This window comes from Apium graveolens, chromosome 6 (genome assembly GCF_009905375.1).
Source record: "Apium graveolens cultivar Ventura chromosome 6, ASM990537v1, whole genome shotgun sequence".
NCBI classification, from domain to species: domain Eukaryota; kingdom Viridiplantae; phylum Streptophyta; class Magnoliopsida; order Apiales; family Apiaceae; genus Apium; species Apium graveolens.
The window spans coordinates 238,934,569-239,006,657 of NC_133652.1; the positions used below are offsets into that span (position 1 = coordinate 238,934,569).

The 72,089-nt window shown below is 35.7% G+C and overlaps 2 protein-coding genes across 3 annotated transcripts; one reads left to right on the top strand and one right to left on the bottom strand.

Moving 5' to 3' along the window:
• Positions 1–2,410: 2,410 nt before the first annotated feature.
• On the top strand, positions 2,411–5,620 carry LOC141667877 (two-component response regulator-like APRR1). The gene is made up of 3 exons (XM_074474515.1): positions 2,411–3,140; positions 4,044–4,217; positions 4,992–5,620. Exons 1-3 carry the CDS (start codon positions 2,721–2,723, stop codon positions 5,187–5,189), a joined length of 792 nt encoding a protein of 263 aa, XP_074330616.1. The 5' UTR covers positions 2,411–2,720; the 3' UTR covers positions 5,190–5,620.
• Positions 5,621–8,523: 2,903 nt separating this feature from the next.
• LOC141668090 (protein GAMETOPHYTE DEFECTIVE 1) lies at positions 8,524–14,748 on the bottom strand. 2 transcript variants are annotated; one of them, XM_074474781.1, is made up of 7 exons: positions 14,081–14,748; positions 13,924–14,001; positions 13,240–13,320; positions 12,908–12,967; positions 11,097–11,251; positions 9,797–11,010; positions 8,524–8,905 (listed from the first exon to the last, which is right to left on the bottom strand). In XM_074474781.1, exons 1-7 carry the CDS (start codon positions 14,510–14,512, stop codon positions 8,787–8,789), a joined length of 2,139 nt encoding a protein of 712 aa, XP_074330882.1. In that variant the 5' UTR covers positions 14,513–14,748; the 3' UTR covers positions 8,524–8,786. The 2 variants fall into 2 exon arrangements, with proteins under 2 accessions (XP_074330882.1, XP_074330883.1); XM_074474782.1 differs by lacking the exon at positions 12,908–12,967 and having other exon boundaries at positions 14,081–14,745.
• Between the last annotated feature and the right edge of the window lie 57,341 nt (positions 14,749–72,089).

Below are 72,089 nucleotides of genomic sequence, written 5' to 3' on the forward strand. Positions count from 1 at the left end.
ATCTATAGTTCATACAAATGTGGCTTAAAATAAACAAAATAAATCTCACACAAATGTGGCTTAAAACAAAGGGCACACACAAACGTGGCTTAAATTAAGAGCGTTCATAGTTATAACAGAGCTGGATTGCTTGAATTCTTACAGATTATAGAAAGGACTCTTTTCAGAGTTTGTTGATGAAGATAAGCCCAGGGGCACCGAGACCCAAGGACGGAGCCTCCCCTCCGTCTAGCGCCAAATGATAACTCTGATCCACGGTCCGGTCCTTCAGACGCCGTACATGGACCTTTCTTGCGGTGTAGCTGCTGTTGGGGGTCTACAAAATAACACCGAATGGGGGTTTGAGCCTCGTGACGCCTCATGTGTGAGAGTAAGAACTCTCTTTTGGATGATGAAAATAGGAATATAAGGTGGTTGTGTGTGTATAAGAAAGCGTAACCCTTAAATTCTTTCATTTTGGGATATTTCTAGCTCAACGGTAGGTTTTAGAGGTTGGTACCTTTGATCAGGGCCGTTCATTGCTGGGGGCGGAGGACGTTTGGCTTGAATGGATTTCATACAAATGTCTTGGCAAGGACCGCCCTAGAATGTACCAAGGGCGTACTACTGCCGCGTGTTCTGCTTGTCCAATTATTAGATGTTGATAGTTGTCATTGTCACGTGTCCAGACTTGTGTCCCACGTGCTCTTCCATAGTGGCCTGTAGGATTGTCTTGTTCCTTGGTTGAGATGGACATGGCTCCTCCCACGAGCCTGGCTCACCCTAGAGCAGAGTTGGACTCTATCTGGGAGGCTAACTTGCTCCTGGATTTGCCCTAAACCCGGCTCTCCTTTTGAACCCGGCTCACCCCATTAGTTTGTTCTTGAATTGGGTTGGGTTCTTGGTCCTGATTTCACCATAAAGCCTGACTCACCCTAGAATTAGGTTGGGCTCTTACGATTGACTTACTCGTGAATTGGGCATGAACCCGACTTTCCTTATGAGCCCGACTCACCCTATTATCTTGTTCGTGGATTGGACGGGATCCCGTCTCTCGTATTAAATATGGCTCCCCACAAGCAGATTGAAGCCTGATGTTTATATCCTATCACAAGACATATTCTAACATTAACTTTTCTATCTAATTTCGGAAAATCGGCACCGTATGATGATTAACCTAAATAAAGTAATTAAAGAGCTAACTTTGTAAATTTGTGCTCTTCTGATAAAAAAAGAATAACATTAAGTTTCTCTCTAGGAAACTAAATAAAAATGGTGGGAAGATACGATATAACTAGTGCATATATTGTGTAGTGCAAGTTGGGCATGAATGTGGGTAAATACAGATTTGAACTGCAAACATTGATACATAGGACCACAAGAAAAAAGTGCCTTCCGTATCCCTCTATTCCTGTGAGATTCCCCCACCCACTACCTTTACCTTCATTCTAAGCCTGCTTTTTCTTTTGTTATCATATGCAAAATTGAAAAAATGTGCACTAAGTCCTATCTATCAAAAATAATAGTAAATACACATAATAATAAAAATTAATCAAAAAATATATTTTAAACATAATTTTTATTAATTTATAATCAAAAAAATAGTACAAGTACATAAGAGTAAAATGAAATAATTATAAATAATAAGATAATTACATAAAACCTAATCCATATATAAACTTATTTAAATCTATATATAAACATTAATTAATTAATTAACATTTTAAATTAATTTTTTTCTTCAATATGTAATTATTACTATAATTTAAAACAAATTAATTACCTAAAGCATGTATTATTTAAAAATGATATAATGTACACGTTGTTTAAAAAAATTACAATTTCCCTCGTATTTTATTATCATGACTAATAGTATATAGTGCTTATCAAAAAAATTGATATTCTTACTTTCCTAGTAAGTTTTTCCTAATTTTTTTGTAACTTATTTAATATTTAGAATAATTTTTTTATTTATAATTTTGCTCAAGAGAATAATTTATAATTATTTAATATTTACTAATTTTTAACCTTTCTTCTATTTGTATATTTTTTAATTAGGAAAGAAAGTTATATATTGTTTTTATTTTTTCAAACAAAGAAAATTTATGTATAAACACTTTTAGAAAATGTGTCCCCTCAAATTTTAGGGTTTTGTTCTGTAAAACACTTGGAACACAAGTAAGGCTCTGGATATGGTATTTACACTGAATTTGATAATATCTTAAGAAAAATTTATTACTTGTCTAAAGAAATAGATCTTTTAAAATTTAATAAAATGTTAGCGATTAAAAATAATTTTATTGTAACAACTAATATTTTTTTAATTATTAAACATAGATGTAAGTTTTAAAAAAAAAAATTGGAGCTCTGTTTATCTTTTTTTTTTCTCATGGAGCTCTGCTTATCTTTTTTAGTCAAAAGAAAAAGCACCATGAGCCCTAGTGACTGGTACTCTTGTTGTACTATACTGTATGATCCCAAAGGGAATAGCAAAATGATCCCCGTAAAAACGGAGAGGATCTTTTTATTTTTGTAGGCGAGTTAGTTATGGCCCATCAAAAAAGCGAAGTCAACTCCTCAGTTTCAACACATGACGTCATCATACATCCACCTCAATATGCAACTCTTCCCAACTCATTTAAGTACCGAGTAGAAGACTCTTGCTCACTCATAACATCTGCACTTCTCTCCCTTTCACACACACACAGAGTTGAAACATCAAACTCAAAGCACCACACGCCATGTATGGATATAATAACTCCAGTACTTGTAATAGCTACAACTACAGCAGTAGTAGTAATGACCTCTCTTACCCTTATGATGGGGACTTTCTCGGACATTCTCAGGCACCCCCTCTAAACCTTGAGAGCTTCATGATTCCAAACAATGAGTATGACTCTCTCTCAGCTGCATTGATGATGAAACAAGAGCTTTGTAACTACACTACTAGTAGTGGTGGGTGCAGTAGCTATGGTTCTCCTACTTCACTCACTAGTTATGAAGCTCAACCTTTTAATGATTTGATGATGCAGAGGAGTGTGAGTAGTCACTCGTTTTACAATAATATGAGTGGGATTCAGTATCATCACCAGCTCGCTAAGTTTCCCGGATTGGAGGATTCTAGTCCGGTGAGAAAGGCTTTCAGCACCGGAGATTTGGAGGTAACAATAATTTGTACATAGACTCTACCGTTCTTATTTCTGATGTTTATTAATAAGTTACAATTTCCCAACATAACAAGTAGACAATTGATTATCGCGTTGAATTTAGAACTATAAGGTAAAATAATCATCTTTTTCTAAAGTGCTACATGAAGTCTAATGCTAGTTACAAAATTTCTAACGAAGTCCATAACTTGAAAAGTGTTTCGAGTCCAAGTTGATGAAATCCTTTGGCGTTCTTTCAGTATGTGGTGTTAGTATATTCATATCATGTAGTGGGTGCATGTAACTGCATCTATGGTCCTATTGCTGATATTGCTGCTGTTGTTGATAATGACAACCAGATTTGACAACATTTCATCAATCCTAGATCAGATTTGCATGGCCTATGATTAATTAATTACAAACTCATCAAGCTTAATTATATGATTATAGTAGAAAAGCACAACCTTAATTAAGCCTTGATGTTTTCTAGTTTCTATGCAGTGTTAGCTAATAGTAGTATATATTTAAGTTTTACGTAGGTACTTTCTAGCTACTACTCCCTGCGTCCCGTTAAACGTTTCCTCTTTTGACTTTTGGTATTGTTCACGATAAGCGATTGACTACTAATTTATGTCTAATTTATAATATCAAACATAGTCATGAGTGATCTCATTGGATTCGTATTTATCAGTATTTTAATACACTGAAATTTTTATATTTAATACTAATACAAAATTAAAGATATTAAAAATTAAAAATGTGCATCGGCAAACATATCTAACACAAATATTAAACGTTTTTAGGGACGGAGGGACTACTTTGGAACAAATTATGATAACTTTGTTTTAGTGTTATTTACTAAAGTTACCACCCTTTTTATTAATGAAACACACTCTTGTTTTCAACTTGATATGACAGAGAATTAATATGGTACAACAGCACCATAGATCAGACAGTTCATTATCAAATGAGAGCAGCATTATTGAGTGTATGAACGCTAAAGCATGCAAGTACAGTCCTGAAGAAAAAAGGGAGAAAATTGAGAAATATAGAAGCAAGCGTAACCAGAGAAATTTCAACAAGAAAATAAAGGTAACTGCATTACTTAAGCATATAATTTAGCACTTCATACATATTTTTAAACGTACCTTCTTTATATCACTTAATCGTAACTTGGTTAATTAGTTATTAAGGATTCAAGAGTCGACTATCTAATCAATTGCTAAGAAATTTGTAGTCCCTCTACTTGCGGAAATTTTAAAAACTTTATACACTGGTTATGAAATTGTGGTAAAAAACAAGAAGGATGTTTCTTGGAAGACAATGACTTATCATCTGAAACTTGATGTAAGATTTCAAGTACCTCATCACCTTCTGCCCTATGCGTGTCAGTATTCTACATGTCTCTCCAACAGTGATATTGCTTCTCAGTTTGGTCCAGACTCTTCATATTGCATAACATCAACCAATAATACTAAAAATTATTATGTTTTCAAATGTACAGTTCGTTTACAATGTACTCCCTCTATTCCACTGTATTTTTCAGTTGGAGAACGGAGGATTGACCTACATTTTAAGACTCTCGTAAAATATGGTTTCCTAAATAATTTTAAATATTTTTTTTTAAATAAAAATATAATGTTTAAACTTTAATAAGGAAAAAAGAAAATTTTAAAAATAAATTATAGAATTATATTTTATAATAGCCTTAAAATACGTGTCAAACATGAGGAAAAAGTATGTAAAGAATCCAGTGGAACGGAGAGAGTAACTCTATTATCAAAATAATTCAGTTACAAAATGACTAAGGATTAACAAGTTACATGCCTTTGACAATTTAAGTATTGGCGATATTTTGTGAAACAGTATGTATGCCGAAAGACATTAGCTGATAGTCGACCAAGAATCAGAGGAAGATTTGCAAAGAACAGTGATGAAAGTGAAAAGGGAGGGCAGATGATAAGTGAATGGCACCATAGTGCTGCTTATAATCATGGAGATCCTGAAGACGATGAGAACTGGATCAATTTCCTCGACGCTGTCTCAGCTAATTTGATTCCTTGATTCAGGCCTATACATATACATCTCCGATTTAGCTAATAATAAGCTAGTGGTAGCAATATTCTGATGTCTCCCATTGTTGTTGTCGCGTGTCTGATGAGATTCAAATTTCTTACTTTTATGTGAACTGTAGGCAACCTTAAGTTTTAAAATTAGATTTGTAAATATTAAGATGATTACTGATATCTGTCTCACCAAATTTTCTGGTAGATGCATGGTTAATTATGTAAGAAAATGCTGACAAGTCATGGATCTTGAAGCATAACTGTACATCTACAAGAAACTTTGGTGCTGTGTTTAGTCTGAATAGATTAAACAAACTACGACCGTTGAACCTCGACGAATTAATAATCAATAAAGTAATAGTTTCGCTAAAATAATATTTTTCTCCGGTCCCGACACAATGTATATTTACTCCCGATAAAAGTAATAAACTCGCTGAAGTAATATTTATTCTTGATTCCAACCATATTATTTTAAAGAGGTTTAACTGTAGTTGAAAATAAATATTTTTCGTGAGTATACGATAAGAGTGCACACATATATATATATACACACAAAAAAACTGAGGGTGGTGATCCCCGGAAAATGATTTTTATAACATAGAATAACACGGTACGATGATAAATGGTTCTCAAAACACATATCGCGATATGGTATGCCTAGCCACCCCCTATTAAGTACTGTGTTTTGAAGGAGAGTGTATACCTATAGTCTAGTTTCTACTGAGAACACTGATTCTAATTTTGTTCCACTCCAAGGAAAGTAGAGGTTATAAAAGATATTATGCAACTTTAGGAAGTAATTATGGGATGGGACTAATCTCACATTAAGAGCACCTCCACTCCAAGTCCCAATTTCCTCTTTTCTTTTATCAATTCTATCTGTCAAGTAAGCTGAAAATGGTCTTTAACAAAAGTGGTCCATTTTATTACAATGCAAGGTCCCGAGCCACTTACACGTTAGTGTAAAAAATCATTTTCAAATGTATTTTATTTTATATAGCATATATTAACTGATATATTATATTTATAATAGTTAAAATTTTAATGTTATGTATGTTGTAGTGGGGTCATAGTGTAGAAATGGTCCGTCCCTTTGTGGAGGGACGTCCCATTTTGCTGTCTTGGCTCCAATGCACACTGTGCCGTCCCATTTCCACTTCACAGAAATCGAGAAGGCAAGTGGTCCTCGAGTGGAGGTGCTCTAAGGGCCTGTTTGGCCAGAACTTATAAGTAACTTATTGACTTAAAGCCTGTAAGTACTTATCGAGCCCTGTTTGTGTACCTAACTTATAAGTCGGATTTTCAACTTATAAGCTGATAAGTTGAATGTTAGTAATGACGTACTTTTTCTCAACTTATTTTGATTTTTTGCGTTTTTATTAACTTTAATTTTTAAAAATATATTTTTAAATGTTAATCTAATTTAAAATTCATGAAATAATATGATTATATTTAAAAATTATTTATTTTGATTTATTAAATTAAAAAAATTCGGACTTATAAGTGAAATTATCCAAACACTTATATGTTTGTCAATATACTTATAAGCCACTTATGGCTTATAAGCCCGTAACAGCTTATCGACGAGTGTTTGTCGACCCAATTTATAAGCTGAATTTACAACTTATAAGCTGATAAGTTGAAAGTTGGCAGTGACGTACTTTTTTCCCACTTATTTTCATTTTTTCACTTTTTTCTAAAGTTTTGATTTTAAAATATAAATTTTTAAATATTTTCTAATTTAAGATTCATGAACTAAGATAATTGTATTTAATAATTATTTGTTTTAATTCATTTAAGTAAAAAAACTTCTGACTTATAAGTAAATTTATCCAAACACTTATAGAACTTATAAGTATTTATCAACTTATCACTTATTTCGCACTTAATCATTTTAAGTCATAAGTTACTTATTTTAAGATTTCCCAAACGGGCACATAACTTATAAGTATTTATTTACTTATCACTTATAAGTTACTTATTCATTTTAAGTCATAAGTTACTTATTTTAAGATTTCCCAAACGGGTACTAAGTTCCACAATTTTAAGCTTGCACGTTATCTGAAAGCAACTCAAGAAAAGAACCCACCAGGAGTAGCCTATGACTTGTGGATCTAGTGCACAATCTTCTCAAATTTGTCATCATATTAGACACTCTTTTTCCATATTATATGACACGCACATCACACACACACATATATATAGTAGATGGGGTATATTGGAGACAGAATTACCAGTCACGTACAGTTTACTTTCTGGTTATTGTCTTTACATTAATTAAATATGTTGTGGAACAAACCATGCCTAATTATTTTATAATAGAGTTATAATCTACATCATCTAAAACTCATTCCTCTAATCATTTGGTCGCTCAGGTAAACTAACCATGTTGAGAGCCTTTTAATAATAGAAGTAGAATCCAACTCCAGATTAGGGCAAATATTGTTTATATGTATATGTAATAAATATGATTTCATTCTACATGCAGTCGACAGATATAAAACACAGCACAAAATAGCACAAAATATAAGTTTTAATCAAATCATAAGGACCTCCAACCAGGCCCTGAGGCATCATTAGTATGCATTATGTATAACTCCTTTTTCTTTAACAAATATAATAATAAAATTCTACATATAAAGAAATCAAATATACTCGGACAGTCAGACTGATCAAACACTATTTGCAGGTATGCTGGCCACAACTCTTCCTTTTCTCAAGCACATAAAAGTAATATTTTATCGTATTGAATCTGGTACTACACACTAGAACTCCGTATGCATATGTTCAACTCTGCATTGCTTAAATATATTAATTTACATTGTCCTGTAAGTACTGTTAATATTATCTGTTGTTAATTAATGGAATATATTTAGTAGAAAATAACAAATGAAAATGTAATAATTTGTATTTTGGCAAATAAAACTAATCATCAGGTTCCTCTAAGTTACGATTTATTAATGCAACACTTAAAAAACCTAAAAAAGTACCAGAACACTTGCGCATCAAATTCAACTCACCTTTCTAAAATCGAAACAAGCTATAAATTTCAAAAAGCACTACTTGGCTATTTCGCATAACCAATAGCTTATATCCTGCCTATGTGTATTGTAACCTAGTAATTAGGAAAGAAAGCTATATCAATGATTTTTAAGCCAAGTACAATAATATATTGTAGCACCATGTCTAATAATACAATGATCATGGACTAGTTATGTCTTCGCTTTCCAATTTAAAAAAAAAAAGGATGGCAGAAAGATGTTGCAGCACATGCAAAGCATTAGAGTTAATTTGTAGCAAGTTGCTTATTCAAAAACCAATAAAAGCCAGCCTTAAAGAAAAAAGTTTGGTGATTGTCGCAAGTTGTATACAGACAAATATTTATCTTCGGCACATAGTACACCCTAAGGAGATAGATAAAGATTCAAGCCTAAAACATCTGAATGAGCATCGGAATTAATATTTAGATTTTTCACTTATGGAAATTTCCGGACATACCATATTGACCGAATTTTCTTTATCTACAACCTATTGAGAACCAAAGATAACTAAACAAAAAATAATTAAACAACAAGAATAATTTACTTGGTAAAATTTACCTAGTTACAATTTTCCTTTTTGAAGTTCGGGATTTCTTCTTAAATTGTATAGGATTCCATAAACGCCTGAAAGGAAACATAGAACGAGATGTCTTTCCTTTTTTTCTGCGGGTACCTGCATTTGTTATGACCAATTAGTGCAAAGAAAAAGTTGAGGAGCACTTAATACCTCTACTTTTTACAAAGAGAACGCTAAAATAGAAAGGAAAAAGAAAATTAGTATTGTAAGAAGTGCCAAAACAAAAATACTTCCACTTTGACATTTGTAAAAGTAAAAAACTTGAACAATATATTTGTTCCACAATATCAAAAATAATGATTGAGGTCATTGTGAATATAATATTTCTTATGACTTCATCCCTAATACTAACAATAGTAACAGATTAAGACTGACAGTTATATATACAACTTTATGTATTAAAACTAAACTATATCTTTCATATATATACAACAACATTTCATTATTGATGCAGAATGAAGAATAATAATATTATTTTTGGTTGTAATTATTTTTAAGTTTTATATTATATAAATTTGTAGAAATATTCTATATTATGGTAGGAAAAAATGATTAGTTTCCTTTATTAAGAAAATTCCTACTTGACGGCTAAATTTTAGGATTTATTATATAAACAATTGTAAGATTTTTAAGTGTTTTTGTTGATTCTCTGCAGAGATAAGCCTTTGTCCCTTGTTTTACCCATTCCCTAGACCTGTCCTACATCAGCTACACTAAAATTATGTGCTTGTAGATATTAAATTTATTGCTCCTTGCTCTTTTTAAGAAATTTAAATTCTTCAGACAAAATTAATATTCTTCTTCTTTTTTTTTTGGGGGGGGGGGCGCTCTGTGACAGAATAATTTACAGTAGATTCTTGTTAAACTAAGGGAATAAGTAGTATTCCAGGTAAATAACTGTATAGTGTATGCAACACCATAAAATGACAGGTAAATCCATAAATTGAATACAGAACTTCACGAAAGAAAATGAAGCAAGGTAAGTACCTAAATGGGAACTATCTGAAACATGATGTTCTGTTCCATTCTGATCCTTTATCTGTTTTTGATCTTCCATAGGTGTGTCTGCTATTGGATTACCGGCGAGTGAAGAATCATAAGAGTCTAAGACAGACGGCTCATCCAAAATACTAACTGCACCACCATCACCAGTTAGCTTAACTTGTTCTTTTATCATTGTACATTCATGCAAAGACAAATCAGGAGCAATATACAGATCTGATTTATACTTCATATCTGCATCAAGTGAGACTTCATCTGGTGTCGCAAAAACTGCACCGGTATTATTCAAGCGTAAGCATACTTCACTCACACAAGCAGAACTATTATCTTTTGATACAGTAAAAGCTTCAACAGTGCCACCAGCATTAACTTCAATATCTTTCTCAATTGGAATATCATCCATCACGACATGTTGCGTACATGAAACTACGTCTAAACTACTTGATTGCTTGCATAGTTCACTTTGAAGAGAAGAGAGATTGTTATCAATCAACATTGTAGATGTTTGTGTATGAGCAAGAGCATTACAGTCTTTGGCAATTTCTTCCTCTTTGCTCCAAGTGTAAACTGTTGCAGTTTCACCAGGATATTTAGTTCGACAAGTAGTCATATCCCTTTCTGGTTGCATAACATGACCTTCTAAAGTATCAATCTCTAACAAAACACAAGTTTCAGAAATACTGGTGCAAGTTAGTAACTGCACACTATTCAATTCGTGTCCATTATTGCTAATGGCTGCATCAAAGCTACTTGAAACCTCAGTAAAACCTTTCAAACTCTCCTCCGACAATTTTTTTAAGTTGGTAGAGTCAGAAATCTGATCTCTTGCTGAAGTCTGATCTGCCTTAGGTACACTAGGAGCATCAACCGGTTCCGAGGTTTTCTTTACAGAAGACAAGTTGTTACCGCTATTAAGTTCCGATGACGGCTTTGTAATAGGCACCATATCCTTGATTTGCAAGCCATTTGCTGGTAAGCTATCTATAACTGAAGCAAAATCAATAGCTTTCACTTTAGTTGATTCTTTACTGAAGGTATCGAACGACTTCGCCATTTCATCTAATAACAAATCCCCCTCACCACTCGAGATGGGGTCCCATTTAAGCCACTCATCAAACTCAGGATCTTTGGTTACTAATACTACTTTAATGGCCTCTTTGTAAAATTTCTTTTTCCTTATAGAATCAGCTACAAGTGATCTGCATATCATCAGAACTGAATGAATGGCATATATCGAACAGCAAAAAATCTATAAACACATCCTGATACTTTGCATTTTACATACCTACAGTTTTTGGAGATAGCTGCTTTCGCACGTTCCATCGTGATCCCAAGTAAAGTCATTAAATTTGCAACATCATACGGTCCTCTAAGCTCAGTTACAGAAGGAGCAGCACTTGAAAAAATTAGATTTTTTCCTTTAGTCCAATCCACAAGCAGCTGAAAATATAGGATTTTAACTCACTAGACACAATAGCTGAAAGGAACAATAAGGACTACTAGCAATCAGAAAGATGAACTATCAAGAATGGATGAACAATTTTCTGTCATCAACTTCGAGAGACACAGAACTCCATATTAATATACGACATCATAGTTTTCCGCTATTAGTACTTGGCTTATATATGCAAGCAAGTTATATGTAGAAGTAGAAAAAGAATGAGTAACAGTTAACCCTCGGCTACATTGGCAACTGACTGGAGAATATATATACACTTGATTTGTCATAATGGTCTCCCTCCGAATCGCACACTCCTAGTCCCATTTTATAACCAATCTTCCTAGTTGAACTGTACCACAATGCTGTCTAGGAAGAACAATCAGCCCCTTGATAGAGTGGAATACACTTATTTAACCATTTTCTTCATAATATAAACATAAAACTAGATAGGAGCCCTATCATCCGTGGAATATGACAATATGATATTTGTACTTTACTGCTGTATGCAGTGGTGGAGTTGGCAAATGCTGTCAAGGCATTCTAATATATTTAAACATATTATAAAATACATTAAAAGGGGATCATTCCTTAAATAAATAGTCGGCCTTAAAAATCCAGTCTATCTACAGGTTAAGACAGTTTAATCATCAATTTGGATCTGGATATCATCTGCCTTATACTTTTGCTAATTATCATTTGCCTTCTTGATTGTGCATACTTATATATATAAATTGTATACATAGATCGTTTGAGTGGCAGCTGAATGCTTAAATTGCTTAGTGTCATTTTTGTTTTTCATATTGATGATATGTCCTGTATTAGCATGTCAGGGTGTCTCATGCCTAAGCTCCGGTAAGAATTTGTCATCGTTGTACTTCATACCATGGTTTCAAGATAAGCCAACCCAGAAACAACTAGGTCTAATTTATTTAAAGCTCCATAACCTAGTCAAGTCACAGTTGGCCATTACTAACCAACTTATAATACTGAGAGTCTGAGACTCACGGTACGATCAATTTATATTCATCATAATACTAGAGACAGGTAACGGAACTTATGCTAGTAAGCTTTACACGAGGCTACAAACCGGGGCAACAGCTAACTCAACCTCTTTTTTTTGCTAAATTAATTACACACGCACACAACAGGAGTCAAACTCTTGACCTCCCGCAAGGGGGACAACAGCTAACTCACCTTTTAGCCTCATGCAGAATATTACGATTATCATTTCCTGTAGAAACTAAAGTAGACTACAATTGAATGCTTGTGATTTGTGAAACTACTAGATTATTCTTTCAAGTTAAAATTTAAGAATAGAAAGAGTGATTTTCATGCACATATTAGAGTTTCAAATTAGTTGAGAATAACTTGATGTTCATGGTTCTATATTAAATAATTGTGTGCTATCAAACAGTGGAAAAATAAATCATTCAATTCACCTATAGTGGCTACAATTAAAAGCCGGTAGGTTTTAACATTAACCTTATTGCTTTTTATGAATCAGAAATTCATGGCCTGCAAAGTTAACAGGTGCCTGACGATTAACCTCAGCTTGCTTCTGTTCATTAAACTCAAAATGACTAACCATAGTTAAATAGTCAAAATGAATATAGGCTCGAAAACATATTTAATTATTGCTGAACTAGGTATCTTACTTCGTTGTTCATGAGCAAGCCCAAGACCAAGCAGCAGCAGTTATCATCTATATGGTGAGACTACAATACACATAAAAGGATAATAATTGAAACAATTTGACCATCTAGTTCGGCTCGTTCTGTTAGCATATTTTCCCTCAATGTTGTATACTCGTAAAAGAAGTTGACAAAAAGGACTTGTATTGTTTACAAATAAATAAATTAATAATAAAACATACGCAGAAAACTTAATGTGAAGCAAATGGGGTCCAATGTAAGTATACTTATCATCATTAGATCAGACTTCAGAACAAACATATAAATCCAAAACATTTAAAAGTTTGAATCATCACCTTGGCACTAGATATCATTTGCCTTCTTGCTTGAGCATCCATTATAACGCTGGAATAAGTAATCTCAAAATAGACTCCACGCTGCATTTGAAAAAAGGCAATTTATTAACCGATTAAGAGTATCACCAACAATTTCCTAATAGACTCCACAGTCAAAATTTAGGGAAGATGTACTAAAAATCAACTCCAACAATCTCTTAGGTCTTCCCTAAAATCTTAAAATCCCTTCTATCCCCCTCATATTTAAGACCCTCTCTCCTCAGTCCTCTCCTTCATTTTAATTTTTTCACTTGTTCTCCCTTTGTACCAATATAACATTTCTTTATCCAAACAGTGTGAGTAAACAATAGAATTGATTTGGGAGACAAAGATAAGGAGGCTTTTGGAGAATAAAAAAATGAGAGTTTGTTAAATAGCTAAGATTCAATAATATATATTACTTTTAGAGAGAATGTAAAGAGAGTGTTGGAGATGCTCTTAAACCCGCAGAGATGTACATAACCTTGAAAACATAGCCGCAACATAAACATAAAGATACAGAGATATAGACAATGCAACTTTATGTTACTTAACATCAAGATAATTCTGTCAATACTCCATTCCCAAACATAATGCATCGCCAAACTTTAAATATATGGAAAACAATACGACTGAAATTATCTCGACTCAAACACAAAAACAAACCTCAATTGCAGCTTTAACCAAAGGCTGCTTCAACCGAAATGGCAACTTGTCCGAAAAATCAATAGCAATCAATTCCACCTACACATTCAATCCCACAATCAAACAAAATAAAATTCTCAATACAAATGCAATTACACATAAAAAACCGAAAATCGACCTCAGAAGTTCGACAGGCCTGTTCAAACGCCATCTGATTAACCGGCCTAACCGCAACAATATCATACGTTTTCAACACAGGATTCCCCGAATTAAGAGCCGCCGCTTGCTGAGAATTATCCACCACGACCGTCAATCGCGTGTACTGCCTAAACGGCGTCGCTTTGGACACACCTAAAACACTCCGATGAAACTCAACATTCGATAACAAACAAGGAGACACTCTAAGTAGAGAAGATAAAGGAAATAAAGAGATAGAGCAACGGTCAGATTCAGACATGACGCCTCTGATCGTGCGGTTGTAAGCGACGGCAGTGTAACCTAGCTCCATTGCTTTGACAATGAGTTTCAGTCGAGTGGCTTTTTCGATTGTATTGATGGAACTAGGTTTAATTGATTCTAAGTAAGGGATGTTCAAATCGAAGAAACTCATTTTTGTGTGTTTGTGGAGATTGGTTGGAGTACGAGGTGTTTAAACCCCTTTCGGCTTAAACCCTTCACAGATTTTAGCTGGTTTAATTAGGGTTCTAGCTTTTTGACACGGTGGCCGGTGGGGGAGAAATTTCTCTCGTAATATTTTTTTAACCGTGAGGAGGATAATTTTTCAACTTAAAACGCAAGGGAAGTAAATGTAAAATCCATAATAAATATACTAAATTACATCCATCCAAATCGAATCTACGTTATTTACGTTTTTAGATAAAGGATTCCGATCATCTTTTCTATTCTCCATTTTTGCTTAGGGTGGTGTCAAATGCAGCTCATTTTCACCAAATGCAGTTTGGTTATATTACGTTAAATGTACTCCTCCTGATTACTACGTAATATTGTTGATTGCTAAGTAGATTAATAATTAGACTTAATATTCATATAAAATAATATGTGATATTATATTTTATAAATATTTAACTTTTTATAAAATAATTCATCATGTCAATTTTTATTGAGAATATAACACATCAAATTTAAAATATTCATTGAATATCATTAATTTTTTATATTTAATATCAATTATTTTCATTTTTCTTATATAATATCAATTATAAAATATGATTTTTTATAGAAATCGTTCTCAAAGTATACTTATTTTAAATTGAGATATACAATCTGTTTGAGCATATACAATCTTATCTCAACTGGGATGACTAGCAAATATCTTTTGAAAATGTTGTACTTTTTCTTCATAATCTCCTTCTGTTTGAGCATATACAATCCTATTCCAGTTACCAACAAATGCATGTGAAAATACCATACTGCCGGTCACCTTTTTTGCCTTGGCTTCCACATTTTTTGCAATATGTCTTGTGCACAATATACGATAACTATCCGGGAATATCACACTGATTGCATTTATTAAAACAAATTCTCTATCCGTAACAATGACTTCTCGAATCTGATTTGGGTTGAAGAGATCTTTCGTGCATTGAAGAGCCCATTCAAAACTACTTTTTTTCTTATCTTGTAAGAATGTCAATCCAACGACAAAATTTTTCCTAGTTGGAACAACGCCGATAATTTCAAGTAACGACATTTTATATTTGTTGGTCTTATATGTGCAATCCATTTATTAGCACGTGATAGAATTGATGCAACAACTTTACGACCATTTTATTAGCAAAAAACAAATCAGTGACCATGTTAACGATTGGTGAAACTTGGTATTGAAAAAAATAGGACTCCTTGCACAGATCCATCAAAAGTTGTTGAATGACTGAACAGCCTTTCATTTCTTCTTTTCTCAACTTTTGTTTGTAGTAGTACACCTGCTTCATCGTCGTTAAATTATCCTTATTTTTATTCTTGATAGAAATCAAAATTTGAGATGGAGGCACATGAGCTTGTGTCAATTCCTTTGCTTTAATTTTCTCATCCTCAAACAACGTACTTATTATTGAACGACCCACATTGTATGTCGGAAAGTTGTGATTGTGATTCTCGTTAATCACAAATAATTTCCATGTTGCTGCAGAAATTCTTTTCCTTTGAGACGAAATGGACAGTAACATCTTTTGGTTCCACTGTAATGCTTATTATTAACTTGAGACACACTCTCCTAATCTTTATTTCTATGGTAACCTAATGATCTTTCACATCCGAGATATACAACAGCAGTTCCCAAGCCCTTTCCTTCCCCTCCTTTAGAAGAAAGCACAGTTATGCAGATATTATTTTTCTTCCCAACGTCTCTGACAAATGCTTCTAAGTCACGTCGACTAAAAAATATATGATCAGTCTCGAATAAGTGACCAACATTCACTAATTCATTGAAAGCAACATCAAAATATACATCCTGCAATACTCAACATGAAAATAAATATAAATTAACATAAATACTATTAGATGAATATAAATAATTTAGCAAAAGAGATATAAGAAAATTTGGAAAAAAAAATATTTATAAAAAACTCACCTCAGAGTCTTCTTTTCCATCGATATATAAATAAAAATTTCCATGTGAAAAAAGACCAACAATCCGAAGAGTTAATACAATAACTAGAAAATATTGTTTCATGTGAAATTATTATTTATGTGAGACAAAAAAATAATATCAATATAATATATAGATTAATTGCAAGCTAATACATTAATGGTAGTCTAACTTACATATAATTTTATCTAAGATGTCTAATGCACACTGAGATGAATATGTTAATGACAAGTTAGGCAATGTATTTATATATATATATATATAATTATTAATTTAATGTTGTATCTTAATTCTACTCGGGCAAAAAAAATGGTACCAAAATATATATGCATTTTGAAAAATTATTTTTATATTTAATGGAGATTGCATAAATTACAAAAAATGCAGAAAACTAAAATTTAATTTTTTTAAAAAAAAAAAAGATAAAACAAATGGTGTGAAAACACTACACTTATTATAAATTAGTTGAAAAAAGATAAAACAAATAGTGTGAAAACACTACTTTATCTTACATTACATGCATGTATTAGTAGCTATTTAGTATTCATATATATATATATATATATATATATATATATATATATATATTTTAAATTAGTTAAAAATTAACTACAACACATATTTATAACTAGTGACTAAAAAATGACATAAAAATAAAGTTATATATTAATTTAGCGCATATTATACAAATTTTCCAAGAAAAAAAGAGTATCATCAAAAGGGCATAAATTAGCTAAAAATTTAACTACAATATATATTTATAATCAGTAACTAGCAAATGATATAAATATAAAGTTATCTATTAATTTTAGCAATACTATACAAATTTTCCAAGAAAAAGATATTATCATCAAAAAAGCATAAGTTAGTTAAAAATTAACTAGAACACATATTTACAATTAATGATTAAAAATGGACATAAATATAAAGTTATTTATTAATTTAACACATATTATTTAGATTTCTCAATAAAAAACAACAATATCATCAAAAGAGCATAAAAATATGAAGTTTTTGTGTATTAAAAAAATGGACAAGACTTGGAAAAAATGGACAAAATCTTTAAGTCACCTTAGTTAAGGATGGTGAAACTCTCTTCTTGCTCGCTGTTAAATGATGAATTGAAGATGATGATGAAACTCTCTTCTTACTCCCGGGTCAGATTATGGATTGAAAATGAACAAATTATACTAAGATATTTTAAAGAGAGATATAAATAAAAAAGTAAGAGTTAGTCACATATTTATAGGTGAGATAGAATATGAAAATTATATGAGATTAATTGTATAATGTGTAAGATATAAATTTATTGTATTATTAAGTGCATTGTAAAAATAAGTTAATATGAAAATTATATCAGATTAAATGTATTATGTGTAAAATATAAGTTTAATAGGTGTATTGTAAATATAAGTCAAAATGAAAATTATATATTATGTGTAAAATATAAGTTCAATGTATTATTAGTTGTACTGTAAATACAAGTTAAATGAATTAACGGTTAAAATATTATAATATATACATGTATACATTTCAAGTCATCCGTATGCACAAAAAACTAGAAGATGATTAACAAAAACCTAGAAGATGATTAAGTGTCCAAGTGTTTGCACAGAAAATTAGGAGGGTCATTTGGGTAATATACTTGAACTGCATTTTGTAATCTTGACCTGCATTCAGAAACTATGTTTTGCTTAATCTTTTTTACTCTTTCATCTTCTATTTTATTTTACTGTTTTTCATAAATTTTGAATAAACATCTTTTTTGGGTAGAATCTAATCCTTTTGTGTGACATCTTATTTGTACCTTGTTATCAAGGTTGTTCAAATCTTTTTGGTTGCGAGTATATTTTGTTTAAAGTATTTGTGTGTTTTGATGTTGGTTTCGTTGGAAAGGATTTTTTGGAGATCTTGATTTCTTGCATCGAAACTAAGACCGTGGTGAATATCACAAGAGCTCATTTTTCACAACCTCTATAGAACCACGATGACGTCGACTTTTACAAACCATGTGTTAGAATAATATAAGATCCTAGAAAAAAATATTCTCTAACACCTTGAGGTTTTAGAGTAACTGGTTCTTTGACATGGTATCAGAGCTCAGGCTGGCAGAGGACTCAGGTTCGATCCTTGCCGTCCCCAACATTTCTCACAATTTATGAGGGACACGAAAGGCAAATTTATGCCCCAAAAATGGGTGTCCGTGATTCACTCTTCGACCCATAAATGGGCTTTCGAGTGAGGAGGAGTGTTAGAATAATATAAGATCCTGGAAAGGGTAATTCTCTAATACCTTGAGGTTTTATATTAATTGGTTCCTTGACACCATGATATCAGGATAAGATTATATAATCCTGGCCCTCTCTAATGTTCTCTCGAAAATAGGATCCCTTTCTGTTTTCATTTCTCCCATTTCTTGCGCCTGTCACGGGTGTCCCTTTTCTACTCAATCCAAAAACAAGATTGGACGTTATTCTGGTTCGTCTCCATTTTTGTGGATCAGTCTAATGGGACCTAGAGGAGATAGAAGTTGTAGTTAGTGAGTTGCATGCCCAGGCTTAGAAGAAGGCGTGTAACGGCTAGACCTAGTAGTTTACGAGTGAACAACTCAAGGTAGCAGAATGAAGCTTGGCCAATAAGTCAACTACCTTTCTCTTTTGGCAAGCTTTCAAAGACCGATCATACCAAGAATACAAGACGTAATTGAAGTATCCATTGGAGCGACTACCGCTTTTCTTCACTTTCACTATTCATTATAGGGTTTCACTACGCTCCTCTTATGGTGAATTGGATCGTTCGGTCCATGGGACTCAGGGGTGACAAGATAATACGAGACCCAGCTAATAAGTGGCACCAAAATGCAGTGCTAACTCATGTGGTATATACTTATTGCTTTTGGATTTGGTATGTCATGCTGGCCGGGATAGTAGAAAAATGATGACATCAACCTTTGTAATAAAATATTATTCATAGTTTGAGGACATTTTGTTAGTGTTTGTGCCCTAGAGACAATACTATGATGTTTTTAGTTTAAGACATTTGGATTATTAATATTTATGTTCTATCGGTTATTCCTTTTATAATTTATTAATTCTTAATATACTGTGATATAAATGTTAGTTCAATAAAGATCCTTGAAATATGATATGTGAATTCTATATCTCTAAGTATGTGACTTATAAATGAGATTATGAGAATAGTATCAATATTCCTACGAGTATTATTATTAAGGGACCATAATAATGTATTAAAACTGGTGTGTTTATTGACTGATGATCACATCTCATTGATCATAGGTATAACGATATTAAAGTCAAAAACACGGGCAGATGTAAATATACATGATGCTGGACAAACCCAATGTGAGATTCTACATGTCTGTTGTGTCATAAGTAATTCTCACTGTGATAATGATGTAATGGTCCTTATACTTGAAATTATTATATTTTTATACGAGAATTAATGTACTTTGATTACATTAAAAGTTACCTTTGATCGGGTAATGATAAAGTGTATTTCGGGTATATATGAATCGTATGAAAAATATGAATGATCTAGAAAGGATTTAACCTTCCTAATTTAAGGAGTGATATTATTGGCCCCTTGTGTGAGCTAGACTATGAAATGCGTGGTCACGCTCAAATATTGATTTGATACGATAGTTAGGGGTGATCGCTGTGCGGGCGGTGCGCTTTTTTTCTCAAACCGCACATGTGGTTTGATCAAATTTCCAAACCGCACCTGCACCCTGTAACCTCAAAAACTGCATAAACCGCACCACGAAAATACGGTGCAGTGTGGTGCGATTTGTGCGGTTTATTTATTCAAAATATTAATATTTACATACAAATATAATAAAAATTTAGCTAAAAAAGAAGTTAAAATAATATATTTTTGATTAAAAATAAAAAAATATCAGTAATTTATAATATGTAAGCTAGCATTTATAAGGCAAACCTATAGTAAACAAGAAATGAATCTATAATATATAAATATATCTATATATATATTATATTATATATATAATTAATTTTATATAAATATATAATTGCGGTGCGGTTTGAACCGTAATGTTAAAATGTCAAACTGCACTGCACCATGCAATTTGTCAAAAACTGAAACCGCAACCGCACCACATAAACATAAAAATCGCATTTTGCGATGCGGTGTGGGTTTGATGATCATCCCTAACGATAGTCTACTCATTGATCAAGTGAAACCCGGATTATACCATGATGAGTGTAATAACCCCAATTTTTGGAAATTTTTAAAATCCTGATGAATAGTTACTTTTGCTGACTATGCTGATTAAGAAAAAATTTCAAACCACGCTATATAGTAGTACTGTTATAGAAATTTTAAGATCGTATTAGTATTCCATAAAGTAAATGAGTGTATGTAAAGGTCATCAGAATCCAAATTCGAACACTTTGATTTTTCTCGAAAATCCACCAGATACCGAAAGAATTGAGTATAAGGTAACATGATTAAAATGATTTAAATTCAAGGATTATTAGAGAGGATCATAAAAGAAATATAAAATATTGAGAAAGGTTGAGGGGATCCAAGTAATAACATCTCGGATATGATCCCTCAAATGACGAACGAGAACGAAAGTTAAGCGAACCGTATAACAGATAAGCGGTCATTAACCAAGTAATTAAGGTTTAATCAAAGAGGTTAGTGGATGGTGATGTCATCACACCACAAGGAGAAGACATGTGTTAAAAGATGACACAAACAAGATGACATAAGCATGACTTGTAGATATTTTGAGTTGGTTGATTATTAGTCAAGCATTTTTTTTACCATGGTAAATTCTAATTAATCAATCAAATAAAACAACTCACAAGTCAACCAAGCAAGCATCAAAGAAGCTTTTTCTTCTTCTTCTCCTTCATTTGCTTCGGCCTTTCTTCTTAAAACAAGGAGGAGTTTTTCAAAACTCAAGCTACACACCTTCAAAAATTATAAGGTTTGTTTCCTTAGCTTCCATAATTCATAAATTAGTTATGCTATAAGTTTGGATCCAAGATTCCAAGGTTTACCTAGTTAAACAATTCCTAAAAGTTTAGGGTGAATAGTAACTTCAAGATCTAACTTTGTGTTTCTTGATTTTGATTAAAAGATCAAGGTTGTTTAAAGGTGGATCTAGTCTCCTATAAACTTTCCAAGGATCTTTCATTGATTAAAAGCTTCAAGGAAGGTATAACTCTTCATGATCTTAGTATTAAGTTATTTAGTATAAATGGTTATGATGATGGAATGATAGATTAAGTGTAGTAGTTGTTTTGTCATGTTGAGATCTTAATTGTTAAGTGTTTTTGTTGATTTTGGGAGTAAATAGTAGCACTAGTTGTTCTTGATGATTCTTGGTACGATTTGGGCTTAGTTTAATGGTTTAATGTTGGTTGATGAGTTATATTGTCATATGGTTGTATTGGGATTGATTGATGGTGGTTTGATGTTGAATTGATTTGGTAAAATTTTGGGAAATCACGTAAACATAGCCGTCGTAATGCCCGATTTACCTTAGACTGTTTTTGTTCTTAACTTTAGGACTCGTGAACTCACTGTAAGATTCTGACCTTTGCCATGTTCAGATAGTTCATGTTACGAGCTTCGTTTTGATATGTCGTTCGCCTAAATCCAAGTTACGAGCGATGAGAAACGACCATTTTAAGTATCGGTGTTTCGCGAGCGAACCCCGAAACTTCTAGTAACTTTGAGACCATAATTGAGACCCTTAAATGATTAAACGAAACACGAGAGAATTATGTCAAGTGAATAAGGCAGTTAGTAAAGTTCTCGTGAAAGAGTCGCCTTAAAATTCGTACCGGTTAATTTATTAAAATTAGTGGAGCTGAGGGTACGCGAGCGATTAACGCAAATCGTTAAGCGTATAAGCGACCGTAAGTGACCGTTAGGGTATTATAGCGCCCCAAAACCCGGGGTCAGGAGTTTTGGAAGCCACGCCATCTAAACTCTTACAACCACACAACTCACACTACAATATATATGTTAGGTCCCAATGTGTTTGTAGAAGGGGGGGTTGAATACAAACAGTACCGAATAATCTAATAAAATGCGGAATAAAAAAAATGTGAAACAAAATTCAAGTTAAATAAAAATATTATTAAACTTGAAAGGTGTTACAACAACTGTATCGATTACAAGGAATTAATCTCAAATTAATTATCACAAATTTAGAATAAATTCGACTTGAACTTTTTCTATTTTTGCAATAATTAGAATCAAATGCTAAACGCGATTTGAGATTAAGTTTTAGGGATTTTGATCCGCTAGATTATTACACAAGAACAAGATAATGATTTCTAGTGGTTTGGATTTAACTTTACTAGCTAGAAATTGTGATCTTGATTTTAGCAGAGAAGAGATGATATATTTTTCAGCTTCTGCTTTTCTTTGTTCTTGAACTGTTTTCGGATGGATGATTGACTTCTGTTGCTTCTGTTGTTTTAAATAATAAAACAACCACCTGATTTGTTGGCAAGACAATCATTTTAGCTCAGCAAGACAATCCATTGAGCTAGCAAGAAAATCCATTGAGCTAGCAAGACTTTCGGTGAGACTATTGATTGAACTAGCAAGACAATCAGAATGAATTGGCAAGACAATCCTCCTCCCAGTGTAACTTTCGGTATGACAATTGAAATGACTTGGCATGACAATCGGTATGACAATCCAGATTGTCATGCTAGTTCATTTTCAATTGTCTTGCTGATTTAAACTGATTTTAATTCAAAAAACAATTCTGAAAAATCTTAATATTAATTCAGAATTAATTAATCAATTAATTCAATTAATAAATAAATTAATCTTTGCAGATATAATTTATTTTCTTAATTAAATTATATGACTTAATTAATTAATAGAGAATTAATACTAATCTTGAGCAGCAACCATTCTTCTGAAAATCTTCTGATAATCACAGTCAATTATGAATCAATTCCACCACTTCAATGTTGACACTCGATGTACTGTCTGGTCCATGAGTGACTAACTTCCGTGACGTTTCTTTATGTCTTGACTTTGATACTTTGATTTTCTTCAGATTAAATCCTTGTAATTAATGATACTCTGACGAGATCTCTGTCACTTGATTAAATCCACACTCTTGATTTATATCACTGAGGCATGATCAATTTCTTGAACTTCTTCCAGTGAATTAATTCCTCAAGTCTGTAGATGAACCTTGTTTCTGAATCCTTTGACAGATATTACTTTGCGAGATCTCTCTGACGGTCGATCCACTATTTACTTATTACATTCTTATTTGAGTTGAGTTGAATCCTCGAATATACAAATAGGCTATGACATATGACTTACAATCTCCCCCTATTTGTTTGTTAAATAATAACACACAAATACCTAGAGGATAACTCAACTAACAAATAAGAAAAAGATATAAAAAGAAATATAAAGTAAATAGTAGAAAAGTTCTGGACTAGATTTAACATTTTCCAGATTCCAAGCAGATGTTCCTCTAGACTGAACATATCTTCAAGTAGTTCCATCTTCATTTGTACAACCACATTTCCTGTTGAGAAGCCCATATCTCTCTTGCTTCTCCCCTATGAGAATCAACTGATTAAAGAAGATCACCTTCGTTTACCACCTCTCCCGTACAATAGGATCCGCAGATAAAAACCAATGGTACTCCCCTTTTGAAAACAGCTTCTTCCCTTACTAGAAAATCACCTTGTGTTTACCACCTCTCCCGTACAATAGGATCCGTAGTTACAAACAACAATGGTGTGGTGTAGTGTACATGTAGGATCTTTTTCTTACTCCCTTCTATTTCTCCCCCTTAGTTGAGGAATCCTCCAATCTATTACTTAAGCTTTTATCTCCCCCTTAGTGAAGGAATGTATGTCGTCGTCTGAAGAAGTTCTCATATTTCACTTGGTTGGAAAAAAAATAACAAGTAGTTTCTCTTTCTTCCTCACTGTGAGTGTGTGATTCTGTTTAGTGTACCTCACATGTGTTTCACTCTTCTCTCCACTCGTGTTTACACTCATTCTCACAAGTGTATCACTCTTCTCTCATAGATCCATAATCCAGCTGTACCTGCAAGGAAAATCACCTTAGCCATCCTTAAGGAGGTCATAGGTGGTGCAATGGGAGTTCGCAAATCCCCATCCTTGTTAAACTCGTCAGATGAATCTGAGTCATAATCTACAAGTTGCTAGTTTCCCTTTTAGGGTTCCAGATTTGAATTCTGGGAAGGTAAACAATGATCCAAAGAATTTAGCATAAAGATCAAAGTTCCCTTCTAATGCATGTGAAGACATTTCCTTGTGACTCATCAGGTAATATCTGAATCATTGTCAACAAGTTGCCGATCTGCACCTATGTCAGATCCACTATCCGCAGATGCATCCAGGGGATTTAAGCCTGGGGAGGTAGACACTGACCACTGACATATGGCTTATGGATTAGTATCCCCTCCTAACACCTATAAAGGCAATTGGTCCATTAACGAACCTTGAACAATCGAATCTGACCTTAAAATGGTCGAAACTCTTGTTTCCGTCAACTCATCCTTTGTGTGTGTAACCTCTCCTTGTGCATCAAGAATTGTTTATGTTTGAAGTGGTGACACTACATTGGATACCCTGGCCGACAGGCAAATTTCAATAGACGCACCCTGTTGAGAGAATGAATCTAGTAACTGTTTATGTGCCTTTTCAGCCATTACATCTTTTTGAGATGATGTATGGGGGCTAGCAGTTGTCTCGGTTTAAATACTACTCATCTATTTAGGAGACAGAGCTACTGGGTTGACTACATGTTAGGAATATATGTGCATTAGTTTGATGATATGTTTAACAAAATACTTAAGTAGAAATTTAGTGTCAGTAGCCTCAACGGATAAGACCACTTTGGCTATCCGTTGATGGTGTAGCTTTACTTAGAAATAAGTCTAGTATTGTAGCATATTTCAGTCTCTGTATTTAAAATGTAATTCTTAGAAGTTGAGAGAAACTATAAGTCATGTTGACTACTAGATGATATGCAGATAGGAAGGCCAATTGTAAATATTTCATGCCTTGTAATTTTGTATAAATGAAGTGGTATCAACGGATGACTTAAAGACCTTCAACGGATGAGAAGCTAAGCTTCAACGGATGTCTCTAAAGCTTCAACGGATAACATCCTTCAACGGATGAGAGCATCAACGGATAAATGCATCAACGGATGAAAGCTTCAACGGATGAAGTCATTAACGGATGAAAGCTTCAACGGATGTTCTGCTAATTAGCCGTTGATAAGTGGTAGTTGTACCTACAGACAGAGGCACATGGGTTGACAGAGAAAACTGAGATGTGGTAGCCGAATTTCAGGATCAACAGAAAAAGCAGCCGTTCTTCTTTAGTACAAAGATGCAATAGTCAACAAAGTACTGGAGTGAACAGGAAAAGAAGCAAGTGAAGAACTTATTTTACTATTGTAATTTTATATTGTTTTTCACTTGTACACTTGGTAATATATAAACCAAGAAGAAGCTAGTAATTAGAGAGAGATTTTCCAGAGCTGTTAAGAAATATCTTGAGAGAAAATTCATCTAGTTTGTACTAGGATGCAGCTGTGATCAACATTGTTGAACACAGATTTTCTAATATACCATCTCTGGTGGAACAACAAATCCACCAGAAAAGTTTTTAAAGTTTGTTGTGTTCTTTACATTTTGTGTTTGAATATATATCTGTCTGCATTAGCTCAAAGCAATTCATACACTTGTTCATCTAGAACACACTGCTTTAATAAACTTCTCAAAACCTGAAAAAGTTTTGAGATTTACATTCAACCCCCCTTCTGTAAATCTCATTGTTAGTCCTCTAGGAATAACAATTGGTATCAGAGCCAGCTCTTGACACACAAAGAGTTTAAAGATCTTGGAATCTAACAAAGATGAGTAAGAAGGATATTGGAGTAAAGATCCCAGTTCTTGACAAAGACAGTTATCACCACTGGAAGGTGAAAATGCACCTTCATCTACTCTCCCAAGATGAAGGTTATGTAAACTGCATTGAGGATGGTCCTCACATTCCCCACAAAGTAGCCACAGTTGCTACGGCCACAATTGCTGTTGGTCAATCCATTCCAAAACCTAGAGCAGAATGGACAATGGAAGACACAGAAGAAGTCCACAAGGATAAGAAGGCTATGAACATTTTGTTTAATGGTCTTGACAAGGATATGTTTGATAATGTGATAAATTGTTCAACTGCCAAAGAGGTTTGGGACACAGTTCAGTTGCTGTGTGAAGGTACAGAACAAGTAAAAGAGAACAAAATGCAGCTTCTCATTCAACAGTATGAGTACTTTCATTTTGAAGAGAATGAATCTTTAAATGACATATTTAATAGATTCCAAAAGCTGTTGAATGGACTGAAGCTGTATGGTAGAGTGTACCAGGTGAAGGATTCAAATCTTAAATTTTTGAGATCCTTACCAAAGGAATGGAAACCCATGACTGTTTCCTTAAGAAACTCTCAGGATTATAAGGACTTTACTCTTGAAAGATTATATGGAATCTTGAAGACTTATGAACTAGAGTTGGAACAGGATGAGGTATTGGAGAGGGGGAGAAAGAAAGGAGGTTCAGTTGCATTGGTAGCTGAAAATGAGAAAGAATGCAGAAAAGAAACTGTGAGATCTACATCAAGCTCCAAAGATGGTGTAAGAAATCCAGAATCAGACAAGGGTAAAGAGCAAGTTGCTGAAAATGAAGACAACTCCAGTCAAGATGACTCTGATGGTATTGATGAGCATCTTGCATTTCTGTCCAGGAGATTTGCAAAGATGAAGTTCAGGAAAAACACTAGAGCCACTAAACCCTATAAGAACATGGTGGACAAATCCAAGTTCAAGTGTTTTAATTGTGGTATAAGTGGACACTTTGCAAGTGAGTGCAGAAAGCCAACCACTGAAAAGAAGAAATTTGAACAAGTAGATTACAAAAAGAAATATTTTGATCTACTCAAACAGAAGGAAAGGGCTTTCATCACTCAAGAAAAGGACTGGGCAGCTGATGGAGATGAAGAGGATGAAGATGTGGATTATGTCAACCTTGCTCTCATGGCTGATTCTGAAGAAAACGAAGTTAGTTCATCAAGCAATCAGGTAATCACTACTGATTTAACACAGCTTACTAAAGAAGAGTGCAATGATGCTTTCAATGACATGTCTACTGAATTGTATCATTTGCGTGTGTCTCTTAAATCTCTTGCTAAAGAAAATAGTAGGATCAAAGAGAACAATCTGTTTTTAAGTAATAGAAATACTGTGTTAGAAAATAAGTTGATTGACCTAGAGAAAACCAAATTGCATTGTATATCTGTTGAAAATGAACTAGCTGAATCTGTTAAGAAAGTAGAAATACTTTCCAATCAATTAGAGAAAGAGCAAGAGGTGATTAAAGCCTGGAAAACATCTAGGGATGTAAGTGCTCAAATTGCCAAAGTCCAAGGAATTGAATCATTCTGTGAAACTGCCTGGGATAAAAATAAAAAGAAACTGGAATTAATTGATGGACTGTCAACGGATGTGGAATCAACGGATGATGAAAGTTATCCGTTGAAGGAAGAAAAGGAACATCCGTTGAAGGTTCCTCAATTAAAACAGGCAGATGTTTCTAAAAGAGAAAATCTAAAGAAACTCAACAAAAAGTTTGGTTCAACTTCAAAGAACTTTGTCAAAGAAGGAGCAAGCACATCCAAAGATGTCAGAAAGGTGAATGTAGGGCACATGACCTTAGAACAGTTAAACAATAGGCTCAAGATGGTTGAGGATAAAAAGGAATCCAAAAGGAAATCCAACAGAAATGGGAAGGTAGGAGTTAACAAACATAACAATTACACACCTGACAAGTATGCTCCTAGAAAAAGCTGTGTGCATTGTAGTAGTGTTAATCATCTATCTGCTAACTGTAAATCTATTAAGAAATCTCCCATAACTGTACCCTCTTCCATGCCTAACATGTCTGTATCACCTCTACATGCTATGCCTGTTATGTCTCAACAAAATCCTTATGCACATTTTGCAAACATGCCATATTTTAACAATCCTTATCTTGCTGCATTCAGTATGCCTCAAATGCCATACAATATGCCAATGTGGAATAACATGTATGCACAATCCATGCCTAATAATTCTATAAATGTGATGGATAATGTTGTGACTAACCCTACACCTCAACCAACCACATCTAAGACCAAGGTTGACTCAAACTCACCTAAGTCTAAAGATGCAGGAGGAATGAAGTCTAGGAGAAAGGCTAACAAGAATGGACCCAAGGAAACTTGGGTACCAAAATCAAATTGATTGATTTTGTGGTGTGCAGGAAAATAGAAGAAATCTATGGTACTTGGACAGTGGCTGTTCAAGACACATGACTGGAGATTTCTCCCTGCTCACAGAGTTTAAAGAGAGAGTTGGCCCCAGCATAACCTTTGGAGATGACAGCAAAGGGTTTACTATGGGATATGGCTTGATTTCAACAAGGAATGTCATCATTGAAGAAGTTGCATTAGTTGATGGTCTCAAGCACAACTTACTGAGTATCAGTCAACTATGTGATAGAGGGAATACAGTTTCCTTCAATTCTGAAGCCTGTGTTGTCACTAGTAAGGAAGACAACAAAGTGGTTCTAACTGGAGTTAGAAAAGGAAATGTGTACTTAGCTGACTTCAACTCTACAGATGCAGAATCTATTACTTGTCTCTTCAGCAAAGCAAGTTCAGTTGAGAGTTGGCTATGGCACAAGAAGCTATCCCATTTGAATTTCAAAACAATGAATGATCTAGTCAAAAAGGACTTAGTAAGAGGAATTCCTCTTGTTGAATTCTCAAGGGATGGTCTGTGTGATGCTTGTCAGAAAGGCAAACAAAGGAAAGCATCATTTCAGAAGAAGCTTGAAACAACAATTGATGAACCATTACAGCTGCTACATATGGATTTGTTTGGACCAGTCAATGTATTGTCAATAGCAAGAAAAAGATATTGCTTAGTGATTGTAGATGATTTCTCTAAGTTCTCATGGGTCTGTTTTCTTGGATCAAAGGATGAAGCAAGTGAAATCATTATCAATCACATCAGGCAAGTCAACAATCATCCTGACTTGAAGGTTAGAAATATCAGGAGTGACAATGGAACTGAGTTCAAGAATTTGACATTAAGGCTGTTCTGTGAAGAAAATGGAATCATGCATGAGTTCTCAGCTCCAAGAACACCTCAGCAAAATGGGGTTGTTGAAAGAAAGAACAGATCTTTAATTGAAGCTGCCAGAACAATGCTTGAAGAATCAAAGTTACCAACATATTTCTGGGCTGAAGCTGTTAATTGTGCCTGCTTCACTCAGAATATTTCTTTGATCAATCAAGCTAAAGGCATGACTCCTTATCAGTTGTTCAAGAGAAGAAAACCAACTCTAAACTTTCTTCATGTCTTTGGATGTAAATGCTTTATACTGAGGAATCAATCTGACCATAAAGGGAAGTTTGATGCAAAGGCTGATGAAGGAATATTTGTTGGTTATTCAGCTGGAAAATCTTATAGGGTCTACAATCTAAGAACCAACATTGTTATGGAATCTGTGCATGTTGTGTTTGATGATAAAAAGATTGATGGACTAACAGATGAGGGACATAATGAGAGACTCAAATTTGACAATATTGAGATATATTGTGATGATAGTGAAGAGGAGACTGATGGAGATGACACTTCAAAAGGGATTCAAAACATGCCCCTGGATAATGCACAAAATACTGCATCCATTGATAGAAGCAATGCAGTATCCGTTGAAAGACATAGTGCACCATCCGTTGAAGTACAAAATGAAGCATCCGTTGATCATAGTTCATCAACGGATAATCGATTTACATCATCAGTTGATAGAACTCCAAGTTCCCTGCAAAGGACCAACAACTCAGGGGGAGTTTCAACTAGTCAACACTCTGTCTCACATCATGACAATACTGAGGCCACCTCATCTAGAGCACATCTTCCACCACAAAGGAAATGGACCAAGAATCATCCCTTTGAACTGATCATTGGTGATGCATCATCTAAAGTGCAAACAAGAAGAGCTACTCAAGATGAATGTCTGTACAGTAGTTTTCTATCTCAGGAGGAACCTAAGAAAGTGGAAGAAGCTCTATTGGATCCAGATTGGATATTAGCTATGCAGGAAGAGCTAAACCAATTTGAGAGAAACCAAGTTTGGAAGCTGGTACCCAAACCAAAGAACAAGAGTCCTATTGACACAAAGTGGGTATTCAGAAACAAGATGGATGACAATGGCATTATCATAAAGAATAAAGCCAGACTGGTTGCTAAAGGCTATTCTCAGCAAGAGGGAATAGATTTTGATGAAACATATGCTCCTGTTGCAAGACTTGAAGCCATCAGAATATTTCTAGCCCATGCAGCCCATGCCAATTTCAAAGTCTATCAAATGGATGTCAAGAGTGCATTTCTAAATGGGAAATTAGAGGAAGAAGTCTATGTAAGTCAACCTCCAGGATTTGAAGATCCAAATTTTCCAGACTATGTGTATTATCTGTTGAAAGCACTCTATGGACTGAAGCAAGCACCTAGAGCCTGGTATGAAACCTTATCAAAATTTCTTTTGGAGAATCACTTCACTAGAGGTACTGTTGATAAAACTCTCTTCTTTAGGGATGTTAATGGCTCTAGTATACTTGTTCAAATTTATGTAGATGACATAATATTTGGCTCTATAGATGATAAACTTTGCAAAAAGTTTGCTAAGCTAATGCAAAGTAAATATGAAATGAGCCTAATGGGAGAACTAACCTATTTTCTTGGTTTACAAGTTAAACAAGTTAGTGATGGAATTTTCATTAGTCAAACTAAATATATTTATGATCTTTTAAAGAAGTTTGACTTAATGGAATGCTCATCTGCAAAAACTCCCATGGCCACTGCCACCAAACTTGAATTAAATAAGACTGAAAGGTCTGTGGACATTACAAGTTATAGAGGCATGGTTGGTTCACTTTTATATTTAACTGCTAGCAGACCAGATATAATGTTTGCTACATGTCTGTGTGCTAGATTTCAAGCTGATCCTAGGGAGTCTCACTTAATTGCTATCAAGAGAATTTTCAGATATCTCAAGGGTACACCAAATTTAGGAATTTGGTATCCTAGAGAATCTGGCTTTGATCTAATTGGTTATTCAGATGCAGACTATGCAGGTTGCAAAATAGACAGGAAAAGTACAACAGGCTCCTGCCAATTCCTGGGAAACAAGCTTGTATCATGGTTTAGCAAAAAGCAAAATTCAGTCTCTACTTCTACAGCTGAGGCTGAATACATTGCTGCTGGAAGTTGCTGTTCTCAAATGTTATGGATGAGGAATCAACTCCTTGATTATGGACTTCATGTTGATAGAATACCTATCTTTTGTGACAACACAAGTGCCATAGCCATAACAGAGAATCCTGTACAGCACTCAAGGACCAAGCACATTGATATCAAGTACCACTTCATTAGGGAGCATGTCATGAATGGTACAGTGGAACTACATTTTGTTCCAAGTGAACAACAAATTGCTGACATATTTACCAAGCCACTTGATGAATCAACATTCACAAGATTGGTAAGTGAGCTAGGTATGCTTAATTACTCTTAAAATTCATGTCTTCTTTGCAATTTGATGAGAAGCCTGAAATATATAAGTTGCTAGAACAAATTTGACTTTTAACAAAGTTTATTCCATCAACGGATGTTCCCTATCCGTTGAAAGTCAAAATTGCTCTATCAACGGATATTCATTATCCGTTGAAAGACAAGTATATCTCTGGAACTTTTATCCGTCAACGGATAAAGCTGAAGTACCTTTCAACGGATGACAATTTACATTATCCGTTGAAATGTCACATCAGACGTTTGAGGTGTTTCACAGCCGTTGATTCTATTTTCTTAACCGTTGATACCATACATACATCTGTATGTATTGGTTTTAAAGGTAGTTATTAGAATACTTACAGTTTATTCTTAAACGGCTGAAATTCACTAACACCTACTTATTGATTAATCCTTTATTTATTTCTTTTTCTTTGAAAGCATATAAGCCCTTCTGATTGTTCATTATTACTTTACGCTTTCTTAGAATTTCAAGCATTTACCATTTTCTCTCTGCAAAACCTTCAAGTTATTCTCTGCAATTTCTACTCACAACAATGGCACCAGTCGTGAAGATTATGTCTCAATCTGGGTTCATCTACGAGAAGAACAATTTCATAGCTCTGGTAGAAAAGAATGAAGCCCACTCAGATTATCACAAAATGATGGACTTCATCAAAAACTGTAAACTTAGCTATGCAATGCTGGAAGCCCCAACGATTTTCTGTGAAGTAGTTGAGGAGATTTGGACAACTGCTGAGTTCAACTCCATGGATATGACTATCTCCTTCACTCTCAAAGGTAAAAATCACTGTATTAACTGTGATGACTTACAAGCATGTTTTAAATTACCTGAGAACAATGCCATGACACCACACACTGATAGTGATGTATCCAGCATGTTAGATTCCATAGGTTACTCTCTTAACTCTGCTAATTTAGGGGGTATTAGACGAAAAGGCCTTAGGAAAGAATGGAGTTTTCTTGGGGATGCCTTCATAAAGGTTTTCTCTGGGAAAATTAGTAATTTTGATGCCATAACTTCATCTCTTGTTAATATGTTCTATATGCTTGTTTCTGATAGGTACTTTAACTTTAGCAACTATGTGATGCTAGAATTAGGTACTAGATTAGGTAACAAAGCTAATAGACCTAATAACATCTATTATGCTAGATTCTTTATGTTATTGGCTAACCATGTTGATGAAGGTTTAGTCATAATCAATGAGAATAATAAACTCAAGTGCTGGGCACAAGAGAAAAGAGTTCTTGCAGACTTGAAGAGAATGGATCTAAACAGCAGTGTGCAATTGGTATATTTACCAATCATGAATGCACCCCAGGTAGGTGAGGTAATTGCTTCTACAACTCCTACTTCTTCCAACCCCTCTATTTCTTTATCTTCTAGTGTGGCCATGAAATCTGTGTCAATGCCCCAACAGATTTCTACCAAGGTCACCAAATCTAAACTTTCAAAATCCAAGACAAAGAAAACCACCTCTGTTGTTTCTCAAAAGACAACAGTTGTAACAACAACCATTAACCCTGAGGGAAGTGAACAGGGTGTGAGTGGTGAGGGGAGGGGTGAACATCAAAGAAACCCCCAGGATAAGGAAGGAGAGTTGAGTGCTTCCCAAGCTAGCCAAGCCCCAGTTTCTCAAAAAGCTGTGGTGGTTGAAAAGGTTTCTAGCACATCCCTAGTAGCATCCTCCCAAAAGGATGTTACTATTGAAAAGAGTTCCCAACCAGGAACACAGAACAAAAGAGGGAGGGACACTAAAGCCAAACACTCACCTACAAAAGCTTTTATTAGAAGGAAGAAGGCTAGAACCCAATCTTCTACACAGGGTGCACACACTGCACAGATACATCCATCTGTCTCTGTGCCTTCTCAAACTCAGTTTGATGTGACTCCAATAAATGTGGAGTCACAGCCCCATTCTCTCACAATAACTACACATCAATCACCAAATACTTCTTCACCATCTCTGGATGTGGATATGTTATTCCCATCAATTCCTGATTCTCCCTCTTTACAACTCAGGGAGGAGCCCCACTCAAATACAGGTGATCATCATCTTTTAGATGATTTGTTGGATCACCCGCAAATTCTTTCAGATATAATTGAAGGATCTGTATCAACACATATCAAATCAATCTATACAGATTCAACAATTATATCACTTTCAATTTCATCTTCTTTTCCTTCTTCAACGGATATCACTCATCCGTTGACAAGTGGTTGCTCTTCAACGGATAAGCTTAACAGCAGTTATCCGTTGATAACAACAGTTTCAACTTCAACGGATATTCCACATCCGTTGATAGTCTCTACACAAATAACTGAAATGATTCCAAGTGTAGAAGACATGAATACTGTGCAATCACTTTTAGGATTGAGGGCAGGGAGTGAAAATTTGAGTGAGAGGCTGGGTTGCTCCCAGGCAAAAGGAGAGATTGAGAGCACAAAAATGCATGCTATTTCTTCCAGCATGGCAAAAGTCAGTGAGTGGAGTACCACCTTAGAAGGTGAAGGTGAGGGAGTGAGATGTGTGAGCCAGGGGGAGCCCCTGATGCAAGAACATAGAGAAAAAGAGAGAAAAGCAGGTACAGTTGATACAAGGGTGGAACCAGCCATTGCTCATGAGTCAATGATTGTGGATGATGCTGAAAAGGAAAGACAATTTCAGCAACATTACAAAGCTGTAATTGATAACATTTCCTTGGATGCTGACACTTTTACTCATCCTGTGACAGCCTATCAACTGTTGGCTGCTCAGGGCAATGAGGAGGCAGAGAGGACACTACATCTAGTGCACTCAACAGAATCTCTTCAAAGGGATAAAGCTGCTATTAACAGGATGCCTTCTACAGCTGGTGAGCCATCTGAGGAATTTGGAGTAAATTCTGATGATGATGACTCTATTTCTTCTGATGGAAGCATGAACATAGGGGGAGATGAAGACCCTAATTCCATTCCTAATCTACCTGAATGGGCCTTGACTAAGGAGCATAGAACAGGTGAATTCAATGTCCACTTGGTCAAACAAATCATCACTATTCAACAGGCCATTCAGAACACTTCAAATGCAAATATCAAGGCTATCCTCCAAGCTCACTTGGACTCACTGCATCTCATGAAGTTGCAGAAAGTAAAGCAAGATATGAGTCTAGATGATCTCAGGAAAGATATTGCTGACTTGAAATCCTTCACTTCAGAAAAATTGGATTCAGTCATGCCCTATGGTACTTTGCAGGACTTGGTTTCGAGATTGAAAAAGGAATCAGTTACTGAACAAAGGCTGGCCAAGTTGGAAGACAGAGTTCAAGGAATTGAAGATTCTGTGGCCACCCTTCTTCTCAACCAACAATCTCAAACCAATCTCCTAATGCAGCTGGCAAAAGCACAAGGCTTGACCCCTCTCCTTGATAATAACAAAAAGGGGGAGAATAAAAGGGAAGGGGAAGGAGAGCCCTCTACAAAGATTCAGATATCTAAAGTGCTAGTTCCTGCCATCACTACCTCTCCAATCATTCAAATCAAGGGAAAACCTGATGGAATTGATTTGATTCAGCTAGCAGCAGCTGAAATACAAATGAAAGAACAATGGAGGAGAATTGATGAAAGGTTGCAATTGGTGTTTGGTTCTACACAAAATAAATCAACATCTGTGAAATTTAGCACAAAGATTGAACCAATCAACATGGAGCTCAAGCCAGTAGGGAGAAATAAGGTTGGAGAGACTTCTTTCAAGAATTTAAAACCTATGGTTCTAAAGCCTAACACTAGATCCAGTATGGACTCCACAAAGAATCCCCTAGACTTTGCTCAGATGCAGGAAGTAGACTTTCCTCTTCCAAAACCTGATGGAGACAAAGTTCTAAGTGCAAGCATCATAAAGAAGAAGGAGACCAAGGACAAGGGTGAGAGAATGGACATGGCCTTTATCTATAGAGAGGGAAAGAGTATCTGTGTGATGCAAGGACATCCCAAATTTCTAAAGGCCAAATGGGAAGAAACCAGAAGGTTGAAGAAAGAAGCTGTAAAACTCAAGGCTGACAAAAGAGCACAAGCAAAGCTTGAAAAACAGCTAAAGTCAAGCCAAGTTGAAGAAATGAAAGGAATTGAAGTCAGGGGTGAAGAAAAGATTGCTAACTTAGATGAGGTTCTTGGGAGCATATTTGGTGAAAATATGGAAGAAAGAGAGGAATGGCAGAAGGGAAACAGAAGAAAGGCCAAGGCACACAGAAGGAGTGAAGATAACCCTGAAGAGACCAAATCTATATCTAAACCACTACCTTCCATACCTAAACCTTTTGTTGCTGATCCCTCTATAAATATCCATGGTGAACCAATCATTCCAAAAGAGGAACCTATTGATTGGGACAACATCACATTGCCTACCTTTTTAACCACTCTACCACTACCAAAGAAACAGAAAAGAAAATCTAAATCTACACCTCCCCTAACCTCTAAGAAATTCACTCAAAAACAAAAACCTAACCCTAAGCCACCCATTTCTAAAGATGATTATGTTCACATCTGTGACATAAAAGAAGCTTCAGACATTAATCTCTATCTGGATGAGCTGGAGGAAGTAAGGGGAATAGCTGCCTACAGACAGCTACCAGAGAGATTGGTTTTCAGATATAAGGGAGCTGGGGAAAGAACATGGCCTCTCTACAGGATTCTAAATGAAGGCTACTCTACCTTGATCAGAGTCTTTTCAGCCATCAAAAAGGATTCTGGCTTTACCAGAACAGCCAAGACTGAAATTCTCAACAAGATTGCCAACATAAGGAAGACTTGGAGGGAACCAAATGCTTTGCCCAGAACCTTACTCATACAAGAAAGGGGAACTAAAATTCACAAATCACCTCATTGGTTGATGGAAACTCCAACTCCAATTTGAGGAAAATGACAAAGGGCTAGGAAAGAAAACCAGGGAACAAAGAAGAAAATAATGATTTGCTCAGGCTAGAGGAGCACCCTTGGAAATACTGTAAATCTTCAATTACCTCCTAGTACATACACTTTTGCAGCACTTTTATATTTCTACTTAGTTTCAATTCAAATATTTGTTAAGTGTTTTGTTATCATCAAGTTAACCCTGAATTTATGCCTACAATTCTTATAGACATAAATAGGGGGAGATTGTTAGGAATATAATTGCATTAGTTTGATGATATGTTTAACAAAATACTTAAGTAGAAATTTAGTGTCAGTAGCCTCAACGGATAAGACCACTTTGGCTATCCGTTGATGGTGTAGCTTTACTTAGAAATAAGTCTAGTATTGTAGCATATTTCAGTCTCTGTATTTAAAATGTAATTCTTAGAAGTTGAGAGAAACTATAAGTCATGTTGACTACTAGATGATATGCAGATAGGAAGGCCAATTGTAAATATTTCATGCCTTGTAATTTTGTATAAATGAAGTGGTATCAACGGATGACTTAAAGACCTTCAACGGATGAGAAGCTAAGCTTCAACGGATGTCTCTAAAGCTTCAACGGATAACATCCTTCAACGGATGAGAGCATCAACGGATAAATGCATCAACGGATGAAAGCTTCAACGGATGAAGTCATTAACGGATGAAAGCTTCAACGGATGTTCTGCTAATTAGCCGTTGATAAGTGGTAGTTGTACCTACAGACAGAGGCACATGGGTTGACAGAGAAAACTGAGATGTGGTAGCCGAATTTCAGGATCAACAGAAAAAGCAGCCGTTCTTCTTTAGTACAAAGATGCAATAGTCAACAAAGTACTGGAGTGAACAGGAAAAGAAGCAAGTGAAGAACTTATTTTACTATTGTAATTTTATATTGTTTTTCACTTGTACACTTGGTAATATATAAACCAAGAAGAAGCTAGTAATTAGAGAGAGATTTTCCAGAGCTGTTAAGAAATATCTTGAGAGAAAATTCATCTAGTTTGTACTAGGATGCAGCTGTGATCAACATTGTTGAACACAGATTTTCTAATATACCATCTCTGGTGGAACAACAAATCCACCAGAAAAGTTTTTAAAGTTTGTTGTGTTCTTTACATTTTGTGTTTGAATATATATCTGTCTGCATTAGCTCAAAGCAATTCATACACTTGTTCATCTAGAACACACTGCTTTAATAAACTTCTCAAAACCTGAAAAAGTTTTGAGATTTACATTCAACCCCCCTTCTGTAAATCTCATTGTTAGTCCTCTAGGAATAACACTACAGAACCTTCCTTATGTGGTGCACTAAGGCACTATCTCCCTCACGCTCATTTATACTACATTTAGTGGTAAGAGAGTGTTGGTTGGTTCTGTTTTTGTGTTTGTCTTTACAGTCTGGGATAGACGTTGTGGGTTTTCAACCTCATGACTGTCAATGAAAGAAAGTCATTGGAGACTGAACCTGTAACACAGAACATATGGTAATAGAGAGAAAATGATTTACAATAGTGATTTCAAAAGATTTTACATGAAATAAGAAATCACTAATGTAGAAAGAAGTTTGATTTTGTTTTTCAATATGAATGAGTTTTTGATAAAATATTGATCACTTAGGGTAAAGTCTAAGTAATTCTCATTCATGTCAAAAGCTTACAAATATCTGCAACATAATGTTAACAACATATCATTGACCGATACTTGTTAAGTACTTTAGATACTAATTGTTATGTTGCATTAACAATATATCACTGCACATATAAAACAATATGATTGTGCCTAATGATAAGAGAGTTAAAAATATGACGACTCTACTAGTTCATATTAAAAAATAACTTCAGTTAGAGTGCCATACCATGTTCTTGACGATTGCTTGAGTAGTACACTAGTTCATACCAACCTGAAGTGAGATTGTGAAGAAGAGATTGCATAGTCCAATAGATCTGCAGCTGTAAAGTCCATGAACTGTGGTGCATTGACTTCCTCTTTTGACTCACCAACCAGGAGTACACTTGTACACATCTTACTAGAGTCCAATTCCAAGTGTAATGTGCAGCAGGTGCCTGATATGTCATAATATTCTCAAGTCTCGTCACTGGTGCTATATGTTAATGATGCTTCCTAATAATAACCTAGCACACTATACAAAATTTTCAATGATAACATTCCCAGCTTGCAAACAGCCATATCCCTCGGATAAACCTTTGCTGTTATCTCCAAAGGTAACCAGGGGGCCAGCTTTCTCAATCCACATTTGATAGCAGGGCTCTATCTCCGGTCATATGTCTTGATGATCCACTGTCAAGAATCCACACTACCGGTTACACCTGTTTAATGCCCTGCACTGCAAATGGATTAGACCTTCTTCGGAACCCAAACTTGGTTGGGCCCGACATACTTGTAGAACTGTCCTTTGTCAGGCAAAACAACATTTTTAATTTTAATTGCCTCAACTTTCTCAATGACTGAACATTTGACCTTGTAAACAGCCTTAACAAAATTCTGTTTAAGCTTAGGCACAAATGTCTCCTTTCTAGCCTTAGAAGGACTAGCAGTCTTAGACCTATCATGCTTCTTGTTATTCACATGCTGACGAGGAGTAGTCTTATCATTAGAAACATTCTTACCATTAAAATAAGCATACATCATATTAAAAGCACAAGACATACAATTAGAAACACCACATGCTTTATGAGAGTGATTAATAGTAGGCAATTTATGCATGGCAGACATGGCATTTTTGTTATCCAACTCATGTGTGTCTGAGTTAGTCTCAGTTGCTTTCACAACTTTGACTGGAACTTTCGACACACTTGACTTGGAAACAACCTTCTCATTAGCATGATCTTCAGTACGTATTTCTTCCTGAATAACAGAAGAGGTCGCATCAAATGGTTCAGCAATTGATGGTTTATAGAAGGGTTCATCAACACCCTTAAGCACATGTGGTACTTCCCTCCCTTTAGCACAGACACGAGGAGGGGAGTTTATGCCTAATTCTCCAATAGCAACATTGTAATCATAACCTATTCCAGATATTTGATTAACAGATTGCTTACTGTAGAACTCTTTAGCTTTTGAACAAGAATTGAAGTAGGCTCTAACCTTAGTCTCAAGACCGGTGATCTTGTCTTTGAGAATAGTTTCGAGTTTTCTATAACAGTCAACTCTATTCTCTAGAAAAGATACTTGTTCTTTTAATTTGTCTTGATTAATGTGCACAAGTCTTAATTTATTGACCTCTTTCTCAAGGTCTGTGATCTGTAAACTTAACAGTTCATTATCACGACGTGCACAATCTAAGTTACCTCTTAGATGATAAACCATTTCAGCATCAGAAAGTTTTACCTCTATTCTTGACGATGAAGCTTTTCCATCAATAGCCATAAGAGCAAGATTTCCTTCATCTTCATCTTCACTATCAGTATCATCCCAGCTTCTTCCCTTTGCCAGATAAGCCCTTTCAGAGTTCTTTCTTACTTGCTTTGGCTTCCTACATTCTGTGGCAAAGTGTCCCAACTCATTGCAGTTATAGCATCTAATGGTGCTCCGATCAACCATCCCTGTTTTGTATCCACCACTGCTGGTGTTAGAGGATGAAGATCCACCTTTCTGGAATTTGTTGTAGTTGGACTTGTACTTAAGCTTGGGATTCCTCTTGAATCTGACATGGGAGAATCTCTTGACAATTTGGGCTATTGACTCGTCTTCCAATTGCTCCAGCTCTTCCAAGGAATAAAAATCATCACTTGATTGATTTGTAGTAGGAGGATCATATTCTGCTACTAACATATTTTCCTCAGCCTTGGAACACTGTACCATTCTCTCCAATTGTTGAGATTGCTGTTGTTGTTGACCTTCAGCTACAAGTGCAGTAGATGTGCTGACCATTCTATCCTTCCCGTAGACTTCCTTCTGTTAAATCTGCTCCAACTCATAGGTTTTTAACACTCCATAGAGCATGTCCAAAGAAATCTCACTCAGATCTCTAGCTTCTCTAATGGCAGTGATTCTATGTTCAAGATGAGTTGGCAGTGTTAAAAGAAACTTTTTGTTGACCTCCCTGATTGAATAATATTTCCCATTTATGTTCAGGTTGTTGATCAACGCATTGTACCTCTCAAACACTTCAGTAATTCCTTCTCCTGGATTTGATTTAAAATATTCATACTCAGAGGTTAGGATCTCCAACTTGTTCTCCCTAACTTCCTCTGTGCCTTCATTGATCACCTCAATAGTTTCCCACATGTGTTTGGAATTTTTACAGTTCATCACATGTCTGTTCATCAAGGGATCAAGGGAATCAATTAAAATTAACTGAAGGCTGGCATCCAAGGAGGCTTCATCTTTTTCAGCAGGAGAAAAATCCTCAGGATCTTTAGGATAGGTTCTGGCTTTGGTGATCACAACATCATCTACTATCACCTCCGGTTCAATAACCATCGGAGTTCTTATCCCCTTCTTTAACAAGTTTGTATATTTGGGATTTGCCACTTGTAAAAACAAGAGCATCTTCTTCTTCCACATAATATAATTCTCTTTATCAAATTGTGGAATTTTAACGGTTCCAACTTTTTGTGAAGTCATTATGAATTTTTGAATGAATAAAAAATTCAAGGAGTTGAAAAATCACAAAAGTCTAGGATCTTGATTTGTTCGTTAATCAGAAGGCTCTGATACCAATTGTTAGGTCCCAATGTGTTTGTAGAAGGGGGGGTTGAATACAAACAGTACCGAATAATCGAATTAAATGCGGAATAAAAAAAATGTGAAACAAAATTCAAGTTAAATAAAAATATTATTAAACTTGAAAGGTGTTACAACAACTGTATCGATTACAAGGAATTAATCTCAAATTAATTATCACAAATTTAGAATAAATTCGACATGAACTTTTTCTATTTTTACAATAATTAGAATCAAATGCTAAACGCGATTTGAGATTAAGTTCTAGGGATTTTGATCCGCTAGATTGTTACAAAAGAACAAGATAATGATTTCTAGTGGTTTGGATTTAACTTTACTAGCTAGAAATTATGATCTTGATTTTAGCAGAGAAGAGATGATATATTTTTCAGCTTCTGCTTTTCTTTGTTCTTGAACTGTTTTCGGATGGATGATTGACTTCTGTTGCTTCTGTTGTTTTAAATAATAAAACAACCACCTGATTTGTTGGCAAGACAATCCTTTTAGCTCAGTAAGACAATCCATTGAGCTAGCAAGACAATCCATTGAGCTAGCAAGACTTTTGGTGAGACTATTGATTGAACTAGCAAGACAATCAGAATGAACTGGCAAGACAATCCTCCTCCCAGTGTAACTTTCGGTATGACAATTGAAATGACTTGGCATGACAATCGGTATGACAATCCAGATTGTCATGCTAGTTCATTTTCAATTGTCTTGCTGATTTAAACTGATTTTAATTCAAAAAACAATTCTGAAAAATCTTAATATTAATTCAGAATTAATTAATCAATTAATTCAATTAATAAATAAATTAATCTTTGCAGATATAATTTATTTTCTTAATTAAATTATATGACTTAATTAATTAATAGAGAATTAATACTAATCTTGAGCAGCAACCATTCTTCTGAAAATCTTCTGATAATCACAGTCAATTATGAATCAATTCCACCACTTCAATGTTGACACTCGATGTACTGTCTGGTTCATGAGTGACTAACTTCCGTGACGTTTCTTCATGTCTTGACTTTGATACTTTGATTTTCTTCAGATTAAATCCTTGTAATTAATGATACTCTGACGAGATCTCTGTCACTTGATTAAATCCACACTCTTGATTTATATCACTGAGGCATGATCAATTTTTTGAACTTCTTTCAGTGAATTAATTCCTCAAGTCTGTAGATGAACCTTGTTTCTGAATCCTTTGACATATATTACTTTGCGAGATCTCTCTGACGGTCGATCCATTATTTACTTATTACATTCTTATTTGAGTTGAGTTGAATCCTCGAATATACAAATAGGCTATGACATATGACTTACAATATAAATACTCACGCTTCATGACCCCACACTTATCACACACACACACACACACACTTACAGGTTATTATCTTCGAAACGAACCATCATAACTAGAGTAATTTTCAACCATCAAGTGATATTTATTACAACCCAAAAGTAATTAATCTTACCGGGGAGTGACCTTTAAGTAAGGCTAGTCCGCCGGCCAAATATACGTTTCTTGTTTCTTACCTTACATAAGTCATACTTATAAATAAGCCGAACTATAAACAACTGAAAACTAATCTAGCTTATTCTGACTACTTGTGGTACATCACCAAACAATCTACGGAACAACTGGCCATTTCCTACCCGTTTCCTGGCTGTGGTTCTCATGGCAGGCATCTTGATTCACTATTGTGTTGTGTCAATTTAAGAAAACAAGTGTGAGCTATAATGCTCAGCATAATAATGTACAGTATGAAAATGACTGTATGATAACATCATATATGATAAGTATGTTTTATTCGAAAATAGTTTTCCTTAGTGATACACACCTTCTTATGAAAACAATTCTTTAAGGGATTTTAATATTCTGCGATACCTTAATAGTAATCCCAACACCTAGGCTTGGGTTACGGTATTGCATCTCAATTCCAATTGGAAGAATTAGGACATTCGTTGGAGCCACTGTATACGATGATCAGTCGTAATACGATAATAGTAACCTTTTCTACTAGTAGAAGGACGACACCTTCGTATCCCGGTTATCACATTTGCCGCATTCGGGCTACGTGTCCCATTTTTGGGTATACACATACTTCACAAGTTCCTGAGTACACTGAGTACCTTCGCCTGCGGTACCTTTGGTAGTCCATCTAGCACACATAGTACCAGAGTCTACCCCTCCCTTGTCCTTTAAAAGAATTCTATCAATCTCGAGAACTCGAACCACATCGAAGTTCCCCAAGCGTTTTGCTTGCTGATAGAAACAACTTATCTCTCTAAGATATAAGTGTATATATATATGTATATACGTACTTCCGAGAATATCGGAGGAAGTACTAAGGATGTGAGTTGACCGTTGTCAACAGATAATTAATAAGGGGGAAAAGTTTCTCCTTGAAACTATATTCAAAATATTAAATAAGTCGGGATAATATTCTCCGACGATCTGAAATTACTCGAATGATTTTCCGAAATCAGAAAGTATATTTTAAATCAGGATCTATGATTTTTAAATCAATAATAAACCCTTTAATAAATAATAAATAATTAAATGATAATCGATAAATAATTAAACCTCGAATGGGTTTATTCTCTAAAAGAATATTTAAAATAATATTCCTTAACTAGTTTGTGTCTACATAATTAATAATCTATAATGATTAATCGGGTTTGAAATAAATAATCATTGGAGTATACTACTCCCATAATAAAGGAATAAGTAGATAGTACTTATTATTCGAACAATAAAATATAGTTGAGGGTATATGATCGTTGGGAAATCGTTTTAATAAAAGTTCGAGGTATTTTAAATGTTTCATAGTTGACGTTGAATCCCTTTAAAACATACTACTATGGACTTATAACCGTCCTATAATATCACCGGAATGATTCCCGGGTTTTATCTTAAATCCCAACCGACTCTCGGTCTTATATAATACGTCACGCTTAAAGCGAAATAACATTTCACGATATATACTTTATCGTACAATATCGCTACATTATGCGAAATTTCAACAACTACATATCATGGCAAGCATGGTAATTATGCAATGATACAAAAACAATCCTTTCACAATACAACAGGAAAATGGAGTTGGGTTCATAAACTTACCTGGGTATCTCGAGGTGGAGGATGCTCTAGGTTCCGCTCGGAAATCTATAACCATAAACACATTTCATTTCGTTAGGTTCCGTTCTAATTTACGGCAACTCGCACTCATGCGCTACTTATTATGCACCCTCTCAACTTATAATACCCTCACCATTCCTTTAAGTCATATTCACATTATGGTCGCTTCATTTTCCTAAGTATCTTAGGTTCGTTCTTATTATCGCTGTCAGCTCCGCTTATGGATTCTTACGGTTTCTACTCGCGCGGTCTCGGCTCCGACATTTTTATAAAATTGAGAAATTATTATTTTCACTTCAAATTTTTATGACAGTTAGGAAACTCTCTATGTTACTCTCTGTAAAAATTTCATGATTTATGAACATATTTAAGTCGACCCTTTATATTTTCAAAGTTTGTAATTCGTAGCAGTTTTTGTCGCGTAAATCACATTTACTAAAACGGTCATAACTTTTGATCCGTAAATCGGAATCAAGCGATTCAAGCGCCTAAACGATCCTTATAATATTGTCTATCATAATCAAGGGTTATTTTTCAAGAAACTACAGTTTAAAACTTCGGGACTTTCTGCAGAAACTTAAAGTTTACGATTTGTTGGTTTTAACGAAGTTACGTTTACGATCGGGATTTTGTTTACGCCATAACTCTTAACACAACCACCAACAATCATCATTACATAATCAACACACAAACTCCTCTCAAGAATATCATATTCTTGAGGAAACAACAACCAACCTTAAATCTACTTAACTTAATCATCAAGATTTCATCAATAACACTCATTACACTAGGTTTACTACCTCATACTAAATGGATCTTAAAAATGAATCTTAAATAAAGTTGGGACAAAATTTTTTCCCTTTCTTGAAAGCTTGAGATGTGTTCTTGAGGATGGTGGAGGGTTGGAAGTGCTTGGTATGATTTTTAGAACCTAAAACCACCATTGAAATCAAGAAACCAAAGAGATGTTACCATTCACACTATTCACTAGTGAGTTTCTTGATTTTATTTCACCCATCAAACCTTGATAAAAAGAGATGAAAGAATTTTATTATTTTAATTGCTAGGAGTCTTGAGAATTATTTGGATGATTTTACAAGAGCTAGAACTTGGAGTTTTGAATTTGAATTCTTCCCCTTTTTCTTTAGGGCCGAATGGACGCATCAAGGGGGGTATTTATACTCCTCCTGGTTGCTTAGCTTGGTTGATTTTGCTAGGTTGCTTCTAGGAATATGGGTTGATATCTTGAACTTGATTTTATTCTTCCTAGTATAGCATTCTAGGTTGATTCTTGGTTGCAAATCTTAGGGACAAATCTTTGTAGCTTGCTAGCTTACAAGCTAACAACAAGGTTTAGCTTCCTTAGCACACTAGTTTGCTAGCTAGCTTGGTCATCCTATGGTTAGCTCACTATTTGATGAAGTAACCATGGTTACTTCCTTACCATGGTTTCGTTAGTGCGTTACATTTATTTAATCGTTTACGCGTTCGCTCGGTTGCTTAAACGTTTTCGTAATACTTACTCGTAAATAGTTCGCGACGTAATTCCTTTCGTATTCATTCCTTATATTTTTAATTATCCTACTTGAATATAAATCCGTAGGGTTTTAATCTCGTAATTATATTGTGATTCCCGTAATCCTCGATGAGTCGTAAATACGGTTGTTTTTCAAAGTTCGTTTTCTTCGAAAACTAATAGCGTTTACATACACTCATTTGATACGTATAGTCGTAATATCAACTCCGAAACTCATTTTCTCATGCACTACATAGTGTGGGCTCAAAATTTTCTCCCGTCCGTCAGGGTTACTATTCATTTAAACATTTTACAAGGTCTCAAAAATGCGATTTATTACAGTCTTCCCCTCTAACAAGGATTTCGTCCCGGAATCAATTAGAAAATAAGTGGGGATATCTATTCCTCATTGCGTCTTCAAGTTCCCAAGTTGACTCTTCGACATTTTGATTTCTCCATAAGATCCTAACCAGCTTCACAGTTTTGTTCCTCAGCACTTGTTCTTTCTGGTCCATTATCCTTACTGACTGCTCGATGTAGGTCATGTCTAGTTGTAAATCTACTTGCTCATATTCTATTACATGTCGTGCGTATGCATGGTACTTCCTTAACATGGACACGTGGAACATGTTGTGTACTTGTTGCAAATTAGGAGGCAAGGCGAGCTCGTAAGCTAGAGGTCCTATTCTCCTCAAAATTTCAAAGGGTCCCATAAATCTGGGACTCAGCTTCCCTTTCTTTCCAAATCTCATCACTCCTTTCCACGGAGATACCTTCAATAGCACTGAATCTCCTACTTCATATTCCCTATCCTTCCTGGTCTGGTCGACGTACTTCTTTTGTCTATCCTGGGCTGCTACCAGTCTTTTCCTGATGAGTCCTACCATTTCTCTGGTCTGCTGGACTAACTCTGGTCCTAATATCTTGTGTTCTCCAACTTCGTCCTAACGCAAGGGAGAGCGACATCTCCTTCCGTAAAGAGCTTCATACGGGGGCATTCCTATGCTAGCATGATAGCTATTGTTGTAAGCAAATTTGATCAGGGGTAAGTGGTCATCCCAATTTCCTTTGAAATCAATGGCACATACTCGTAGCATATCTTCTAGGGTTTGAATAGTCCTTTCGCTTTGTCCATCAGTCTGGGGGTGGTAAGCGGTCATGTTTAGTCTGGTGCCTACGCATTCCTGGAAGCTTCTCCAAAATCGGAAATTAAACCTTGGGTCTCTATATGATACTATGGCTACCGGAACGCCGTGTCTAACTACTATTTCCTTCAAGTAAATATCCACCAACTTGTCTACAGTGTATCTTTCGTTGATTGGTAGGAAGTGTGCAGACTTGGTCAATCTATCTATGATAACCCATATGGCATCGTGATTGGTCTTTGTTCTTGGTAAGCCTGTCACAAAATCCATGGCTATATGCTCCCATTTCCATTCCGGAATCTCTAGGGGTCGTAATAGGCCACTAGGTCGTTGATGTTCAGCCTTCACTCTCTGCATGTTAAGCACTTGCTGACCCACTCTGCTACTTCTCTCTTCATGTTAGGCCACCAATAATATTCCTTAAGGTCACGGTTCATTTTCGTACTTCCTGGGTGGATTGAATATCTAAAGTTGTGCCCTTCGGGCAGCAGCTCATCCTTTAACTCTTGCACATTTGGAATCCAAATTCGGGACGTATACCTCATGATCCCTTTCTCATCCTTCTCGCATCTCACTTTCTCACCGGTCAATGTTCCTCTTTCTTCACTCATCTTCTTTTCCTGATATACTCGTATCTTTCCAGTCAGCTCCAGCACTAGCTTAATCTCAAATAATCCTTCCGTTCCCTTACCGGTCATCCTCACGTCAATTTCCATCTTCTCAAATTCTTTAACTAACTCCTCTGATGTCATTATCATCTTGAGTCTTTCCTTCCTACTAAGGGCGTTAGCCACCACATTGGCTTTACCCGGGTGATACAAAAATTTCACAGTCGTAGTCTTTTATCAACTCTAACCATCTCCTCTGTCTCATGTTCAGTTCCTTTTGAGTGATAATATATTTGAGGCTTTTATGGTCAGTGTAGATCTCGCACTTCTCACCGTATAGGTAGTGTCTCCAAATTTTTAGGGCAAATACTATGGCTGCTAATTCTTGATCATGCGTAAGGTATCTGCTCTCATATTCCTTCAATTGTCCAGAGGCATACGCTATAACTTTGTCGTGCTGCATTAGTACACATCCTAATCCTTTAAGCGATGCGTCGCTGTATATCACAAACTCTCCCTTTCCATCAAGAAGAGCGAGCACTGGTGCTGACACCAACCTCCTTTCAGTTCTTGAAAACTCTCCTCACATTTCTCTGTCCATACAAATTTTTCTGTCTTCCGGGTAAGTCTAGTCAGTGGTCCGGCTATCTTAGCAAAATCTTGCACGAACCTTCGGTAATATTCTGCTAAACCCACAAAACTCCTAACCTCCGTTGGGGTAGTTGGTCTTTCCCAATTGGATAATGCCTCTATCTTGGAAGGGTCAACTAAAACTCCTTTACTACTCACCACATGTCCTAAAACTGAACTTCTCTCAACTAAAACTCGCACTTCGAGAACTTGGCATACAATTTTTCATTCCTCAAGATTTCTAAGACTATCCTCAAATGTTCAGCGTGTTCTTGCTCTATCTTTGAGTAGATCAGAATATCGTATATAAAAACTATCACACATATATCCAGGTACTTTTTGAACACTCTGTTCATCAAATCCATAAAGGCTGTGGGTGAATTGGTTAACCCAAATGACATGACTAAGAACTCATAGTGTCTATACCTAGTGCGAAAAGCAGTCTTCGGTATATCTTGCGGTTTGATTTTTAACTGGTGATATCCTGTTCTTAAATCTATTTTGAAAAAATGTACAGCTCCCTTGAGTTGGTCGAATAGGTCATCAATCCTGGGGAGAGGGTACCTATTCTTTATAGTCAGCTTATTCAGCTCTCGATAGTCTATGCATAATCTCATACTGCCGTTCTTTTTCTTTACGAACAGTACTGGCGCTCTCCATGGCGACACACTGGGTCTTATCATTCCATTATCTAGTAACTCTTGCAGTTGAGAAGCTAGTTCCTTCATCTCAACTGGGGCTAGCCTATATGGGGCCTTGGATACTGGTACCGTTCCTGGTGCTAACTCTATAGCAAACTCTATTTCTCGGTCAGGTGGCAATCCTGGTAAGTTCTCTGGAAATACATCCTCGAATTCGTTTACTACGGGTATGTCCTGTATATTAGGGACTTCCTTCTTGGTATCTATCCCATAAGCCCAATAGGCCTCGTTACCTTTCCTTAACAATCTTTTTTCCTGTAGCATGGTTAGAAATTTCTGGTTATGTCATTGACCTTTAAACACTACTTCTTTTTCATTATGTACTCTTATTTTTACTTTCTTCCGTTCACAATCTATTTGCGCTCCGTTACTGGATAACCAATCCATTCCTAAGATTACATCAAATTCCCCTAACGCGAATGGGATTAGGTCAACCTCGAAGATCTTCCCTTCCAATTTCAACTTGCACTTAGGGTGTACTTGATTTACAGGAATTATTTCTTTGTTTGCTATTTCCTCTCGTAATATCTCACGTAAGGGTATGGCATTAAGTTTTAACTTTTTAGTAAAATCTTGAGATATAAAAGACTTGGTTGCTCCATAATCAAATAGGACATTTGCATGTTCGGAATTTAACAAAAGGGTACCTGCTATCACGTCGGTGTTTCGGACAGCATCCTGAACAGTCATGTTGAAGGTCCTAGCAGCTGAGGGTCGGTTGGAGGAAGCTTTGCTCATCCCTGATGCTGGGGGCTTTAACATTGGGCAATCCTTTCTCATGTGCCCTATCTTCCCACATTGGAAACACATTACATTGGGTCGGGTGCAGTTGTTGGCAAGGTATCTGATTTGGTCACACCGGTAATATCTCAGAGGGGCTCTTGTCTGGGTACACACTCTAAGGTGTCTCTTCTTACAGGTTTGACACTCTGGTATTGGGGCACGGGGTTGGCTATGAAATGTGGCCCTAGATTGTCCGACGCCCTGGCCAACACTCTCACTCGGGGCCTTTCTGAATCCGGGGCCTCGTGCAGGTTGGGACACCGCTCCCCTGACGAACCTGCTCGGAAGGCTCCTGTTCCCGGTTCCTATTCCTTGGCTTCCTATCTCCCTCTTCCTATTTTCCTTTTCCTTCACACTCTGCTCATTGCCAGCTTCAACAATCGAGGCTTTTTGCACTAAGGTGGCATAGTCTGTCAGCTCTAACACTGCCACTCGGTTCTGTATCCACTGTTTCAGACCAAGCTGAAACCTTCGCGCTTTCTTTTCTTCGGTATTCACAAACTCAGGCACAAATCTCGACAACTCAGTAAATTTGGCCTCATATTCTGCTACGGTCATCTTATCCTGTTTCAACTCCAGAAACTTAATCTCCATTTGGGTCTCCATAAACCTAGGGAAATACTTGTCTAAGAACAGTCGGGTAAATCTATCCCATGGGATCACAGCATCAGTCTCTAGGTTTCTTTTGGACTCTCACCAGTAGTTAGCTTCTCCTTTCAGCATGTAAGAAGCGAAAATAGTCTTGGGTCATTCCTCAACACCTAGTATCCCGAAGGACTTTTCTATCTCTTTGAGCCAGGCCCGTGCTTCAACGGGGTCGGCCGATGCTAGAAACTCTGGGGGTTTGAGAGATTTGAAGGCTCTAAAGGCAGTAGCTGCAGTCTGTTGGGCAGTATGTGGCTGTGGTGGAATAGGCTGTTGGTTTAGATTTGCTCTTCACAGTTCCATAAATTCATTCATGGGGTTTCCTCCCTGATGGGTATCCTCAGCCTCTTCTTCTACATATTCTTCCTCATCATATTCATTATAGTCTAGGTCTTCTTCACTTTCCTCATTCACTACAGGGTCAGGTTCACCTCGTTGTTGGTTAACAGATTCTGCGGGTTGTGCCCTGGTTCCTCTTCTACGGGGTGACATTGTTCTGAAATTGAAAATTGGTCAACATAGTTGTAATTATAACAGTTGGATTATTTTATTCGTATGTAAGCATGTCATTTATTATCTAGCAGGTTTTTGTTAAGTGCAATAATATAGACATCATTTCTTAATAACTGCTTAGATATATATTAAAAAGATCTCCATTTATATCTTGGGGATGAAACAACTAGCTGAGTTCATACATGCCTGATTACAATCTATCACTACTAGTCCTGAATACTGAAATGAAAATACATAAGTCGTGTACCCTGAAGGGCTAGGAACACTATCTACTACTATCTATCCTATCAAAATTGGTGACAAGTCACCCAACCTTCTTCAAGGTCTATATCTAGTCACTTAGTCACTATCACTGCGAGTGAGGTCACGCACCCTCCTCATCGCTCCTCAAATCATTAGCTCTGCATCAACTATCGGGATGTATCCTCCAACCGCTGTCATCCTCATCTGAACCCTGGTACGAAGCTCGATCCCATCGATCTCTCTACGGGCTATGGCTGGGGAAGCAGCTCTGAAATCCCCTGGGTATCCTAGTCGGGTGGCTCTCTCAGCTGTCAGTGCCTGGCATAACTCCGCAATGCGAGCAGATGCCGCAGTGATCTCAGCGTTAAGCTGGCCCACTATCCAGTCATGTACGACTACATTCATGGTCGCCGGTGGTGGTAGAGGTGAATCTGGGTCGCTAGAGGATATGTCATGAACCTCATAAAACTGTGCACGTATCGTCTCCTCCTCCTCATCATCAGTATAGGGCATAGGGTTCTGGATCCCTGGGGGTGGTGTAGGAGAGCGAATAGCCTGGTGAGGGTACATCTCTACATATCTCCAGACTACGCCATTAGCTATGGGGACAGGAAGCTCAGTCTCCTCCTCTAGGACATCCTCAATAGGGTTATCATCTGAATCATCAATGGGTGGGCTTTCTGGATCAGGAATAGGGTCATGCTCAGGAATCATGACATCATCAACATGATCAATCTCCCTCCTACGCTCCACTGGTACCTGACACAATAGGCAATGTGTTACTAACTTAGAGTCGGAATTCCCTTGAGGGTAAAACAGCCAAGACTACCCGTGTAGCCCGACGACGAACTCGACTTGAGCTCTATTTGATTATTTTATTATTCTTATGTCTACGTATTTTATGTCCTATCGTTTCCAAGATTTGATAACCTAAGGCTTTGATACCATTTCTGTAGCGCCCCAAAACCCGGGGTCAGGTGTCTCGGAAGCCACGCGATCTAAACTCTTACAACCACACAACTCACACTACAATATATAAATACTCATGTTTCATGACCCCACACATATCACACACACACACACTTACAGGTTATTGTCTTGGAAACGAACCATCATAAATAGAGTAATTATCAACCATCAAGTGATATTTATTATAACCCAAAAGTAATTAATCTTACCGGGGAGTGACCTTTAAGTAAGGCTAGTCCGCCGGCCAAATATACGTTTATTATTTCTTACCTTACATAAGTCATACTTATAAATAAGCCGAACTATAAACAACTGAAAACTAATCCATCTTATTCTGACTACCTGTGGTACAACACCAAACAATATACAGAACAGCTGGCCATTTCCTACCCGTTTCCTGGCTGTGGTTCTCATGGCAGGCATCTTGATTCACTGTTGTGTTGTGTCAATTTAAGAAAACAAGTGTGAGCTATAATGCTCAGCATAATAATGTACAGTATGAGAATGACTGTATGATAACATCATATATAATAATTATGTTTTATTCGAAAATAGTTTTCCTTGGTGATACATACCTTCTTATGAAAACAATTCTTTAAGGGATTTTAATATCCTGCGAATGCCTTAATAGTAATCCCAACACCTAGGCTTGGGTTACGGTATTGCATCTCAATTCCAATTGGAAGAATTAGGACATTCGTTGGAGCCACCGTATACGATGATCAGTCGTAATACGATAATAGTAACCTTTTCTACTAGTAGAAGGACGATGCCTTCGTATCCCGGTTATCACCCTTGCCGCATTCGGACTACGTGTCCCATTTTCGGGTATACACATACTTCACAAGTTCCTGAGTACACTGAGTACCTTTGCCTGCGGTACCTTTGGTAGTCCATCTAGCACACATAGTACCAGAGTCTACCCCTCCCTTGTCCTTTAAAAGAATTCTATCAATCTCGAGAACTCGAACCACATCGAAGTTCCCCAAGCGTTTTGCTTGCTGATAGAAACAACTTATCTCTCTAAGATATAAGTGTATATATATGTATATACGTACTTCCGAGAATTTTGTAGGAAATACTAAGGATGTAAGTTGACCATTATCAACAGATAATTAATAGGGGGAAAGTTTCTCCTTGAAACTATATTCAAAATATTAAATAAGTCGGGATAATATTCTCCGAAGATCTGAAATTACTCGAATGATTTTCCAAAATCAGAAAGTAAGTTTTAAATCAGGATTTATGATTTTTAAATCAATAATAAACCCTTTAATAAATAATTAAATGATAATCGATAAATAATTAAACCTCGAATGGGTTTATTCTCTAAAAGAATATTTAAAATAATATTCCTCAACTAGTTTATGTCTACATAATTAATAATCTATAATGATTAATCGGGTTTGAAATAAATAATCGTTGGAGTATACTACTCCCATAATAAAGGAATAAGTATATAGTACTTATTATTCGAACAATAAAATATAGTTGAGGGAATATGATCGTCGGGAAATCGTTTTAATAAAAGTTCAAGGTATTTTAAATCTTTCATAAGTGGACGTTGAGTCCCTTTAAAACGTACTACTATGGACTTATAACCGCCCTATAATATCGTCGAAATGATTCCCGGGTTTTATCTTAAATCCCGACCGACTCTCTGCAGAAACTTAAAGTTACGATTTGTTGGTTTTAACGAAGTTACGTTTACGATCGGGATTTCATTTACGCCCTAACTCTTAACATAACCACCAACAATCATCATTCCATCATCAAGACACAAACTCCTCTCAAGGACATCATGTTCTTGAGGCAACAACAACCAACCTTAAATCTACTTAACTTAATTATCAAGATTTCATCAATAACACTCATTACACTAGGTTTACTACCTCATACTAAATGGATCTTAAAAATGAATCTTAAATAAAGTTGGGCCAAAGATTTTTACCTTTCTTTAAAGCTTGATATGTGTTCTTGAGGATGGTGGAGGCTTGGAAGTGCTTGGTATGATATTTAGAACCTAAAACCACCATTGAAATCAAGAAACCAAAGAGATATTACTATTCATACTATTCACTAGTGAGTTCTTGATTTTATTTCACCCATCAAACCTTGATAAAAAGAGATGAAAGAATTTTCTTACCTTAGTTTAATTTCTAGGAGGCTTGAGAATTAATTGGATGATTTTACAAGAGCTAGAACTTGGAGTTTTGAATTTGAATTCTTCCCCTTTTTCTTTAGGGCTGAATGGAAGCATCAAGAGGGGTATTTATACTCCTCTTGGTTGCTTAGCTTGGTTGATTTTCTAGGTTGCTTCTAGGAAGATGGGTTGATATCTTGCACTTGATTTTATTCTTCCTAGTATAGCATTTTAGGTTGATTCTTGGTTGCAAATCTTAGGGACAAATCTTTGTAGCTTGCTAGCTTACAAGCTAACTACAAGGTTTAGCTTCCTTAGCACACTATTTTGATAGCTAGCTTGGTCATCCTATGGTTAGCTCACTATTTGATGAAGTAAACATGGTTACTTCCTTACCATGGTTTAGCTAGTGCGTTACGTTTATTTAATCGTTTACGCGTTCGCTCGGTTGCTTAAACGTTTTCGTAATACTTACTCGTAAATGGTTCGCGACGTAATTCCTTTCGTATTCATTCCTTATATTTTTAATTATCCAAATTGAATATAAATCCGTAAGGTTTTAATCTCGTAATTATATTATGATTCCCGTAATCCTCGATGAGTCGTAAATACGGTCGTTTTTCAAAGTTCATTTTCTTCGAAAACTAATAGCGTTTACATACACTCATTTGATACGTATAGTCGTAATATCAACTCTGAAACTCATTTTCTCATGCACTACATAGTGTGGGCTCAAAAGTTTTTCCCGTCCGTCAGGGTTACTATTCATTTAAACGTTTTACAAGGTCTCAAAAATTTGAGTTATTACAGGTATGAGTGAGTTTTGACTAGTTTCTTAAGCGACCGTGGTCTAATTCCGGCTTTTGTTGTTGTTCATAGGTTACCGGGCCCACTCTAAGCTTAAGTCTACCCCGGAACGCTCAGGAAAGTTTTTAACCCGTTATACTATTGTTGTGATGTATATAATTGTTTATGCATTATCTTGTGATAAGTGCATGATTGTTATTAGCAAGTCTTGCGATATATTGGAGCATATTTTATGATATATATATATATATATGCATGCCTGTTTCATAATCTTGATATCTCATTATTGATTCAATGGATTATAAACTGCATAATACCTATGCTAGAGATAAGCAGTACTTGCGTATACCCTTAGTATAGGGGACCCAGGGTTGAACATTTTTCTAAACTGGGAGGCGATGTTCCCGAGTATATTATATATATATAAATAGTTTTCAAAACTATTAATCGAATAATGTTTATTCGATAGTTTTATATTATAAGTGAATATTATTTTTTGAATATTCATTTAAGATTCCTATTACGATCAAAGACTAGTTTAATTATTCGAATAGAGTTTCTACTTATGAAACTTATTTTATTTCTATTAATAAATGAATATTAGTCTAAATATTCATTCGAGGACTTATGACTCCGCTTATTTTATTAAATGAATATTAGTCTGAATATTCATTCGAGGACTTATGACTCCGCTTATTTTATTAAATGAATATTAGTCTGAATATTCATTCGAGGACTTATGATTCCGCTTATTTTATTAAATGAATATTAGTCTGAATCTTCATTCGAGGACTTATGACTCCGCTTATTTTTTTTAATAAATATTAGTTTGAATATTCATTCGAGGACTTATGACTCCGCTTATTTTATTAAATAATATTTTTTATTTTTTTAAAGAATAATGTGTCAATATTCGCCAAGTATTCGGAAAATGATTGATACTATCAAATCATTCTTACTTTAAATATTTCCAGAGATTATTTTCAAACTTTATCAAAACTATTTTTGAAAGTTAGAGCGGATCCCAAAACTCGTATTCATATATAAAATATGTGATGGTTCTGTGAGCTATATTTTGCTGTATTATTAATTGGTTGTGATTTGTTGGATGCGAAGATTAATTTTATAATTAATTATCGAGCTGTATGAATTTAATTCATTTTTAAAGTAATTTTATTGCATATTTATTCTTATAAATGCTAAAATTGTTTCTAAAATTATTTTTGTTGCTATATAATTTTATTGATTATTTTTAGGAGTTTATAAAATTTATAAATCAATATGTTATTGATTATTTATCTTTAAATGAATTTTTGATTGCATTTAATTGTAAAATCAGTATTTAATTCCAGAATGCTTCAAAAATCATGAAAATTTTATTTTATTAAGTTTGGAATATTTCGAGAATTTTAAAATTATTTCGGAAATTTTCGGATTAAATCCACCTGCAAGTTCATTCGTTAAACTGTTAATTTGGGTCTGTTGAGCATTTTAAAAATATATTTCAAAATTAAGAAACTCATGTTTTATTAGTTTCGAAATATTTATCAATATTTATAAAAATTTAGAAATTATTTCGATATATTTTATTCGCTAAATGTATCATTTAAATTAGAATTGCGGTGTCAGATTTAGATAAGAAACCAAAGAAACCAGATTATTAGTACCATTCTTATCTCCTTATCCTATCACCACCGCCTTCATCGATTAATCTCTCCTCTCTCTCTCGAAAAATCTCTCTGGACTCTCTCGTTCTCTCAATCTCTCTGTACTCCTTCTTGCCTTTTTCTCTTTCCCTGTTAATCTCCCTTCCTCTTTCTTTATTTTCGGTTCCCTGTTCCCGTTTCTTCTCTGCCGCCGTGTTTCTTTTCTGGTCAAGCCGCCGCCTGATTCCGGTGAGGCCTGGTGCCTCCCCTTCGACTTTGTATATATATAAGCGTGTGTGTGTATATGTGTGTGTTTCAGTGAGCGTGTGCGTGTATTATTTTGTGTGTGTTATTTTGTGTGTGTTGAGTTGTGTGTGTGACGCCCTCAATCTCGGGGTTAGAAAATGAGGACCCACACACCTTTAATCTAATAATTAAATAAGCATAAACCCCGATTAACTACCAACAGGATCAAACAGAATAAAGTATGAGACAAGATTACAACTACCAATCATAAAATATAACTTACAACCCCAACATTATATTAAATAAACATAATCGATTCCGGCTTGGAACCGACAAATAACCCATTGTATCTTTACAATTTTCCTTTTAAGCGCTTGCTCACTCAGAAATACCACTACCTGCTCTGGCAACCGGAAGCCCTCAACACGATAGGGACCACCAGGTACGCTCTTACGAGCAGTGCGCCTAAGACTGGCCATCTTCTTGCTTAACTGCCATGGTTAGGTTAAAACAAAACATATGAGTATAAAACTCGGCAAGTAACTATAAAGCAGTTCTATGATATGAAATCCGCAATTTGCTTTACCAATCACAGGGCATTCTACTTTATTTGTTCTAGGTGGCAGATTTCCATCTTTTGGGTTAAAGAAGGGTTATGAAGGAAAATATGGGGCTTTCAAGGAACAAGGCTCAAAGCAGGGTGAAAGCCGATATTCATCATAAATCAATAAAGGATCAAAATAGATCTTTCAGAAAAGGAAAGCGACAATAGTTTCATTATATAGAATCAATTATATGATCAACAGATTAAAATCAGGGTTCACGAGCTTTAAGCTTCACAATATCACGATCAACTATTTTCAAAGCAATATAAACCATTTTCATTTTCAAAGAATCAATTACTGAGTAGGAAATTTTAATTCCTTTTTAAAATCAATATAGAACCCTTGAATGGACCATTTTATCTATCATTTCATTATAATGCGGGTGATCAGCCCGTACCGACCTCCATCCGGTCATTAAGGTACCATACAGCATAATTTCAGCCTTAAACTGGACTAGCCCCGCTAGCCTCTTACAATGACTGGACTAGTCCCACTAGCCTCTTACGTCCCATCCAATCCATCAGGAATTCGTTTGGAAAACCTTGAGTTGGAGAAAGTAGGTTTTCTAAATTCATTTTATCATTACCAAGAATATAAAATCATGCAGACTCTTTCGAGTCGAAACTCATTCTTAAGTAAAATTTCAAGAAATCAAAGTTAAAGAAATGAATCAAGGACTAGCAAGGAGAAATTCTAGGGATTTTGATCAAATGACAACAAGGTACTCATATTAGGCAATCAAAACCGTTCCAAGGATCGATAAGAAATATGGTGATCAAGAAATAAGGTATCATTATGAAGGGTTCGTAAGGTAATTATAGGGTTTATAACAGTTCATGGCTTAACAAATAACTTGAGCAGGAAAGACATGTTACCAAAGGGTTGAATCAATAAGCTTATCAATGACAGTTTAACAAGATCAAGGACAGGGTATCTCAAATCATTAACGGGGGTTCATTATTTAAACAGTTCCATACTCTACATGGTATGAACAATAACCTCTATATAACCATTTTCACAAGTAATAAGAGTTACTTGCCTAAATTCGCTTTCCTGAAGGTTGAACTACTGCCACCTAGTATACCCTTTCCTTTCCTAGCCTGAATGCCCTCACGCTCCGAATCTACAATAAAAACCAAAATCTTAATCAGCTTCTCAACTCTCGTTCCCGGAACGATCACTCAATACGATAGCTCGATTATACTCTTGAGTCAATATACGAGTATAGCTTATACACATAAGCACATAGCACATAACACATTCCTTTCTCATAGCCTTTATATCTTTATATTCTCATCGGTCGACTTATACTAGTTTAACTTTAACTATTCTTCAAATCACACTAGTATAGTTCTTACAAGTACATGATTTATTCACAACTAAATCTTTTGCGACCATAACTGTCACTTATAGTTCTTTAATAACAAACCACTTTATTTCCTTTTCTTTTATTCCTTAATTCGAACCACAACAACCACAAATAAATCACATATCTCCTAGAATTTCACATGCAATTACTTAGCAAGGTATTGGAACCAATTCATTCATTTTTCTACTTATATTCCATTCGGCTATACACATAAAACACAACCACGTATACTCAAATTCAATCTCATATAATCAAACACAAGAAACCTCTTTGGTATGCATATTACAAGGGTCTTTTCGCAATTACGCTTCATTCTTTTAGTCCAAAAACCGAATCATATTCATTTTAAGAATCGAAATTCAACACCCTCTTTTAATTATCAAATTCGAACACAAGCATCATCCAATCAAAGTCATGCAACCAAGTTCTTAGTAGTAGCTAAGATAATTAGCATATAATATCACAAAAATCCACTTAATTCTCTTTTAACCATATGACCCATTCGGGTTTTTCAATAAATCACACATGCAAGGATCAATTTTTGACATGCAAAGTTTTATATCACATTTTCAACTTGTTTTAAACCTTAACTTTGTCATTCAACTCAATTTCATCAAAATTTTTGAATCACAAAACAAAACATCACCTAATAACTCAAGCTTTAATCAAATTATCCAATCAACATGCATGCATTCACTTAATCATCAAATGAATCTCTTCTAGACCCATTTTTCATACGGCTAAATCATGATTCATAATCTCAAGGACCAAACAATGACATGCATTACTTGTTCTTCTTTAAAACTAACATGCAATCACATTTTACACTAATTAAGCTTAGTTTACACTAAGATCAAGCCACCAAATCTAATTCCCCTTTTTATTAGCACAATGCCGAACCAAAAAACCAACATGCAACCTTCAAATTTGATTTCCTAAGCATCAAATGATTACACACACATCAAACAATCAAAAAAATCCATTTTCAATCACATACTCAAATTTCAAAGGAAGTACCAAAACCCTTTTTGAACTTTCAAGAAACCAAAACATGCAAGGCTCAAAATCACATTAACACATCATTAAAATTCCACCGGCTCTCCTTTGATCATGGTCGGTGGTGGTCGAACTTAAGAGTGCCCATAACCGGTCTCCTTTTGAGTTTTAAACCATAAAATCTTCTTGAATCTACTCTTATGATCTTGTATCAAGAAATTGATTTCCTTGAACACAACCATAAAGATGGTTACCATAAACACTTACATAAACACTTACATGCAAGTGGAATTTAAGAAGTATACCGAAAATAGAAGCTATAGATGGTAATATCTTTGAGTTTGGGTGAATATTTGGTGTTGCATGCAAGAGAGAGAGAAGAGAGATGGAGAGAGCCGAGAGAGAGAGAGAGAGAGAGAGAGAGAGGAAAAGAAAGTGAGGGAGAGGGGGAGAGTGCTCATGGGAAAAGAAAGAAAGAAAGGGGGGAGGAGGGGAGTGTTTATATTGTATTAGGGCCAAGGGTATTTTAGTAATCTACTAAATCTTTTTTGTGTTTGATTGATCCTTTCTTTTTACTCAAATAAGATAAAAATCAAATATAAAGTATATCTCTCTCGGAAAGTCGAAAATTATTGCAAACGACAATTTTAATACGTAGATCTCGAAATTAGCTTTCCAAGTTCGTGCTAATAATAGCATTTAATCACATAAAAATCATTTTAAAAACAATGATCATGAAATAAATCCGTCTATCATTTTTAGAAAGTCTCTAGGACTATTATGATGATAACAGAATAAATCTCATGCCTTTATCTTACTCAGATAATTTTATAAAAATGCGCGAATGTTAAATAAACCTTATTTAAATCAAATAATTCCCTTAAATTTATAAAAATGTCACATATCACGTAGTCATGCACACAGAAAAGCAATCACACACATACGAACACATCACAACTCATGTCTGATCAGAAAATTTGTCCTTCTTTAATCTTTATTCTTTTCTATGCGTACCGGGTCACGTTCAGCCTGATGGCCCGACGCTCAGCATTTTGATTACGCTTCTCATTATCGACCGACACGCTACTAGGACACAATACTTTACTTAAACATTTCATTTCACATAATAACACATAGTTCACATTTCATATACTTTAAATCCTTATTTATACGGGTTCCGTTCTAGCTGACGGCCCGACAACACAGCTTAACTCCTAAGCTGACTCTTTAAATTGGAACGCTTTTACTTACGCTTCTAAATTCTAATATACAGTAAAGACAATTAATCAACACTTAATCACATAATTATAATCACATCACATAAAGCATACTTATTGACTCAATTACATCACAAAGTTCTCAGTCATCACAATCTATACTCCTTAAAAGGTTTCTGTCCCCAGAATCTAGTCTAAGCAAATAGATGGGGATACTTTTCTTTCATTTTGCTTTCTAATTCCCAAGTTGATTCTTCAACTAGTGGATTTCTCCTCAATACTCTAACTAGGGGTACAACTTTATTTCTAAGTGTCCTTTCCTTTCGGTCCAAGATTCGAACTGGTTACTCCACATAAGATAAATCTGGTTGGATTTCCACTGGTTTCAACTCGATCACATGGCTCGCATCAGCATTATACTTTTTCAGAAGAGATACATGAAATATATTGTGCAGATATTGCATTTACGGAGGTAGCGCTAATTCATACGCCACATTTCCAATTCGTCGCAGTACTTCAAATGGTCCAATATACCTAGGACTCAACTTCCCTTTCTTTCCGAATCGGGTTAAACCCTTCCAGGGAGATATCTTTAACAAGTCTTGGTCTCCAGATTCGAATTGCACATCTTTTCGTTCTTGATTTGCATACTTTGCTTGTCGATCTAGAGCTGCAATTACTCTTTTTCGAATCATTTCTACCTTTTCCTTCATTTGTTGAACTAGCTCTGGGCCAATTAATTTGCGCTCACCAACTTCGTCCCAATTTCCTTTGAAATCTATTGCACAAGTTCGCAACATATCTTCAATTTTCTGAATTGTCCTTTCGCTTTATCCGTCCATCTGCGGATGATATGCCGTACTCATTTTCAGCTTAGTTCCCAAATAATCATGGAATTGTCTCCAAAATCTCGAGTTAAACCTTGGATCTCTATCGGACACGATAGATACAGGGACTCCGTGACGCATCACAATCTCATCCAAATACAATTTGACCAACTTTTCCAACGAAAATCTTTCATTTATCGGCAAGAAATGTGCTGACTTTGTCAACCGATCGATTACCACCCAAATCGCATCATGATTAGACTTAGTTTTAGGTAATCCTACCATGAAATCCATTGCAATATGCTCCCATTTCCATTCTGGTATATCCAGTGGCTGAAGCAATCCGCTTGGCCTCTGATGTTCCGCTTTTACTTTTTGACACGTATAACACTTACTTATCCATTCCACAATATCCTTTTTCATGTTTGGCCACCAATAACTTTCTTTTAAATCCTGGTACATTTTTGTACTTCCAGGGTGAATTGAAAATCTCGAGCCATGCGCTTCTTGTAAAATCTCGTGCTTTAGTTCCACAACATTAGGTATCCAAATACGTGAGTAAACACGGTATATTCCTTTTCCATCCTTTTGAGCTTTAATTTCTTCTCCTGTCAACTTATCCTTTTCGCGATTCATCACTTGCTCTTGACAGCATCAAATCTTTTCCAAAATTTAGGGTTGAAATGACATCGCATATATAGCTTTACCTCCAAATTCTGGAGTCTGCACTTCTATTTCCATCTTTTCAAAATCCTTGACCAATTCTTCTGATGACGTTAAGATATTCAACCTTTCCTTGCGACTTAGGGCGTCTGCTACCATATTTGCCTTTCCAGGATGATAGTTTATCGCACAATCATAATCTTTGATCAATTCTAACCACCTTCTTTATCTCATATTCAATTCCTTTTGAGTGAAGATATACTTTAAACTCTTATGATCTGTATAAATCTCGCACTTTTCCTTGTATAAATAATCTCCAAATCTTAAGGGCAAACACAATTGCTGCCAATTCCAAATCATGCGTTGGATACTTTTGCTCATGCGGCTTGAGTTGCCTTGACGCATATGCTATTACCTTCCCGTGTTGAATTAACACACATCCAAGTCCTTTATATGAAGCATCACTGAATATCACAAATTCTCCTTTTTCATCTGGTAACACCAACACTGGGGCGGTTATCAGCCTCTTCTTTAACTCTTGAAAGCTTTCCTCGCACTTTTTCGTCCATACAAACTTCTCGTTCTTTCTTGTCAACTTTGTTAATGGGACAGCAATCTTAGAGAAATCTTGCACAAACCTTCTGTAGTATCCGGCTAATCCCAGAAAACTTCTGACTTTTGTAGGAGTCTTGGGTCTTTCCCAATTCATTACAGCTTCTATCTTGGCTGGGTCCACTTTGATTCCTTATTTATTAACTATATGACCAAGAAATTGCACTTCCTTTAGCCAAAATTCACACTTCGAAAACTTAGCATATAACTTCTCTTTCCTCAGAGTTTCCAAAGAAATCCTCAAATGCTCCTTATGATCTTCTTCCGTCTTGGAGTAAATCAGTATATCGTCAATAAACACAATAACGAACTTATCCAAATATTGCTTGAACACTCTGTTCATAAGATCCATAAATACGGCTGGCGCATTTGTTAAACCAAATGCCATTACCAAAAACTCATAGTGCCCATATCTCGTTCAAAACGCTGTCTTGGGTATATCTTCCGCTTTAATCTTTAATTGATGATACCCAGATCTTAAATCAATCTTGGAGAAACATGAAGCTCCTTTTAACTGATCAAAGAAGTCATCGATTCGCGGTAGAGGGTACTTATTCTTAATCGTCAATTTATTCAATTCGCGATAATCAATGCACAACCTCATACTTCCATCCTTCTTATTTACAAACAACACCGGTGCGCCCCACGGGGATACATTCGACCGAATTACTCCTTTATCCAACAATTCTTGCAACTGAGCAGCCAATTCCTTCATCTCGACTGGCGCCATACGATAGGGAGCTGTCGATACTGATTCCGTTCCAGGATCCAAATCAATCGTAAACTCGATCTCTCTATCTAGAGGTAGTCCAGGTAATTCATCAGGAAATACTTCCGGAAAATCTCTTACTATTGGAATATCTTCGATCCTTACGGATTCTTTCTCCACATCCATAACATGAGCCAAATAAACTTCGCATCCTTGATGTATTAATCTCCTCGTCTCAACAGCCGTTAAGAATTTCTTCTCTTACCTCTTTCCTTTGAATATCACTTCCTCACTATCCTTGGTCCTTAACTTCACCTTCTTACTTTTACATTTTATTTGTGCTTCATGGTTTGACAACCAGTCCATTCCTATAACCTCAAAATCTCCTAACTTAAAGGGAATTAAGTCAGCAGAAAAAGTGCCGACCTTCTATTATCACATCACAATCGGGACAAACTTTGCTAACAATAACCTTCTCTTGATTTGCTACCTCTATAATCAAATTAGGTTACAGAGGGTACGCAACATAATTTAACTTATCAAGAATACTTTCAGAGATAAAAGATCTAGTTGCTCCCGAATCCATCAATACTTTTACTTCTACTGAGTTAATAACAAGCATACCTACTACCACGTCCACATCCTACACTGCATCATTCATTGTCATATTAAAGGTCCTAGCTCTGGGTTGAGCTGATGGTGCTGGGAGAGATGGCGATCCAGCAATCCTAAGAACATTGTCCTTTTGAACAGGCTCCTTGTAATTCCTGGACATATGGCCCACCTTTCCACACTTGAAACAAGCCAAGTCAGGCTTCCTTGCTATATTTGAACACTCTGAAGAATAATGCCCCTTCTGGTTGCACTTGAAACATGTCACATCCAACTTATTACACCTTTCCGGGTGTCTCTTTCCACAATTCTTGTATTCTTGAATCTGAGGTCTGTTATCCTTCCCCGGTTGTCCTGTATCTGGAAACGGTTCTTCTGAGCTCCGTTACCGGGTTTAAACTTTTGAAACTTTTGGTTTTGACCTCCACCATTCCTTCAAACTTTTCCTCTAAATTTCGAGCTTCCTTGCTCTTGCTCCGAGCTTTCAAATTTCCTTTTTCTTCATTCATTTTCTCTCCTTGCAGCTTCACGCTCTCCTTCTACTATCATTGCCTTTTGTACCAAGGCAACATAATTCTTGATCTCCAACAACGCTACTTGACTCCGAATCCATGGCTTAAGTCCCTGTTGGAACCTCTTAGTCTTCTTTGTCTCCGTATTCACATACCCAGGTACCAATCTAGACAGCTCCGAAAATTTCACTTCATACTCCGCTACCGACATATCCTCTTGCCTAAGGTCCAGACGTTTCATCTCCAACTGATCTTGCATATAGCTTGGCAAATACTTCTCCAGAAACATCTCAGTGAACTTCTCCCATGTTAAGTCTTTACCTTCCAATAACGCTTTCGAAGATTCCCACCAGAAACTCGCTTCATCCTTCAGGTAATAACTCGCGTACTGGTCTTTCTTGTCGTCCTTAACTTCTGCTAACTCAAAGGCTTTTTCCATTTCTCTTAACCATGACTGTGCTTTAATCGGGTCTGGCAAATCTAAGAATTCTGGGGGATGAACAGATTGAAAGTGTTTGAAATTGCCAACTTTAGAGGCCACAGGTTGTTGCAAAAGCTGAGCAAGTCTGCTCATCATGGTGGTTTCTGGGTTACTTCTGGGTCTTGGGTTGGAATTTCTTCTTCTTGGTGATCTGGTGAGTTGGCCATTTCTTACAAACCTGATTGAGCAATTATTTAGCAATACGATAGCATGACATATATAACAACATTTTACTATAAAATCTCTATTGCGGGTTTTAAGCTTTACCCAATTTTGCACATGCAAACCTATTACTATTCTCATATCAATGTTATTTTATCATGGCACAGGATAGGGTATTACAAATTTTAAACATGGTTATATGAAAACATGGTATTTGGAACAGTTAATGCGGATCTTTAGGGTGCACAATGGAAAATAAGATAATGGATTTATTCAAACAAAGGGTACATAAAGAAAAGTTTGGTTACCATAGGTTCAGAAATAAGGTACAATAATATAACAGGGTTAAATAGAGGAAAAACTGGAAAACATCCCCCTATCTACCCCTAACTTCGAACAACTACTACTACCACAAAGTTCTGAAATACAACATAACAAATAAAAAATGGATCCCGACATCTGACCAAGTATCCCAAAGCCTACTGGCGCTGAAAAACAACAACTATGGGCTCAACCAACAGTCCCATCTAAACATCCAGAATCTCTCTCAACACAACCAACATCTAGTGAATGATCTTATGCAGCCTCCGGGCCTCAGCATCAGCATCACTAGTGGATGGTCCCTCATCCAATCTCTTCCGGGCAACCTGCTCCACCATCTGAATCCGTACCCGCCACTCATCATCCATAACTGAAGTGCTCTGCCTAGAATCTCGAGCTAGCCTATCCACCAAAGCTCCCAACTCAGGAATACGGGAGTAAACAAAGTCTCGGTCCTGGGCTAACTTACCACCAACACTGACAAGTACAGTCTTAGGCATCTCAGACTCTGGCTTAGGGGCAGGGGTCTCTGAATCTGGCCTCAAGGGTGAAATCTGCATAGGGATCTCACTACTCTCAGAAGGGTCATCCTTTGGGTCTGAAATAACATACATAGGCTCCTTTGGAGAGGGTGGAATGGGGTCCACTGGGGTACCGATCAAACGAATCTGTGAATCTCAGTCACTACCACTACTGGGATCCTAAGAGAAAACACAAAACAACAGCCAAGAAACAATGTTAGGGTTAAATAAAGCTTCCAGCTAACTCACACCCTAACTCTAGTTTCCACTTTCACTATTACACACTTTCCTTAGACTATAACTAATAGTCTAACTCAACTCTATATGAGTCGAACTCTCTCGCGATATAAATATATTCCCAAAATACCCTTTTTTAAGCCTAACTTATCTCAGGGACTAGATCCTGTAGCCCTGATACCAACTTGTGACGCCCTCAATCTCGAGGTTAGGAAATGAGGACCCACACACCTTTAATCTAATAATTAAATAAGCATAAACCCCAATTAACTACTAGCAGGATCAAACAGGATAAAGTATGAGACAAGATTACAACTACCAATCATAAAATATAACTTACAACCCCAACATAATATTAAATAAACATAATCGATTCCGGCTTGGAACCGACAGATAACCCATTGTATCTTTACAGTTTTCCTTCTAAGCGCTTGCTCACTCAGAAATACCACTACCTGCTCTGGCAACCAGAAGCCCTCAACACGATAGGGACCACCAGGTACGCTCTTACGAGCAGTGCGCCTAAGCCTGGCCATCTTCTTGCTTAACTGCCATGGTTAGGTTAAAATAAAACATATGAGTATAAAACTCAGCAAGTAACTCTAAAGCAGTTCTATGATATAAAATCCACAATTTGCTTTACCAATCTCAGGGCATTCTACTTTATTTGTTCTAGGTGGCAGATTTCCATCTTTTGGGTTAAAGAAGGGTTATGAAGGAAAATATGGGGCTTTCAAGGCACAAAGCTCAAAGCAGGGTGAAAGCCGATATTCATCACAAATCAATAAAGGATCAAAATAGATCTTTCAGAAAAGGAAAGCGATAATAGTTTCAATATATAGAATCAATTATATGATCAACAGATTAAAATTAGGGTTCACGAGATTTAAGCTTCACAATATCACGATCAACTCTTTTCAAACCAATATAAAACATTTTCATTTTCAAAGAATCAATTACTGAGTAGGAAATTTCAATTCCTTTTTAAAATCAATATAGAACCCTTGAATGGACCACTTTATCTTTTATTTCATTATAATACGGGTGATTGGCCCGTACCGACCTCCATCCGGTCATTAAGGTACCATACGGCATAATTTCAGCCTTAAACTGGACTAGCCCCGTTAGCCTCTTACAATGACTGGACTAGTCCCACTAGCCTCTTACGTCCCATCCAATCCATCAGGAATTCATTTGGAAAACTTTGAGTTGGAGAAAGTAGGTTTTCTAAATTCATTTTATCATTACCAAGAATATAAAATCATTCAGACTCTTTCGAGTCTAAACTCATTCTTAAGTAAAATTTCAAGAAATCAAAGTTAAAGAAATGAATCAAGGACTAGCAAGGATCAATTCTAGGGATTTTGATCAAATTATAACAAGGTACTTAAATTAGGAAATCAAAACCGTTTCAAGGATCGATAAGAAATATGGTGATCAAGAAATAAGGTATCATTACGAAGGGTTCGTAAGGTAATTATAGGGTTTATAACAGTTCATGGCTTAACAAATAACTTGAGCAGGAAAGACAGGTTACCAAAGGGTTGAATCAACAAGCTTATCAATGACAGTTTAACAAGATCAAGGACATGGTATCTCAAATCATTAACAGGGGTTCATTATTTAAACAGTTCCATACTCTACATGGTATGAACAATAACCTCTCTATAACCATTTTCACAAGTAATGAGAGTTACTTGCCTGAATTCGCTTTCCTGAAGGTTGAACTACTGCCACCTAGTATACCCTTTCCTTTCCTAGCCTGAATGCCCTAACGCTCCGAATCTACAATAAAAACCAAAATCTTAATCAGCTTCTCAACTCTCGTTCCCAGAACGATCACTCAATATGATAGCTCGATTATACTCTTAACTCAATATACGAGTATAGCTTATACACATAAGCACATAGCACATAACACATTCCTATCTCATAGCCTTTATATCGTTATTCTCATCGATCGACTCATACTAGTTTAACTTTAACTATTCTTCAAATCACACTGGTATAGTTCTTACGAGTACATGATTTATTCACAACTAAATCTTTTGCGACCCCAGCTGTCACTTATAGTTCTTTAATAACAAACCACTTTATTTCCTTTTCTTTTATTCCTTAATTCGAACCACAACAACCACAAATAAATCATATATGTCCTAGAATTTCATATGCAATTACTTAGCAAGGTATTGGAACCAATTCATTCGCTTTTCTACTTATATTCCATTCATCTATACACATAAAACACAATCACGTATACTCAAATTCAATCTCATATAATCAAACACAAGAAACCTCTTTGGTATGCATATTACAAGGGTCTTTTCGTAATTACGCTTCATTCTTTTAGTCCAAAAACTGAATCATATTCATTTTAAGAATCGAAATTCAACAACCTCATTTAATTATCAAATTCGAACACAAACATCATCCAATCAAAGTCTTGCAACCAAGTTCTTATTAGTAGCTAAAATAATTAGCATATAATCTCACAAAAATCCACTTAATTCTCTTTTAACCATATGACCCATTCGGGTTTTTCAATAAATCACACATGCAAGGATCAATTTTTGACATGCAAAGTTTTATATCACATTTTCAACTTGTTTTAAACCTTAACTTAGTCATTCAACTCAATTTCATCAAAATTTTCGAATCACAAAACAAAACATCACCTAATAACTCAAGTTTTAATCAAAATTATCCAATCAACATGCATGCATTCACTTAATCATCAAATGAATCTCTTCTAGACCCATTTTTCATACGGCTAAATCATGATTCACAATCTCAAGGACCAAACAATGACATGCATTACTTGTTCTTCTTTAAAACTAACATGCAATCACATTTTACACTAATTAAGCTTAGTTTACACTAAGATCAAGCCACCAAATCCAATTCCCCTATTTATTAGCATAATGCTCAAAAACCCAACATGCAACCTTCAAATTTGATTTCCTAAGCATCAAATGACTTACACACACCTCAAACAATCAAAACAATCCATTTTTAATCACATATTCAAATTTCAAAGGAAGTACCAAAACCCTTTTTGAACTTTCAAGAAACCAAAACATGCAAGGGTCAAAATCACATTAACACATCATTAAAATTCCACCGGCTCTCCTAGGATCATGGCCGGTGGTGGTCGAACTTAAGAGTGCCCATAACGGGTCTCCTCTTGAGTTTTAAACCACAAAATCTTCTTGAATCTATTCTTATAATCTTGTATCAAGAAATTGATTTCCTTGAACACAACCATAGAGATAGTTACCATAAACACTTACATGCAGGTGGAATTTGAGAAGTATACCGAAAATAGAAGCTATAGATGGTAATATCTTTGAGTTTGGGTGAATATTTGGTGTGGCATGCAAGAGAGAGAGAAGAGAGATGGAGAGAGCCGAGAGAGAGGGAGAGAGAGAGAGAGAGAGAGAGAGAGAGAGAGAGAGAGAGAGAGAGAGAGAGAGATAGAGAGAGAGAGAGTGTGTTCGAGAGAGAGGAAAAGAAAGTGAGGGAGAGGGGGAGAGTACTCACGGGAAAAGAAAGAAAGAAAGGGGGAAGGAGAGTGTTTATATTGTATTAGGGCCAAGGGTATTTTAGTAATCTACTAAATCCCTTTTTGTGTTTGATTAATCCTTTCTTTTTACTCAAATAAGATAAAAATCAAATATAAAGTATATCTCTCTCGGAAAGTTGAAAATTATTGCAAACGACAATTTTAATACGTAGATCTCGAAATTAGCTTTCCAACCGTTACTCACAATAGACTTTTGAGCGTACAGTTGATTTTATACGATTTTCGCAAGTTCGTGCTAATAATAGCATTTAATCACATAAAATCATTTTAAAAACAACGATCATGAAATAAATCCGTCTATCATTTTTAGAAAGTCTCTAGGACTATTATGACGATAACTGAACAAATCTCATGCCTTTATCTTACTCAGATAATTTTATAAAAATGCGCGAAGGTTAAATAAACCTTATTTAAATCAAATAATTCCCTTAAATTCATAAAAATATCACAGTAAGCTGACTCTTTAAATTGGAACGCTTTTACTTACGCTTCTAAATTCTAATATACAGTAAAGACAATTAATCAACACTTAATCACATAATTATAATCACATCACATAAAGCATACTTATTGACTCAATTACGTCTCAAAGTTCTCAGTCATCACAGTGTGTGTTGAGTTGTGTGTGTCACGTGTGTGGGTTATGCTGCTGCCGTATGTCTCCCTATTTCGTTTCTTTCCGGTCCCCGCCCTCGCTGTGTTTTCCGGCGAGTGGTGGCGCGTGTTTCGCCTGTTGCGTGTGCTCCTCCTGTTGGGCCGGTCGAGGTTCTGTTTGTTAATTGAATCCCTATCTTATTTGTTTAGAAATAAAATTTGAATGAATTTCTATGATTTTTGAATTATGATTTTAATTACTCGAGATTATTAATCGGTGAAATTTTATGTTGGAAATCCGCAAATTTAATTGGGTACCCGCAAAATTTTATCACCGTCGGCGATGAGCCTCGGTGAGCCGACGATGGACGGTGATGATTTTTATCTGAGTCCTACGAATAAAACATAAAAATACTGATAACAATAATAAATAACTGAATCGTATCGGTGATTGGGATTGTTAAATTATGGATGATTGTGATTGTTGTTGATTGTGATTGACGTCGAATTGTTCGACG

Bases quoted from the DNA above. Each gene is read 5' to 3' on its own strand.
- LOC141667877 (XM_074474515.1), top strand. From the start codon at position 2,721: ATGTATGGATATAATAACTCCAGTACTTGTAATAGCTACAACTACAGC. The intron at 3,141-4,043 runs GTAACAATAATT...TTGATATGACAG, and splicing joins TCAGCACCGGAGATTTGGAG to AGAATTAATATGGTACAACA. The intron at 4,218-4,991 runs GTAACTGCATTA...TTTGTGAAACAG, and splicing joins ATTTCAACAAGAAAATAAAG to TATGTATGCCGAAAGACATT.
- LOC141668090 (XM_074474781.1), bottom strand. From the start codon at position 14,512: ATGAGTTTCTTCGATTTGAACATCCCTTACTTAGAATCAATTAAACCT. The intron at 14,002-14,080 runs GTCGATTTTCGG...TTGAATGTGTAG, and splicing joins AGGCCTGTCGAACTTCTGAG to GTGGAATTGATTGCTATTGA. The intron at 12,968-13,239 runs GTGATGATTCAA...TGTGTATTGTAG, and splicing joins AAATGATATCTAGTGCCAAG to TCTCACCATATAGATGATAA.